This window comes from Acipenser ruthenus, chromosome 5, assembly GCF_902713425.1.
Source record: "Acipenser ruthenus chromosome 5, fAciRut3.2 maternal haplotype, whole genome shotgun sequence".
NCBI classification, from domain to species: Eukaryota; Metazoa; Chordata; class Actinopteri; order Acipenseriformes; family Acipenseridae; genus Acipenser; species Acipenser ruthenus.
Window position 1 is genome coordinate 80,328,513 of NC_081193.1, and position 72,089 is coordinate 80,400,601.

The following is a 72,089-nucleotide window of genomic DNA, read 5'->3' on the forward strand; positions in this document are numbered from 1 at the left end:
GGTCTCCTAGGGACACAGGGACACACAGCAACAGCAGTACAAAATCACTTTTTTTAACGCAGTTTACATGCAACATACTTAAGTTAAACACATGTACAGCATGATTTAGTTACCAGTAAAAAAGATGGGAATGCAGTGGCAGGAAATGCACAACCCGTGGGTGGAACTGCGAAGCCGCAGCTAGAGATGGAAGCCCTGCAGGAAAAGACAAGAAAGAGGGTCGCCCGAAGTGACTTTAAAAAGGCAGGATAGTGGGTACCTGTGTAACTGGCTCAACCAGGTGGTCCTCAACTCAGTGGCCATCAAAACAGTCTCCATGAAGTCTCAGACCTCCTTTTCTCCCCCTCTCTTCCTCCCCCCAATCTCTATTCCTATTCAATCCACAACCCTCTCTCCCTCCTCATCCACCAAGAACCTCGGTGTCACCCTCGACCCCTCCCTCTCCTACTCTCAGCACATCTCTACTCTGGCATGCTCCTGTCGCTTCTCCTGCAGCAACATAAGCAGAATTTTCCCCTTCCTCACCGACTACTCAACACAGCTCCTAGTTCAGGCCCTGGTACTGTCCCGCCTTGACTACTGCAACTCTCTTCTGGCCGACCTCCCTGCCAGCTCCGCTCCAGCTCATCCAAAACTCTGCTGCTCGCCTTGTCTTTTCCCTTCCTCGTTTCTCCCATGCTAAACCGCTGCTACGCTCTCTGCACTGGCTTCCTATCGCTGCTTGCATCCAATTCAAAACTCTTGTATTCGCCTATCACTGTCTTGACCTTTCTGCTCCCTCCTATCATTTCTCCCTACACCCCCTCTCGCCCCCTCAGCTCCTCCGCCACCGGCAGATTAGCTGTCCCCCCACCTCCGCTTCCAGAGCCCGCTCCTTCTCCACCCTTGCCCCACAGTTGTTGAACGACCTACCCACGGATATCAGGACTGCTCAGTCCCTGACCACCTTCCGGCGCCTCCTCAAGACACACCTGTTCAGACAGCATCTGTAAACCTCACAACTCTCGACTATACTGGACTATATGGCACCCAGTTGTACCAGTACTTGCATCAGCTTGTACATGCACTGAACGGCTCCATACCTTGCCGTATTCTACTACTGCTCTTAATTATAACTACTTCCTGTATCTTGTATTTGACTTCAAATTGCTGTTATTGAAATCATTCTCATACAAGTTACTGAAAAATGTAATCAGATTACAGTAATATGTTACATGTAATGCATTACTCCACGACATGTATGTTAATTACAAAGACTGCAATATGTATCGTTAATATACAGTAATTGATTATACTGGGCTATTTGTAATAATTGAAAGAAAGAAAGAAAGAAAGAAAGAGGGCCAACTGCTGTCATTCTATAAAGATAATATAAGATGTCTGCCACATAAAAAGGCTGCTTTACTACCATTTTCTTTGAAACGTTCAATGATTATAACTGACAGACCTCAAAAGCAGCCTTCTTTTAGGTCTGCTTTAAAAGTTTCTTTTTTATTTATTATTATCATTATTATTCAAAGGTCGGCCTTGTGGAGCAGCTGGGCGGAGGGGCGTACAGGAGCACTGACGTGTGAAAGAAGTCTCAGTTCTCGTCGCTCACATAGCCCTTTATTACCAGCTCACGCTGCACTGGGGGAATCAGGAGCCCTCCACACTCAGCCTGCAGGGGAAAGAGAAAAACGATTCAGGCAGGAAGAACACCACGCAATGTATTTTGTTAAATCTGATTTATAGATCCAGGTTTCATGTTACAGTCAACCCACAAAGCAGGCCATTCCCTTATTGCTTAAGACCATGAAAATGTCCAGCAATTGATCCGATTATTGTTCTAATTATTGTTAATATATTTAGTAGTAAACGATGATATCTGTATAAACTACAGGGGTTTACCGACGTATTATTTAGAGCTGTGGTGTTATAACTGTTAAATAATGTGGCTGCATGTGCCACCTCCTTGAGTTAATAAACACAAGTGGCATTGCCTCAGAACAGATGTACAAATCAACTGGCAAAATCAGCAAATATTACTTTACAAATTTACCTCTGAGAAATTAAATTGTTTACAACTAATTATAACAAATAAAGTACCACCCTACTGTACATATCATTTTATCTCAGGTTACCTCTCGTGGGTTTATTGTGTCAATAGAAATCCTTATTATGCTCTTTGTTTTGCTCTACCAGTTTTATTAAAATTCTGCACAGATTTGCATTTGAATAGGTTTTCCACAGTTGAGTGAAATTGTTCTGAAAAGCTATGGGGATTATACTGTATTTTCAACTAAATAATTTTTCCCCCCTACTACACACTGACTACTTATCATTCCTCATAAAAATTATCACAAAATATATAAATATTTGTTTTGATAATTATACACTGATTTTGTTGACTACCAAATGTAATAATACACATAAGATTTCTCAATGTATTTTTCAACCACATGGGCTACTTCTGAAAATTCTCCTACACCCAGAATTCCTGAAGTAAACTGTGGCAACTATGATTAAATGGAAAATCTCTAACAGATGTGTTTCATCCTCTGACACATTTTTTCTCCCATTGGTCAGCTCAAGTTATTTTTTTATATATATTAAATCTATATTAAATACTGTAAATCTGACATAGGGACATTTGCTTCAATTAGAAATTGATTCAATACAATACAGGCACCTAGGCTACATGTTTCTAAATATTTGTATTTTGTGTGCTCTTGAAATGTTTTTTTTTTTTTATGTTTCTGAGTACAATCTCTGTTTTTTTATTATTTCTAATAATTTAGCACGCCATGTGTAAGGTGTCACTCATTACTGGAGACATGGTTCCACAGTTTAAGCAGACAGAACTGTTCAGCTTCACAGTTCTCTCACCCAAACTGCACTAGAGACAGCCTACACACAATGTATTAACTTATATAACAACTTTCTTTTGAGACCACTTTTACGTAGCTTGTTTAGTTTTCCAGACATTTTGAATTGAATGAAGCTCATTTATTCTGAACGCTGTGCATTCACTCTCTGTGCAGCTACATGTTTTAGGACCTTCACCTCATGTCACCGAACATCCTTTGTGCAGCCAAGGAAGTTTAGGTAGAGCCCGTGCTGCACAGGGAGATATTCTACAGTGTGGCAGCAATTGACACTTTAAATGTCATACAGAAACAAGTAATATAGCTGTTGCCACTTTCTATAGCCACAATATTGATAAAAGGTAAATTAAGTCTGTTGTGTGGGTGGCACAAGAGCCTTCCTGGAAAATCCCAGGTGCCTGACTCTAATTGTGGAGGAGTGCATCGTTTCTCAAAGTATTCCCTGTTGAGTTTCCCCCACTTAAGGGCCGAACGATTCTGTCTATTCCCACAGTGCACACCACATCAAGCTGTCCTTCTTTAAAAAAAACAAATTAACTTAAAAATAAATCTCTGCATTACTTGAGGCTAATTACATTTTATTGCTTTAGTAACACTTATTAAAAAACACTAGAGTAAGAATTTTTCATGCCCACGGGGAGTGCTTGGAGTGCCTCCGTTGGGAGGGAGATTTGTTTGCTGTGTTGATGCTCTTTCATCTGCTGCATTTACCTGTTATTACTGCTTTGAAATCTACAGTAATGTTTTTTTTTCTGCATTGTACACTCCTCGCTGCCACAAAGGCACCTACTGTATTGTGATTATCTCTTAAAAAGAAATGTGTCAATGGGATAAAAAAAAAAAAAAAAACTCTGAGCTTGGGATTTGAAGATACCCTCCATCAATAACACAGCTGTTTTTTATATGCAGATGTGTCTGCTGGAGGAGGAAAGGCTGTCAATCATCACTGTTATCCATGGTGGATAGCTTCAACCATCAGCCCAATTAAACAATACTGTTAAACCATTACAGTACAAAGGCAACCATTATCTGTTATCAGGTAATTATTTTGCTTGGTTTTCCTTAGGGTATATAAGCTATAAGACCAGGCTATTTAGCTGTTGAGATATATATATATATTTTTTAAGGAGGCAATGATACACTAGCCAGCTGTATTGACCTGTAGAAGTTCTATGCTTCCTCCTCACCCGAGAAGCGTCTAGAAACGATCCCCTCTAGATGAAACAGGGAGTGCACAGTGTGTGCCATCTGGTTGTTGAGATACAAGTATCCTGTGGTGGTATGTCATTGGCATTGGGACAATGTTCCTGATGTTTGCCATGGTGCTGGGTGGGACTCAGATGATCAGCATCATCAGCCTGGTTAAGTCTGTGATTGTCAGTCCACTCCATTATGGCTAGGCCTGTCCGCCATCTCGGACTGGTTCTACTGGTGAGGTAACGCTTGCTTTTTTTCCCTTCATAGTACACATTACATGTCTTAGTTTCCACTGTCAAGCCAAAAGCCTCTTTTTACCTGAGGCAAGATTCAGCCCAGTTAGTCTCCTGCTCACCTAATCAGACTCCTGACCAGTAGAGGACACCAAAGCATGGTGAGTTGAATTGTATCCATCCAGTTTTTCTCCTTAACCCAGAAGAGCACAAAGGTAAATGCAGACACATCCTGCAGTCCACACAGGACTGCTTTACATTTTGACATTAGAACAATGATTTGATTGTTAATTTTGTGTGTGGGTGTGTGTGTGTGTGTGTAATATATCCCAAGGGAATGCCAGCAATAACATATAGGGGCATGATGCCAACCAGTGACACTCCCCTACTATGGCCGAGGTGAAGGAGGGGAGGAGTAATTTTGAAAGCAAATCAATGACAAGCTGAAAGTCAGGATAGTTTAAATAATATTAGTTCTGAAGGAGTATTTGATCCACAATTGTATATAGATTCTCATTTTATTAATATACTTAGTAATTAATGATATAAGAAAATCATTATGGAGGGTCGGTAGCTTCAAATGTTATTTTACTTTTATTCTTTCCATTCCCATTTTTATGATGTGGCATTGGCTTACTGAGGACATGGGTGGGGAGGGGTTGACATTTTGACATCACAAGATAATTATCTCAGGATATTGACATGTCAGTTTGGCTCTCGAGACATAACAGCGTGATCTAGCTTTTTTCCCCATGTTCTCAATCAGTCTCTGCTCAAGTGTTTACTCCATGTACCCTCCAGCTGCAGTTCATGTTGCAGTGCAGTGTATACATGTTATCATGTGATGGTCACTTCCCAGTGCCTGGTACAACTCAATCAGTAACATTCAGTAAAGATATTTTAGTGTTCCAACACCTCTAATGTAAAGCTGTGATAAAAGATGGGCTGGGGGCTCAGTGATTTGATCTTCAAGTGTCCACATGACAAAAGCTACCAGTACAGCCGGCACTAATGAGAGGCCAGGGATTTGAGAGGCAGAGAGGCCAAAAATATGCATGGGATTTATTTGTCATATGTGAACAACTGGGTGATTTTGTGCACTCACAGCAGTAACATGTAAGTAGACCCCCAGCAGCGCCTTTCTTAATCAACCTTACAAGGGTGTTCAGCTTTCAGTCAGCCCATTTCACTGCTATAGCAGTGGGTGCTATAACTTTCTAATATAGAACCCAAATAGCTTATTTTTATGGGGTTACGCAAAGGGTTAAACTGGAACAAATCTTAATTTTGGGTAGCTTTTAACAGTGATTCAGAAAATAATGCTCATAACAGGTGGATAAAGAGCCACTAATATAGTGTTAAGAGGCTCAGCTGTTGTGTTTGTTGACATACTTTAAGTGTGGAGACGGGTCGATGCTGTTTCCTAATTTTGTGGATTCTTCAGGGAACATCTGTACTTTTCCCTGACCACAGGTTGAGAACCTCTGAAATGGAAGGCTTCAGCATTCAGTTAGTCCAGTCAAGCAGCTAGCATCAAATCCACACATTTTAAAAGAAATGAATAAGGAAAAAAAAAGGTTGAATGAGCAATAAAGATGATAAATACCGTAACAGCTGAAGAAATGTTAGTGATGTGCTTAAGACCGGGTTAGAAGGAAGTGTAATAGTTCACCATTTAACATTCAAATGATATTAAATATAACAAAATGAGCTATGTCAAAAAAACCTAAAAAAAACAACCTCTTGAACTAAAAAAATCTAAACAAATGTGGCATTGGCCTCTATGACATCTCAAGTGCAGATTCAGCAATGGTTTCCATTGTGTACAGCAGTGTGACAGGGGATATGATTAAGAGTTTTTCCATTCCTCCTCAGACAAGCTTTTTTTTTCCCAAATGGTTCTGTGGCTCCACTCCAGCAGTATGATTGCAGTGATAGTAAGTGATGCCACTGGAAAGGTATCTGCTGCTTTCCCTTCAGCATCAGGAGCTAGGAATCCAGACCCGGGTTGAGCGAGACAAAATGCATGACGTCCGCTCGTAAGCCGACGACATAAACAGCCACGCCTGCGTGAAGGTTTCACTTCTGCAAGGAACATTTCTGTTTATTCTGTTTAGCCATATTTTTGTTGCTTGAGACACAGCATGTGCCAGATTGTGGCAGGGATGAAGAAACATTTTCTCTAATCAACATTTGGTCTGACGGCTGGAAGCGTCTGTAACAAGCTGCTTCCGGGGCAATTATCCGTCACCCAGGTAAACCCTGTTTTATAAAATGCATTGTGAAATCACGTACCCGACCTGCACTATACCGGGACGTGACCCGGGTAGGTTCCGATCCTGTAAGTTCTGACCCTGGCAAGCATGCCAGTGTGAAAGGGGCTCTAGATTGCCGACACATTTATAGTCTTTGTAACTGCATAAAATAAAGTGCTTGTGTTTTCTTTCTGTATACAGGAGTCCTGCAACCCACTGCGTTGGGATTAAGTAAAAGTGTTTAAATGTTACTAATTGTCTGTAATATTTTATTCCCGGGAATTACAAGAATTCTAAATTAATGTTATTAAACTAACAAACCACAGAACCCAGGTAATGAAATAAAGGTGACTGGTTTAGGATGTCTGAGGATGCGGTGGGGAAAAGCAGCAGCTTTTGTACTACAGTATGCCTCATATACAGTAGATTGTTAAAATCATGAGGAAAATTACTTGAAATGCTAGAAAATACCGATAGCCCTAATGAATCAGTTTCCCTCCCGGAAATGTTTGTTTGTAACATGGCTTACTATGGTTTTCATTTCGACGATATACTGTAAGATTTTCCAGTCAATATTTTGTTTCCAGTCACCCCAGCACTGTGTGGAAGTGAGATTTCTAGTGTCTTCCTTATTCTAAAGCTGTCTGCAGCCCTGCTTTATGTAAAATAAAGTTATATTTACACATGTCTTCTGTGGTACAGCTATGCACATTAAGGGATATATGCAAGAACTAAAACCGTGACATACTGTTCTGTACCTCTCTCCCTTTGCACCAGTAAGCACTTTATTTAAATTTATACTCTTGCTGTCTTTTTGTTTTTTCAAAAGATTCCAGGAAATTTATTTAATGGAAAAGCAGCTCATTCGTGACCATGTAAAGCTAGTGAAGTTGTATTGTGTGGGAATTCCTATATGTATCCACACAAAGCAGCTTTGAATTGCACTAAAATGACTGGTATTTAAATAAATGTAGTGTAAACCATATGCCATGACTTGTTTTCAATAAACAAAGGGTCTTCAGTATACTTGATACACTCAATAATAAAGTGTTTGCAGCTAACAAAAACATTCTACAAATCTCACCTGTTGTCCCTTACATTTTTGGGAAGTGTTTGTTAGTTACAACTCCTTTTTTGTAGGTAATATACAATAATGTCATGTCTTATGTGAGCCAAATAACCTCCTGTAACACAAGAATTTCAAGAAGATTCATCTCTCTGGAGATTTCCCTTCAATTATCAGGACTGCTGCTGGCAAGCCACGAAGAGACATGTCCCATTCCTCAGTATAGCACAGCATTTTAAAAGCTATTTTGTTTCCAACAACAATCTACTTATTACCCCTTATAAATGTATACTACGTTAAATATTGCTAGTAAGTTTGTAGTTTATTAGGCAAACACCAGACGTGCTTTCAGATGGTACTTTTTGAGTAACGGCTTCTTTCTTGCCACCCTCCCATACAAACCAGTGTTATGCAGAGCTCTTGATATGGTTGACTGGTGCACCATTACTCCACTCCCAGCCACTGAAGCCACTCCTAGCTCCTTCAAAGTGATTGTTGGCCTCTCTATGGCTTCTCTGACAAGTCTCCTTGTTTGAGCGGTGAGTTTTGAGGAACGGTCTTTTCTTGGCAGTGCCTGGGTGGTGTGATGCAGCTTCCACTTCCTGATTATTGATCCAACTGTGCTCACTGGGATATCCAAACACTTGGATATTATTTTGTACCCTTTCCCTAATCTATGCATTTGTATTACTTTATCTCTAATGTCTGTAAAATGCTCTTTGGTCTCCATTTTCCTTCAGATTCACAGCCTGGCCAATGATCCTTCAACAGTGGGGTTTTTATCCCGAAAATGTGACAGCAACTTTAATGGTTCACAGGTGGAGGCCAATGGTAAAGTAATTGTGTCCTCGTTAGGGCAATTTCTTTCATCGGTGTAAACTGGGAGCTTCCACAGCACAGGGGTTGAATACTTATGCAAGCAAGATATTTCAGTTTTTTTATTTTTCTTAAAAATATTTCCCAGCATAAAACCAATGTCACCTTACAATAATTGATTTTGAATTTCAGTGTTTTAAAATAAAATATCAAACAGAACAAAATTTCAATGTACCATTTGTAATTCAGTGAGATGAGAGAATTGGTCAGGGGTCTGAATACTTTTGCAAGGCACTGTATATTTTAAATGCAGATAGTTGCAGTATTTTACAGCCTTTTAGTAATAAGCTGCATACCTGCATTAGAAAAATCATGAACAGGAGAGGAATTCATTACAATTGTAGGAGTCAGTCCTAATTACCACTACTAATAAATGACAAGCCCTTTACATTTGTTTTCAATGGATTACAAATCCCATGCTACAGCTGCACTGTTTCAATAAAACATACAAAACAAAAACGCAAATGGGAAGAAATCAATTTTTAATAAAAACAAAAAGGGTTCTATACACGCTTCCCAGAGCCAAGTAGCAGGAACATTTTAGCCATCCATATCATTCTCATCCTATTCTCCTCTTTTGCGCAGCAAATAATAACACCTGCTCCATGATCCGTGACCAAAATTTACTGTATAAACCCATTAGTCCTGTTCAAAACAAGGCAACAGCAATAGGACTGAGATTGTCTGCCTGGAAACAGGAGATCGGAAACATTCTCCAGCTGTTCCCAAAGCGAACACACAAGCCCTTGATTGCCATGTGTGCCGTACATCCCTTTGTCATCAGTTGCTGTATTAAATTTGGAAAGCCCTCCAATTTGCTCTGAAGCCCTTCAGCAAACAGCTGTCAGATACAGGTCGTAAACCAAATAAAGCCCACAAAAGGCGGCAGTTCTGTCATTAAAGTTTATGCTTTTCATAAAAAAATTATAAATAGGTTTAATGCCTCAATTATCCCCCCCCCCTCTCCCCTCCCAAACATTCATGTGTAAATCCAAATAAGAAGGTGGCATGACATCATAATGTGAATACATACTGACACATTGATATATATATAGTACAATCATCTAGATATCATGGGGCAAGGGAAAGCCCATGAAACATAAAGAGGGAAAGGCAGGAATGAAACACATCATACGGTTTTATAGAACTGTGGAGGGGTACACCTGCCCCTGTGCATATTTTGTGTTATATGTATTGGTGAACGGGGTGTATGTGATGGGGAATATAGAGATAGCAGGGAGTTAAAATCCTACCTGCAAAAACACGTAGGAATGTGGCTGGAGTTGTGAATTGAATAAATGTTTAAATAATTAAGGCTTCAGCCACAGGTGTTAGATGTAATGTTGGTGTTAGAGGTATGTGAAGTGTTTTTTGTGTTCTGTGCTGTGTCGTTCGTCCTGTGTTATTTACATCAGTAAGTGTTTTGTATAGAGTTTGCACCTGTTATTTTGTTAAATGAGTTTTGTTTAGAGTTTTTGTCCGTGTTATTTTTGTTTGTGTTTAATTAAACATGTGGTTTACTGTACCTTCTATGTCCGAGTCTCCCTTCCAGGTCTAAGCACCATTGCCAGTGATGTCATCCTGTCACAAGCACATACAATGGCACATAAGGTTATTGCATAAATAATTTCCTCTGGGATTGGCAATCTGTGACACAGTAATGTTAAAAAAAACAAAAACCCAAAACAACAACAACTATCTAACGCTGGAGTGAACTGGGATCTTTAGGATTTACTTAAACTATTATTTGACAGAGTAATAGTTGTCATAAGTACCTGGTTGTAACGAAACCTTAAACGTGTGCAAGGTATATTGGGCCCCAGAAATCTGGATTTTGCCTGCACCTCAAAAAAGTAACTAGGCTTCAAATGTGTTTTCAAAGTTTCTCGAACACTGTATCACACATTTTGTAAACAAATATAAATTTAAATGGACAATAAAGTTACTTTTGAGACCCCATCCCTGGGGTATAGGTAGGGACCTTATATTAAAGTGGAGAGTGTTGATGTCACGCTTTAATTAAAGGAATCGGAATAATTAAAACAAGAGAGAATAAGTCTGAGACTTTGTTACGCTTGATCTAAAGTCAAGTGGACCAGTGAAACTGGACTGAAACCAACAAAACTATCTGCCTTTTGCGTTTCACCACCTCTGCCCCGTCTTAGAGCAACTGTTATCTGACATGCCTGATTAGAGGTGTTGAATAACCTTAGTTCACAATACACAAAGCATAAAAAAAATGAAGGAGTTACATCATATGGTATTAGTTGCGTAAAGAAAGTTTAATCAATAGTAAACTATATTTAATCAATGACAACATGGGTGTATTCTTTTGCCTTTGCTGGCAGAGGCTTGCTAAAGGACTGGCCAGAAGAGGGGTCACAGGCCTGTGTTGGGCAAAATGACAGAAGTTACCAGTACCATGGCAACTGTCGTCAGATTGGAGACCCCTTCTTGAAGACAATGGAGTGACACAACAGATTCTAAAAAGCTTTATGAATAGGAGTCTATGTCCAAATACATATTTACACAGGTTGCCAGCCTGCACAATCTAAAGATTTGTTGTCTTCTGTGGACCCAGAAGATACATTTCAGACAGATTTCTGACACAATTTACCCCTGCAGACACAAATACAGTATCTATTATGGTAAAGCTACTGCAGTCCAGTGAAAGTGAAGAGGCAGGAATCATACAAAGCATGTTTGTGTTTATGTCTGGCTTATCAAAGTTATAATAACACGTTTAAATTATGTTGCGCACATCTGTGTCTCAGTTGTAACCAAAAATAAATACACACGAATATAAGAGCAAATTCTGTTTCCTATATGGGGAAAATGTACATCTCTTATTACAAACCACTTGGACTGAAAATGTAAGATTGAATATGATGCTTTATTATAGACATTAATCATATGCTTGAGATTTAGTAATAGTAAGCACATGGCCCTTAATCTGTAGCATTTGTTTTTGTATATATGGTATAATACTGGTATACATCCAGATTACTGTAAACTACAATCAACATTGCTGTATGGTATATAAAGTGAATATGTTTCCTATACTTTTAAACGGTTTTATCAATTGAGATGCCACTCCAGGAGACGTGCACTATTATAATGAAGTCAATGAGAAACGCAAACACCAATGCTGCTGAAGGAAATTCGTAACAGACCTCTCTTAGCTGTAACAGTCGATTTCATTAGAGGAATATCATTACTGTAAGTAGTACTTCTGTAATTTAAAACATGCTTAAACTATGCCCTTCTAAAACATTCCCACAGTAAAAACGTAGCAAAGTGTAAAAGAATACTAAAAACATGGCAGAGCCCAGAGTATGTAAAGCATACTAAAACCATGGTGAACAATGCTAAATACACACTATAATCATGTGAAAAGTATGGAAAAACAGCTAAATTACCAGGGAAATGTACCGTGGTAAGCTTTTGTATAGGTATTCTCATGACTGTACTAAGAAAGTTGTGGGGGGTCACCTGATAAAGGCACAGCTGCATGGGGTGCTGATAAACTACACTAAGTATGTGGACAACATCTTTGAACCCTGAAATTCAAAGAAAAAAGGCAAGCGTGGATAAAACAATCAAAAAACAAAACAAAGCAAAAATCGAACTAACAAGCAGCATCTCTTGCATTTTGTTTTCTACACTGGTGGTGGCTACCAATTAAATTGACATACCACCTACCTTTTTTAGAAAACGTATTTTCTTGCCTGCTTAATATACAAGAATGTGATGCATGTATTGTGTAATTCTCTACTGCTGTTTCTGCTCTGTACCAGTCTTAGTAACTAATGTAAAACTGTAATTTTGTACAGCTATTTTACATTTCAATTTTAAGATAAGTGATTACACATTTTTAACGTTAGAAATCCAACAACGTTCATATTCACTTTCATTTTTCATTCTTGTTTATTTGCATATAACCTTGTTTAAAACATGCTTTTGTTTCACTGGTTGAAAGAAAAAAAAAAAAAAAAAAAAAAAAGATCAAAGCAAAGGGACCGGAAGCACAGTATCTATTATTCTCTTGTGCCCCTGGTGCAGTATATTATACAAAACAAAATATAACACATAAGAAGAAGAGATTCCTCTGAATTCTATCCCTACAGTAACATATTGTGCTTATTACAGGCAGACCACAAATTAGTAGAATTTGCGATTGATTCGGCAGTATGTCGGTGGATAGCTGATTAAAAGACTAAATTATAAGCAGGGGTGTTTAAATATTTAAAATGTATTAACATAAGCCAAATATTAGAAGATTACCATTTTGTCTTGAACCATATCAGAGACATGCAAGTCCCACAGACCTGTGTTTCACGAAAAGTGTGAAAAAGGAGAGACAAGTTTAACGGCCTTTAGATTCTGTTATTTTTTTTTATTTATTTACTTTAGTAATAAATATAATTTTAAAACGAGAAGCTCTCTAAATATGGTGCTGTTGCTACTCAAATTACTATTAGGTGTGGGCATTTCGAGTAATTTAGTGCTCGAGTACTAGAGCGTTAAAAACTTCGAGTACTCCAACCTAATACCAGACAATATTATTCTACACATGCGCCACAAAAATGACAACATTAACACTAAAACCGCCACCGGCAGTCATTATGACGGTACATTGTAAACAATATCAATATTAAAATGAAAGTCAACTATCCGATAAAACTAAAAAAAGTCTTATTCAAGCACATCCTATCAAACACCTGCACAGCCGAAACACACTAATGCACTACTTCAAAATATAATAAAATAAACATTTGAAAAGAAGCTAGTGTGTAAACAGTTATATGTACATACAAAACTGTAACAACAAAGGTAGTTTTTAAATTAAAACGAAACATGTGTTAGCTCTTGCGTATGTTATTCGGTGCAGCACGGAATCCAGGTTGAGCTGCTGCAGCCTGCAGCTTTGCAGTTTTCTGATCGTAATGTTTCTGCTGAAGCGCTGTGGATAGCTTCCAGATGACATCAAGATGACATGGTCCGCACCCAACACACCCCCACACTACCGAAACTAGTGGTATGGTCCCACCCCAGAACAATACAGATAATGTGAATGCGCAGGACCGGATGAAACAAAAGTCTACCAACTTGAACTGACCGGGTCGCTACGATATATTGAACTTACAATCATGAAGAGATATTATTTAAATGTCTGAGTACTCGAGTAACACATTAGTGCTCGAGTAATTATAATTATTTCGAGTACTCGAGTAACCCACCCACCCATAATTACTACACCTTGTAGCCTATGTTTTGATTCTACGTGTGTGTAAAAGTAGCAATGGTGAAGTCTTGTAACCCACTTTTGTGTATGCTTGGAGCCACATACAGTACTACTGTTTAAATTTATTTCATTATATTTTACAGTTTTAGTTTCAGAGGAAAAGCAAGACTGTAAAGCAAAAACAGATAATCCCAACACACACGTTTCTTCCCAGTATTTTGTACAGTTTATTTTGATGAAATACGAAAACATTTTCTACTCTTTGCTACAACAGTCCTTTTAACTGTAAGCTCTTTAAAAGTCTGAGTTTGTTTTAAGGTTGCAAACCCCCAAACTTGAAACAATTTCAGCAAGTTTTAGAACAAAACCCAAAGGTTATGACATGCACTGTACTTTATAAACAGCATTATCCTTTCACAACAACATTAAAGATAACAAATAAACATTCAACTTTGCAAAGGGAATAATAATATGCAGGCTATGTATAAACTGTAAATGTGCTATACTTTACACAGCATAAATAGGCTTACTGTATGTATTGACATATTAATACTATACTTAGAAGTAGTATGAAAATCTGTACAGTCTTTGCAATAGTGTTGTAGGAAAAAAATGCATCTTCAAAATAGACTACAGTTGAATATCCTTGCTAAGGCCCACACAGTATTGTAAGTCTCTCACCATGCAGCACTGCACAACATCAAAAAGAACGACAAAACACATCAGTCAGCATCACATCACAGGGGCGCGGGGTGCCAAATTCCAAGCAAGAATTAATCAGCTTCTTACTGTTACAAAGTCTGGTTTCTATGGAAAAGGGCAAGCACTGACTTAAGCCTATTTTTAGCGACAGGATTTCATGCATAGCTACAATAAGTCCACGTGCCCTCAAATAATACACCCAAAGGTTTGCCGTCTATTAGAATTAGTTTCAAACTTCAGAATTCAAACTGAGGTTGGTTAACCGCGGGTCTGTGCTAATTTCATATCTGTAATGGTACCCGTCCATGTGATCTCGGCACGCATCTCGGATATTATAAATCCACTTCTTTATTCCCTTTCTATTCAGGTACAAAACCAGGAGGAAAATCACTCCGATCAGCGCCAGCACGATTCCCAGAAAGACATAAGAAGTTTGCAAAATGCTTTTCATGTCTTCAGAGTAAGAGCAGTGCAGCTCCGAGACGTTCACTTCAAGGAGCCGAGTGTCCCTCAAGCTGTCTGGGAGAGCGCAGGACAGATTCCCTTTGTCCAACACAGCGTCTGATCTCCCAAGCCAAAGAAGCAGATCCTCAATATTACAATCACAAACCCAAGCATTATCCGCCAGCTGGATGGAGATGCCTGGTTGGAGGTCAAAGTCATCCAGGGTGGCGTTTGAGAGTTCTTTCAGGGAGTTCTCTCTCATGTCCAAACTCTCAAGTCTTAGATTTTTAAAAGTCCCGTTTTTCAGGTTAACGATGGAATTGTTTCTCAAGTCAAGTGTCTTCAGGTTTGGTAAGCTTGCAAACATCTCCTCGGGGAGGTACAGCACATCATTACCTGATAATTTCAATGTCACCAAGTTTACTAAAGTCTCATTCTGAACCAAAGCTGATATTTCCTCTATGAAGGAGTTATTGAACAGGGTGCTGCCAAGATCTAATGTGTGCAATACGTTGTTGGTACTGAAAGCTTCGGGATTGAACTTGAAAATCCTGTTATTGCTCAAATCAAGTTCTTTCAGGCTTGGCATTTTGACGAAGACAAACGGGTCGATGACCTCGATCTTATTTAAACTTAGGTTCAGGTTAGTTAGCTGGTCCAGTGACTGTGGGAAAGCATCCTGTTTGAGGTGTGGGATGTCATTCCCCGTTATAACAAGAGTCTTGACATTTAAAGGCAAGGGTTGGGGAATAGCATTCAAGCCCTTGTTGCCGCAGATTACAGTTACAGTTCTGCCAAGGCCAGAACACTCGCAGTTTTGCGGGCAGGTTGTTGCCTGAGCGGACACCAAAACCACAGCATGGAGAAAAATAACTAAACCAGCTTGTAAATGATTTAGTTTCTTCTGGGATGACGGCCTGGTTTTAATATAAAATAAAGGATCGGCAACTAACATTTTCTTTAGTTGCTTCACACAACCTCGTTGTTTTACAAGAGAGATCCGAGAAAGTTCTCTTTTTTTTTCTTTTTTTTTTTTTTTTTAGATCATACAGCTAGATCAAAGGGAATAATATGGGTCAGAACGCTTCCTTTCCCAAATCAGATTGTACAAGAACTAAGAAATGTCTTGAAATAATAACGTAGAGTCGTATGTTTTTCTTCTGTTCTATCTAAATGCACATATAAAATAAAGTACTCTTTCAACGTGATCAAATTATCCGACTTCTCAAATGTGCCATAAAAAACTTTCTTCTTTTCCAACTCATCCCCAAGACGTACAATTAAAACACATATGCATCTCGGTCATATAAACAATTAAAAGTCGTTTAAAGAAATAAACACTCTTACAAATATGTGTCTGATCCAAATGCTCTCTCTCTCTCTCTCTTTCTGCAGTGTTTCTCTCAGGACGCTGTCTGAGTTGGGTGGCTTTCTCTGGCGTTCTCCAGTTACAACTTGTAATACAAGGCTTCTTTGATCTCGGGTCCTATAGCTTCCCACCGTAATACTTTCAGGAAAAAGAGATCTCTGAAACTCTTCACACAAAAAAATAAAAATAAAATAAAACACCAGATTTCAACGCTACTAGTGTTTAGCCATGTATGACAAAACGTGATTAGATGAGCATATGTTTTAGTAAAGTTAACTTCATAAAGCGTGCTGTTTTACGTTTTCCATAGAACTCCTTTTTTCCGCAATGTCCCTCCCTCCTCAGTTAAGTTGAAAATGAATCTGCCTACCGCGCGAGTCCCACTAAAAATCACTTCTGGGAAATACCACTTCTCCGTAAAGAGGGATGTACAAAAACGCTTTGTAAATCAAATAATTTTCGAGAATTTCGCCAATACTTTTATTTTTCAGAATTCTATCCATAGACTATACCAAAGGATGTCCTTGTTGTAACTGTAACTTTATATCAAATGGTTTGTTACAGAACCGTAGGAAAAAAAAAAAAGTTCTGAATCTTTTAAAGGTACCTACTGTTGTAGTACTTACTTGTGATTCCAATTGATCGAAAAGGCTATTTGCACCACTGCTGTGCAAATTACAAGCAAGCACTTGCAGTTGTGTTTGCTATGCATAGATGTGTAATTACCTTAGTTTTGCGAGTCACAACTTAAAAAGGAAGGTTACGGATAGAGACGGAACTATGATTAGGGTGTGCTAAGTGATTGGTGTTGTATTTAAGGGGTCAAATCCCACGTCTGCCACTGTGACCCTGAGCAAGTCACTAAACCTCCTTGTGTTCCATCCTGCGGATGAGATGTTAAATCAATGTCCTATTGTAAGTGACTTTGCATATAATGCACAGTTCACAGCCTACCACTATGAAAGGTGCTATATAAAAATAAAGATGATGATGATGATGATTATTATTATTATTATTATTATTATTATTATTATTATTATTATTATTATTATTATTATTTACTATAGTGGTGTGTATGCAGGGACCATTTTATTATTACTACATATAAGTATTGCATTTTTACCCTCTGTAGTGTAAATACATATGACTCGAATTCTCCTCCTCAAAAACTATTTTGTAAACTCTTTGATATTGTCTGTGCTTTGAACTGTAGTTACCAGCCATAGAAATATGAAGCCCTGCATATATCAGCCAAAGTGTCTTTATCCACCTGGTGCCAGAAATACAAAAATAAACATGATACTTCCTGTCTTTTCATTCGATGGTGGGTTCTTACTTTCATAAAGAAACTAGCCTTGGTTATATACTGTATGTCTGTGGCATGCTACAATAACAGACAAACAGTCCTGAACACAGCTCAAAACACCTTAACACACAAAACATCAAAAAGTAATTACAAAAAGACTGCAGAAGACAGTAACTGCAATAAAGATCCATTCAGAAGGGGGCAGTACAAAAAAAAAGAAACTGATCTATCTACTAAAAAACATTGCTTAAGGATACGATGTAGTGACATTTTATAACTGAGAAATATTGACATTTCCCCATTCAATCTGACAAAGGCACAACATTGATGAAAGTACTGTGGGATAGCATGCTGTTGATATCAGTAGAGTATTTACATTTAATAAAGGGAATCTGGGTTATCATTATATATAATTGGTTACTTCTGTACTAGAATAATGTTGATTTTTTTTTTTTTTAAACAATAGCCTAGAACTGTTTCATTAACAGTTCTAGTCATATAAACACACTGTAAAACCAAATGTTTAATTATTCTAAAACAAGTTGGGTCAGAACCATAGATACGTGAGTCAAATTCTCAATTTGCTTTGAAACGATTATACGGAGCACTTTTCAAGTCCCTTTGCTCTGCATAATTTGCAAATTATCAATGATCTGTAAATCTTTCTTAAAAAAAAAAAACACGAAAAAAAGTAGTGTCCCATGGCAATACCAGAAACCTTTTAATTGATTTTTATTTGTATTATAATTTTCTCAAAATCAAAAAATGCTAATAAATTCACACAAACCATCTAAACTTCTAAATACTGATGTTTTGTAGATTTAACCAAAGCCACATTCTTTATTCTTCTGCTAAAGCAAATTAGTCCTGTAACCAAATATTTTTAAGGGTATAAAATAAAGTTCATGCTTGAGCATCTGCTGGTCATAAATTGCAGTGAACCTACAGTGAAGATTTAGACGGAAAAACCCAGACTGCTCAAACATTTATGGCAGTAAACATGTTGTTTACACTGCATGATTCAATCAGCCTAGTAATTCATTTCCTGAAGAGGTTTCCGTTGGGTCCTCAGGGACTTATTTTCAAAAGCTGAACTTATGCTGAACAAATCACAAAGTTTTGGTATAAAAAAGGCAAATTATGTTTACTGTGAAATGACGTACGAACAAACAAAAAATAATATGTATATATTACCCGCACTGTATGGCAGATAAAGCATTTTTGTACAGTGTTTTCCAGTTAATAAATCATGTGTATCTTGTGCTACAGTATATATAAAAACATAAAACAGCTCCCCTAGTGTACAATATTAACTTAAAAGAGTTTTTTTGTTTGTTTGTTTGTTTTTTAATGAGTGTTTCAGATACAACACTAAGCATGTGCAACTGGGACCACGGGAGAGAGTGCGAAGAGCATGGGAATGAAGCTAACCTACAGCACAGGAAGTGATGAAGTACAAAGCTGCACTTTCTAAGTCAAAGTACAAAAAAAAGATCTGTAAATAGGAGGGTCTTTTATTTATTTTTTAATCCTGAGAGTAGATTTTTTTTTTTCTTAACATCTTTTAATTAAATTAAAAACTGCATTTACTTGTGGGTGAATGAAATATACTATTTATATTGATTAAACAAAATGTACAAACTTTTCTATATTCAAAACTGAATAACCATTAAAAGTGTAACTACTCTTACTTCAACTTTATATTTGAACAGTTCCAGATCTCACTGTTGGGAAATATCAAAGGATTTAAATGGGTGTTATTGTCTCAAAGCTAACAGAAAAAAACAGACATTTTCTAGGCTGGGCATAGTACAGTGTGGGTGGACGAGGTGGACAGAAACGGGAATGGAAATACAGATATTCTTAAGGTGAATTTCATGCAGTCAGGCTACTTTTTGAATGAGCTTTTCAGACCTTCATCATATCTGTACATTAGTTTCTGTACCAGTATCACTCTTCTCTTCTACAATCTTATCTGCATCACAAAACCAGTCTGTAAATTCAATCTTATGTTGTTCCAATATCACACTGCGGGTGTTGCTGGTTCCATCTGCATTCTACAATCCAACAATCCAATCTGCAACTGGACATTACACAAAGGTCAAATATCACCATCATTTTTTTGTGATGGCAATTTATTAATTAATTCACCAACCACCAATATTTCCCTGATAGTAAATTCAGGGGTGCAAATTTGGCACTATGGCGCTACATTTTAGCTCCAGGTTACCTCCTATAGCATAACACAAAAGCACACATAACACAAAAACACATTACATTTCATTACATTAAAACCCAGTAAGATAAGAAAGCCATTTTATAAAAGTGTGTTTTTAGTCTTGAAAACTGTAATGGTCCCAGCTTCCCTGGCAATACCTTCCAAATAGAGACGAACTGAAACCTAACAGAAAGATAAGATTTCAACCAGGACAAGGCCAGACAGTCCCACTGTGCTTTCAAGATGATTCAGTAGGATTGAATGGTCTACAGTATTAAAGGCAGCACTTGGATCAAGAAGAATTAATACTGATGGGAAGCCATTTCGGTGCTATGTGCAGCACGAAAACCAGACTGAAACTTCTCAAATATACCATTAAGAGTTAGAACATTTTGTAATTGAATTGCAACAACTCTCTCTAGAAACTTATCTAAGAATGGTAGGTTGGAGGTTGGCATATAGTTATTGAGGACTTTAAGATCCAAATTGTTTCTTAAGCATAGGCTTTACCACAGCTACTTTATGTGCTGAGGGAGCTATACCGGAGGAAAGTGAACCATTTATAATTTTTAAACTGTGGATATTAATAACACCAAGAACATCTTTTAATTGTTTTGTAGGAACAGGATCAAGAGAGCATGTACTAGCTCTTATATGTCGAACTATCTTGTCAGTTCCTGTAAGGTCATCAAAGAAAAAGCCCCCATAGTAGCCTTAATAGGTGTAGTTGGTAAAATTGTGCTGGAGTCCTCCTTAAAGAAAGAATCTCATTTCTGATGTCACTCCATTTTACTTTATGACCCTCATATTTCATCTTATGAGTTGTATCATTGAACCATGGTGAGCTTTTTTTAAAAGACACTCTCCGAGTTTTGATTGGCGCTACAGTATCTAAGATACCAGTCAAGGTGGTGTTGTAGGTATTAACCAGCTCATCTACTGATGCGCTCGAGACATCAGAAAGCATAACAGCAGTTGAAGAATTAATTACCAGGGATTTAAATGTATGGTCCACAGTCTTTGTAGATACTGGCAGATTCCCCTCAGAAAGAATGCCAAGAATGGCACAGTAAGATCTAGGGTTATGACGTTCATAAAAGCTAAAGCAGTGTGGAGTAGTAATATTCACTGTAACACAAAACACTACCCCCTACTACCCCCTGCTGGTTAACTGATGACCAGCAAAAATGTGCAATTAGAACACATGCAGTCTTGGATAGATCATAGTTGGTATATAAAATCCTAGTATAGCTTTACATTTAAATGCATTCCATTTAAGCGTGTACACAACAATTGCTTGAATTTAGAATATTCTTGTATTTGTATAAAATTAAAAAGTCAATTAAAAAAAGGAAAACTGCTGTGTATATATATATATATATATATATATATATATATATATATATATATATATAATACATTGATTATCCTGAGCATAATACCACAGTAGTGACGTCAAAAAGTGATAAATCCTCTAGAGTAAAATATTCTTGAACTTTGACCCATTCGACTCCTCAAAGCCAATACTTTCAATTCAAACAGAAAATGTCTCGTTTTCAGTCACTGGACAACACCCACAGTACAGAAATGTTCAGTAATCAACAAAATGAGAATATGTTAAAAAAAAAAGAAAAGAAAAGAAAAGATGTAAAGCAAGGGTATCCATGTATTCTAAAAAATACAGGTTCTGGTCTCGTAATTTATGACGTCACAGAAACCCTAGATGTAATTATTTTCCTGTAACTCACTGAAGCCCATCTATCTATCTATCTATCTATCTATCTATCTATCTATCTATCTATATTAACTTGGCTTAAAAAAAAATGTAAGTATGACCAGCATAACTACAAAGATAAACAAATGCTGAATCTTGCATGCACTTGCAGTAGTTTTCACTCTTGCAATGCATCCTTGTTAGGGTATGTGAGTCAATTATGCAGAATATCAGCTAATTTGACTGCTGGCACACTCCACATTAGTCGTGTAAATTAATCTTGTACTGTATTGAATGTGGAAACATTTTGTTAAATATCGAAGCCATTATAGAGAACCCTCTGTGTTCAGTTTATAAGAATGGTTTGATCTATACAGAAGAATCAAAACAAAATAAGGTTTTACTAGTCTGCTCTTTTTTACCATTGGATACCACAGGTATCTCTGAAAGCAGCTGTGCTGCAGGTTCGTCATGACACCCTGGTTCGGGTTGCGTTTTACTGGCGGGATGGGGCCAGGGGAATCACTTCATACTGGTGGCAATGGACAATGCGCAACCAGATCAGGAGGTAGAGAATTGTGGCAGCGCTGCTGGAGGGGTTCTTCTGCTGGTTCGGGATCCGCAAGCTACGCTACTATTCCTGCGGCAGCCTGCAGGCGGCCACCAAAGGCGGCATTATGACACTTGGGTGTGGGGACAGCACTACCGAGGAGCAAGTGTGGGTTTACGGCACTCAACGAAAGCGAGGCCACTGTTCCAAGCTGGGCAGCGCCTAGATAGGGCTCTGCCGGGTCCTGGTACGAGTTGGGGAAGTGGTCGATCAGGTCACTGATAACTTGGCGGACGGGGCTAGAGAACCAGCCTCGCCATTGCCCGGGACTTTAACATAACCGGCCAGATCCCCCCCCCCCTTTCTGAGTCCTGCACATCCGTTTAGCTAAAATGCTACAATATTAAAACTTTGTTATATATGACATTTGTTGATAAATGTTACATTTAATTCATTTTTGATTGAAATGCTTTTTTTTCTTTTTCTTTTTTAAAAATATAATTTACATTTTTATTTTGTAATTTGGCCCTTTGGGTAGATATCATATTTTTTTTAATGGCTGGCACCTTTTTGTAGATGTGAAATGTTTTGGTCAGATATGTCCATTTTTTGTGGTGTTATGTTTTATTTCTTTATTATCTATCTATCTAATATATATATATATATATATATATATATATATATATATATATATATATAGACACACACACACACACACACACTGAACACAATGAACACAGCTGAAGAATGACTCCTTGCACCACCTCTGGCCTTGGGAGGAAATCTAACATTTAAAACATTGTAAAATAATGATAAAGTACAACCGAGTTCAAACACAATGCATTCCCACATCACTTTATACAAGTGAAGTTGAAGTATATGTGGAAATCGAGTTCAATTTACACAAGTGCATGTTTTCTTTTTTTTTTTTTTTTTTTTACTTTAGTATTGAAAACCCATGTCATCCAAAATAGGTCAATACATAGAACGTACTTGAGGATAGGCGACATCTACGCACACAGTCTATCCAATGGGAGAACTGCATGCAAGAAATCTCCACCACTCAGGTTTCTGCATGTTACGCGGCCTCTTCCGTTAAGAGGTGCTTACTATAAGACCAACTCCAGCCACAGTCTTCAAATTTCAGCTGTTTAAACTATTTAATTGACAATGAGTGTATGGAACAACACCCTCGAGTTCTGTAAACATACTGTTTACAACTTCAACTAGCGACAGGTAAGGAGGTTGCAAAAGACTAACGTGAATCTGTGAATTTACCCAGCGTATGTGCAGCAGTATGTATTATGGTGATGTGTCAGTAATCAGAGGTACTGGATCGAAGTAATATTTTTATTATGCCGCAGTTTTTTTTCCCGCGATTGTTTTAAAATGTATACTGCAAATAGTTGACAAGTTGTCCAGTAACATCGCAGTTAATGTCTGACTGTCGTGTTGGCTGACACGGCTAGTAGGAGACGGTCAGTGCAGCAGATTTTTGTGAGTTGCATTGCATTGCAGCAAATCGTTACACATACAAGAACCGATGTGTTATTCTGTAAATAAGTGTAAGCGATCAGACATTATCCTTGCACCGTCCTTCGGATGAGACGTAAAACCGAGGTCCTATTGTAAGAGACTGTGCAGCAGCAGTTGTGATGCATAGTTCACCCCCTAGTCTCGGGAAGTTGCTTTGGATAAAAGCGTCTGCTGAAAGTATTAATTATTAATAATAACTATTGTAAATTCCAGCAAAAATGGGGGATATAGAAACAAATAGTGTGTTCTTAGTTACTATATGTGCAGCAAGGTTATTTAGGCAAGTTCACGGGTTTACAGTAATTACTGTGACAACAATCACTCCACTTTATAATTTTACAGGAAACTTCAAAATCTACTTTTTCTGAACCCGAATAACCATATATTCAACCATCAGTGTTAGGCTCTTGAATCTGCATGACCAGTTGAAAAACCAGTAAACTACCAGTGTTTTTTTTTTTTTTTAAATAATGTACTAGATTACTAGATTGGTAGGGTTTTATACATCAGCAACACAGGCCAGGTGTACTGTCAGTTTAACCCATAGCTGAAGGTGCGAAGCATTAGGTCGGGTCTTGTTGATTTCAGAGAGAGGGGGAGGTAAACGTCATTTAAAGTTCTATCTATCTATCTAAATTAAATGCCTAATTTGTTTTTGTTAGTTTTTTTATATATATATGTATATGTATATGTATATATATATATGTATATATATATATATATATATATATATATATATATATATATATATATATATATATATATATATATATATATATAAAAACTAACAAAAACAAATTAGGCATTTAATTTGGCGTTACCAGACGTTGGTGATAGACATACTTTACACAAACAGATGGGATGTTGTGCAATATATCTGCATTTTTTACTAGAAGACTGTTGGTCGAGCCCCACCCCCTATGTTAGTTAGCGACTGGCCCAAAGTTCACTTTAGGGGCAGGAAGGCAGGGACCTAAGTAAAAGTAAGTTTGCTTGCCTTCTGTTCAAGAACATTTGTTACACTTGTACTTCCTAAGCCCCTTTCACATTGGCACACCTACCCGTGTCCGCACCCGGGCCCTGGCTAACTGGGTCACAATCCGGGTAAACCTGGGTCCCAGCGACCCATCTCAGGATGTGGGTTGACACTCTCTGACCTGGGTTGAGCGAGACAAAACGCTTGACGGACGTTCGTGAGCCGACGCAATAACAAACAGCCACGCCTGCGTGAAGGTTTCACTTCCACAAGGAACATTTCTGTTTAGCCATATTTTTGTTGATTGGAACATTTGCTTTAATCAACATTTGGGCTGACGGTTCAATCCAGAGAAGCTTGGATGGAAGCTTCAGTAACAAGCTGCTTCCGGGGCATTGATACACATATTGTGCACATGCGCCTGTCACCCAGGTGCTTTATCAAATGCAGTGTGAAGTTGCGTACCTGACCCAGGTAGGTTCTGACCTGGGTACAGCATGCCCGTGTGAAAGGGGCTCTAGTCAAATAACCAAAGCAGCGTACTGGCTGTAAAGCATGTTAGTCATTAGGGGAAATAACTGACTAGCTATCAACAGGAAAAACGGCCCTGAAGGGTTGGGGACAATTTCACCGTCCAGGTGAAATGGCCATGAAAGTGCAAGACTATCGGGAATCAAGGTCTGCAAACAGGCGATTTTTAACCTAGTTTCCTATTGTAGCTGCATTATTTTCAAGGATATTTAATGAACCCAAATACACTTCCAGCAGTTAGCAGTTTGGGAATGACCTTGCTTCATCTGATTTGTATTTTTTTTTTCTGCTAAGAACATAAAAGAATAACAAATGAGATCCATGCCCCTGTTTCCATTTAATTTTCAACTGTATCCTCTGGTCCTGGTTTCTGTGCAGTGCACAACTTGAAGATTTTAAAGACTTCAATCAAGCTCCCCCATAATCCTTCTTTGTTCTAGACAAAATAGATTCAGTTTCTGTAGTGCAATAAACTGTAACATTACTATGGATTGTGAGCTGGTGGTGGATAGCATGTTCCATCATTAACAAGGTGTAGAAATTGAACTCTTTTTTTTCTTAATGATCCATGCTGTGGTTTTTCTGTGCTCTCAGTGTAGTCTTGTTCTGAGATTGACCTGTCACTGAAGGGGCGGGTTAAGTTAAATCCAGGGATTTGGTAAAAGTTAGTGCTGGGACGAACATGGGTTTAAATATTCTTTCAGAATTGTCAGACTGTTTCTTGTAAACAAATCTGTCCAGAGTTAAAAAATAAAAAATAAGTATCAGGTACCATGTCAGATGACCTACTGTATTAATAAAAGGGACAGTGTTTGTTTGAATATTCAAGTATTTGAGCCAGCACTTGTAAATTGACATCCTTTTGATTCTGTATTTGAGTTTAGGCATCACTTCCAAGTTCTAAACTATGTAATGTTAAGGCTGTTGCTGTAGTCATGGGTTGGTACAGCTGTGTAACATATTATTATTATTATTATTATTTATTTCTTAGCAGACGCCCTTATCCAGGGCGACTTACAATTGTTACAAGATATCATATTATACATTATTTCACATTATACAGATATCACATTATTTTACATACAATTACCCATTTATACAGTTGGGTTTTTACTGGAGCAGTCTAGGTAAAGTACCTTGCTCAAGGGTACAACAGCAGTGTCCCCCACTGGGGATTGAACCCACAACCCTCCGATCAAGAGTCCAGAGCCCTAACCACTACTCCACACTGCTGACCATAGCCACTGCCTTTGGATTGATTTATTTTTCTTCTTTTGTTTTTTCATAGGTTTCACCTACAATTATGGAGGCTTAAAAGAAGTTGAGTGTTTGGGGGGGAAAGAAGGGGGCTTTCCCCTTTTGGTGGTTGGGAACTGTGGAAAGGATTTATTGAAGGTGCCAAAGTTGTGTGTGTGTGTTTTTTAGTAAAAAAATAAAAAATAAAAAAATAAAATCTATAAAATATTTTCCTAGATTGTAATACATATTTATATATAAATAACAGATATCTATTTATTTATATATTGGTTAATGCGTGTAAGGTGTCAAATTTGACTTTCTTCAGATGCAATTTGCGTAAGGTACAGTTATCATGGTTGATTGATATAATTTGAAAAAGGATAATGGGTTGCTAGGGTGCCGTGGATTTTAACACAAGCACAATTCTAGCTCCCAGGTAGTATTATTATTATTATTATTATTATTATTATTATTATTTCCACCTTTAAATAGCATATAATAATTTAAGAATAAAACCTGAATTGCCAGGGTGTTTGTTTTCTTGTAAGAAGGGGGTTGTATTTAAGACTCCAGAATGAATGTGGTGGTCTCTCCTGACTGCACCCCAAAGTGTCGCTCACTCCAGCATGCTCTGGATGTCATCTCTGCACTGACCAAGGGCAAGGAAGGCCAAGTCAAGGCCTTCCTATCTACCCACTGCCACAATGTGGCCACTCTGAAGGACAGCTTCGGCAGGACTGCACTTCACTTTGCTGCCTCGCTTGGGAAGAGAGGGGTGCTCGACTGGCTGCTGGACGTGAAGGGAGCTGATGTGCTGGTGAAGGACAAGGAATCCGGATGGACCGCCATGCACAGGAGTGTGTTCTACGGACACATCGACTGCCTCGTGTCCCTTGTGAAGGTAAAGAGATCTAGGAAACATAGATCCCTATTCACAAAACTATACACTAAGGAGTAAGTAGCAGAGCAAAGTCAAAGCACCTTGACGGTTTTCAGAAATCAGACCAAAACACCAGATTGAGGGAATGACTGTAAACACCACAAGAAAGGTAAGGGAACAGTAAAAACAAAGTAATAAAAAGTTAATGAAGCTCATATTAGTCTGAGCCACACAAGATGTTGGTACCATCTTATTATTATGTTATTTTTTTTGTTTGTTTGTTTAATTGGTTAGTCATAAGTGTTTTTATATGCATGGTAGTCATTCTAAGGAGGCAACTGCATCCAGATATCTATATAGCTGTCTGTCTGTCTTTCATTTAGGTCTTTTTGCCTATTGCTGGTTGGGGGGGGGGGTATTAAACATGGTGCACTGATTTTACAAGGAAATGTGTGATATTTACATATTTGCTATAACGTGGTTCTTTTAAAAACTGCGCATGTAAGGCCTATGTAGCTAATGGAAGTGCAAAACAGGTTAGATTTATTGAATTTATTTTGTTAGCGACAATTACTTTGTGGACTTTTTTGAAGAATGTTTATTCTTAGGTTGAAATTTGAGAAAACAATTCTCTAAAATAATTAATAATAATACAAAAGTTTCAGGAATTAACTGCAAAAAGTCCTTAAATGTTTGGGAATAAGACCCATAAACTCAAAACGTTGGAGGCTATTGCAATCTAGAGTAGGCCTGTATTTAGTCTTTTATCAGTATATGCCATTGAAACTAGTTTGATTGATTTGATTTCACCCTGTAAATTTGCCTAGAGACCTTTCTGCCTTTCATTTAAAGTTGTAAATTTGTATAAAAGTAAATGTTGCAAACAAACGTGAGTTTTCTTTTCTAATTAGGAAAATACAGTAATTTAAGTTAATTATTATGTTTTTCATTTTAGCATGGCAGCAGTCTTGTTGCTCAGGATAAAGAGGGGCTTTCAGTTCTTGACTTGACGATGAAAGATAGGCCATCACATGTAGTTTTCAGAAATACTGGTAAGTTTAAATCAAACCTTGTGTTTAACAGGGATATAAAAACAAATACATTTTGTATATATGTATTTTTGTAATTTTATATATGCTTATGTACTGGTAATAGATTTTAATTCAGTAAATGATGATAAACTGAATGAAATGTGTTTCCCCAGGAGCAATGTATCTTTGGTTTCTTTGTCTATAATAACAATGGGCCAGATTTCTCATGGCCTTTTAATTAATAAATGTTTATTAGTATTTCTAAATTTAGCATGAGTGTTTGCTGTTTTATAGATTATCTTAAGGGTTTAGACAAATGTGATCGTTTTTTTATTATTATTTATTCATGTAGAACACTTTTAGTTAATATGGTTGTAACAGGGGCAACTGCTATGTGTGTGGGTCATCACTGAATAATGGGTCAGACACAGCATTGGGTGTGTCTTGTTACGTGTCCCAGCTGCACACGTCCATGCTATAACCAGCGGCACGGTCCTCCCTGTCAGTGGTATAAAAGTTAAAATTTATGAGGCCATAAATGTTGCTGCCAAGTCAACTTTTAGAAATGGGTGAACTGCATATATATATATATATTTTTTTTTTTTTACTTTTGATGCAACAGTTTAGCTTATTTGAATTCCCTGACACTGCATTTATTATTTGTTACTATTATTTCTTAGCAGACACCCTTATCCAGGTCGACTTACAATTGTTACAGGATATCACATTATTTTTACATACAATTACATTATTTTTTGCACATTATTTTTACATACAGTTACCCAGTTTTATTCTCATTTCAGATCCGACAGAAGTTTATACGTGGGGCAATAACACTAATTTTACTCTTGGCCATGGAAATCAACAAAGCAAACACCACCCAGAACTGGTGGATCTTTTCCCGAGAACTGGAATTTATATCAAACAGGTACCACTATTTTGATATATTTGCTTGCTTGTTTGTTTATTGCAAACAAGCATAACGTTTGCTACTGACTGGTACTTGCTATATAGAATGAACTAAAGTACTCCAGCCTAATCCAAGGGTCTTCAGTTGTGTATCTTAATTCTCTCACCCTTCTCTCTTGTGTAACCCTGCAGGTGGTGCTGTGTAAATTCCACTCCGTGTTTCTCTCTCAGAAAGGTCAGGTTTATACCTGTGGGCATGGCCAAGGTGGACGACTGGGACATGGAGATGAACAGACATATCTGGTAGGTCTGTAGCATTGGATCGGAGTATATTTCCCCTACTGTGTCATGGTACTTGCTGGTTACAGATCTCTACTCACAAATAAGATCTGTTTTTCTGTAGGATTTATGTGCAATCTGATGTGTTATTTTTTTTTAAACAAAAACGGTAGCTTATTATCCTTGGGTTAGTAAAGATCCTTGGATTAATAAAGAGACTCAGGATAAAATAACTCCAATGATTTACAGTTTGGGTTATTTTGTTATGGTGGTGGTGGTTGTGTATTATAAATTGTCTAGTATAAAACATGTATTCTGTCCTATATCTCCTCACATGAATGTTGTAAGGACACTTTGTAGTTAAGATGGTGATATTTGTATTGGCCTAAGGTGAATAGAATTTATTAAATCATTGAAATATACTGTTCTCTCATTAATTTCCTCCCTTGCATTCTGTGCCTTACAGGTTCCACGGGTGGTAGAAGGTTTAATCAGCCATCACTGTTCCCAAGTGGCTGCTGCCAAGGATCACACTGTGGCGCTGACAGAAGATGGATATGTTTACACTTTTGGACTAAATACCTTTCACCAGCTGGGCATTGCACCACCTCCAGCTACCAGTAATGTTCCCAAACAGGTATGTGAGTTTGTTGTTTTGAGCAATAATGTTACAGAGTAAAAGACCAAGACTGTTTAGGCAATTAAATGTACCACAGTCAGTACATCAATAATTATTTATTTTTTGTTGTGAATTTCAATTACGGGTGCTGTACGAGGGCTTGAAGACAATTTGTGTGTTAAAAGCACAAGTAAAACCTACAAGTGACTGACAACAATTAAATATTTATTATTGAAGTTGTTTTACCTAAATTGAACTACCATGAGGTTATATATTTTTAAATGTCACTTGCATTAAACGAATGCAAAGTAGAAGAAAAATTACCTCTGTAAAATGTGCACAAAATTCACAAGTAGGCCTACACTGGATTTGATACAGATGCGGATAAAATAAGAATATGGCAAGGAACAAGTTATTTCTGCAGATGTACGCAGTGGTAGTTCTAGAAAAGGTGAAACATCTTCCAAATTTCATGATTTGGCAGTGACTTCTAAGCAAAATTCCATCTTGTAGACCCTTGTCCCTTTTTTTAATACTTTTTTTTTTTTCCAATAATCGATTGCAGGTCCTGTCCAAATCTCTGAAAGGAAGAACTGTTATTGGTGTGGCTGCAGGAAGGTTCCACACCGTTCTGTGGACAAAAGAAGCAGTATATACTGTGGGACTCAATGGGGGCCAGCTAGGTGAGACACAGAAAATATATTATATTAACATAATCCTCTGCAGGTTTAAACAGTCAGTCATTGAGGTGAAACTGCAAGTAATTAATGGGCTGATTTGATCATCCTATACCCCACTGGGATAAGCTGCCGCTGGAATTGGATATATAATTAACTATCATTAATCATTTTGGGCTGTACATGTAGCTTCATATTATGGGCTATTTCATTACTATTGAGCTGCTCCCCAAACAAACATGTAAAAACGTGTTTTACAATATTGTGTGGCAAGCATTCACATTTAGGTTTAATTGGGTTGGCAGGCTACCTTCTGGACCCCAATGGAGAACGGTGTGTGACGGCTCCTCGACAGGTGTCTGCGTTGCATCACAAAGATATTTCAATCTCCATGGCAGCTGCCAGTAACGGTGCCACAGTTTGCGTCACTGAAAAAGGGGATGTCTATCTGCTGACAGATTATCAGTGTAAAAAACTGGCTTCCAAGTAAGTTTAAAAATTGAAGAAATGTAAAAAGTAGTTTTTTCTTTAATCTGTGAGGAAATAAATATATTGCATCTGGTAAATGTTCCTTACGATTTAAATCTGTGTATTCTGTGATTAATTTTAGAAATACTGCAAATAATGTTCTTTACTATATAAGGCTTGCTTATTTGGTTTTGAAAGCACACTTCCAGTTCTTTCATCACCCTCACGTTTTCATAATTTGACTGCTTTGCTGGGCAGCAGCCAGCATGTATGTGCAAGATTTAATTTCGCAATAAAATTCAAGATCATTGTCCTACCACTTGATTTTTTTGTATACGTTTCACTTGAAACAGGTCTTCCAGTAATCAAAATAAACAGCTTACTTTGAATAATTCTGTTTTTTTTTTTATTTTTATTTGTATTCCTTTATAATTTTTTAATATGTATTTTTAATTTTCATGAATAATTAAATTACCTGAAGTCTGAGTTGATTTAATATGACAGGTCATCTAAACCTCCAACATTTGTGCAGAGCTAAAAGTCGTGTGTTCTTGTATTTGTTAGACAGCTCAACCTAAAGAAAGTGCTTGTTACGGGAGGCTTCTTGGATCATAGGGTCGACCCCCAGAATCTCAGAGAGGGTGGAGGTGAAAAGGTGTCTATTCTAGCATTGGATGAAGCTGGAAGAGTAAGTGTAAATTTTTCATGCCCTGACACAAATCAGTAGAAAACGGCACCCGGTTTTCAGTTGTTGTTGTTGGGGTGGTTTTTTTTTTTTTTTTTTTTTTTTTTTTTTAAACTAAACTGGTTCAGTTCAAATCTTTAAGCATTTTACAACACTTTACTGAGAATGTATAATTCAGACCAGATATCGCTTATGTGTAGAAGCCTTTCATCAAGGTACTGAAATGGCTAAGATACAGTGGACAGGGTTTATTTTACTTTAGACAACAATGCAGTTAAATTAAAATAAAACTGTTGATCTTGCAAAGAAAAATCTTGCATTATTTTAACGATGTAGTTATGTACATTATTTTGGTATAAAGGCCTTTAAGCCAGTATTTGGTTTGCTAAATTGCTTGATCCAAAATGTTTGAAATATTTCTTACATTTCTGTCATGCTGTTTTTGTAATAAATAAAAAAAGGCTGTCATCATCATGTGGGCAACTTGATGAAACATACGAGGGCCTAAAAAGAAGAAGCTATCTAGATGTGGAAAGGAGATCTTGCATGTTGGCACAATCTAGAGGATATGAAAAGCATCTGTCGAGTCTTACCGTGCAGATTGCAGTAGTCATGAAAATACATTTAAACAGACGGTTTTAAATCACTTGTAAATGTGTAAAGTATGACACCAAATTTGCTGTAAACAAAACACTGTTGAACTACAGTTTGAAATTTATTTTAGATCAGAATGGTAAAATGGCTCAAACCAATTACATATTTTTCATTCTCTAGTTCAGTATATATGTAAAAAAAAAAAAAAAAATTATTTACAAGATTGAGAAAAAACAGACCGCGCAGCAGACAGCCACTTCAGTTTCACGTGAATCTGTAAAAATGTCGTAACTTATTCTAGAGGTTTTCTTGTAACTGTGTTTGTAGGTGTTCTGCTGGAAGTCATCAAGTGGCTCTGTGAAGCAGTGCAGATGGGCATATGGACGGCAAGTCTTCATGTCGGATATTGCGCTTAGTAAGAGTGGAATGATGTTCATCACTATGGAGGGTGAAGGATTTTCAGGGCAGTGGGTGGCAGACAGCAAAAAGATCCCTGAAAAGAGAGGTATGTGTTTTGTACTGTGAAATGAAATGGATAGCCATGAAGACCACTGTGGCACACCTTTTCAGTTCTAAAGATCTTCCACTCTTCATTTACTTCAACGGAACACATTTCGACATAAAGAAATACTTTCTTTTAGCGTTTCTAAACCCCTAAACTGGCTGGTTTAACAGATACTGATTAACACTTGGCCTTCCTAATGTTACCTTAGGTAAAGTAGTCCAATAATATTGCTATTTTGGTCTGGGAAACCAGTTACAAGTGTGTACATTTTTATTATGCCAGGAATTAGAGTTGAGAATGATTTAAAGACAAGGTCTAATGCTTGAAGGAGTGATAACCAAGGTTTAAAAATGCACACATTACCACTGGCCCTCTGCCTTGGTGTTTTGATTGTTATTTATATTTAAGATCTGCAGATCTTTTAAATACATTGATAGTTGCTGCTGCATCATTAGAACTCAGTCCAATGTTCTAGCTGCTATGTATGAAGTTTATGAATGAATGAAGTTTAAGGAATGTGTGTTGGAGTATCCGATTTGTCAACATTATTTGTGCAATACGCAAGGATTTCTTTGACCAATTAACCCCCGTCTCTATTAAATAGCTGTTACTGTGGTTTGGTTGTGTTGAACAATTTGTGTTTGTTAATTGCAGATGACCGAACGAGCCTCGTGAACTCGGCTGTCACATTCTGCCACACAGAGTCCAGCACTACGTACGAGAGAATTCGAATTGACAAGCTTCCATTTGTTCACCGGGCTGTCGGCATAACTACTGAGTCTAATGGGCGTAACTTTGCAGTTTTGCAGTCTGATCCTAAGACTAGGTATTCTAAGTAAATATCAGTACATTACATTGCATGTACAGTGCTCCCCCTTTATAACGCTGTAACCAGGAGTCATAGTTAAGAGACTGTGCTAGTTGTTTTCTGCCTCGTAACAAGAATACTAATGTTAGTGTAATGGCATTATGGGCAAATGGGAGCCATGACCGTACCGCCTTCTAACCTGTTCTGCAGTATAAAGGGCCGTCTTATAAAGGGGGAGCACTGTATTTACGTATGTGTGACAAGATAGTGTCATGGTCCAAGCTGTTATCGGCAGGAAGAGAGACTCGGAGACAAGGAAGCTGCAGTTTAAGCATTAGAGTGCACGTTTTAACAAACAAAACAACAAATAAACAGGAACAAAATAAACACGACACGAAGGCCAAAATATAAGGTTCAAACAAAAAAGAATGAACACTTGTAGGCTGGGCATTCGCCTTCACTACCAAGTTACACAGACACTCATCCCAAACTCCTCCACCAGATTTCTCTTTACTTTTATACATGTGGCCACTCTCCAATTGGCACCAATTACCTGACTGGGGAATGGCCACACCTGTTATTGCTGGCAGGGACAGATTTAACCCCATCCCTGCCAACCTTACATTCCCACACACTATTTACAACATGACAGTATGTTACTGTTATATTCAAATTGTATGTCTAAGAATGGATTACCTAAAGCATGTCTGTAAAAACAGACCATAATGTTGTGTTTATTTTCTTTAAAATGTTGCAGTTCTAGACATGGTTTCAATACTTCATCCCCACAAAATCCTTCCATGAATGAAAGAGAGTCTAATTGAATAGTTAAAGAAAGACCATCTTTGGCCATACCCCCCTGATCTATTCCCATTCTTTTTCTATTGTATCAATGTATATTTCACACAAACACGTGTTGTTTTTTCAGCTTGTATGAAATTCCCAGTGTGTCGTCATCTTCCTTCTCCAAAGATTTCCACAGCCTTCTTGCGGAAACGCAGGAAACGGACAACATCCATGATGTGACACTACAAGTGGGCAATAGGATTTTCCCAGCTCACAAGTACATCCTTTCCATGAGGTCAGATTACTTTCGGAAGCACTTCTACCCTGAGTCTGATCGAGTGGAGTTGCCCGACATCCTCCATCTCAATGAAGACGCAGTGGGATGTGATCTCTTTGCACTTGAGAAGGTCCAGCCTGATATGTTTGAGTACCTCTTACAGTTCATCTACACTGACAACTGCGACTTACTCACCCATGGCTACCGACCCAAAATATGCCAAGTGGAAAATAAGAAAGACTGCCAGGATACGCTGATCTCCAGCCTGCAGAAGATTAGCTTCCATGAGGGTCTTAAAGGCAAGTCTGCCTACGAGGTTTACCAGAGCCATCAAGTAAATGGTGATGGGGAGAAACAGAAAACCAAAGCCAAGAATGTCAAGAAGGGCAAGGGGGCCAGCGAGGAAGCCAATCCTGTGAAAACGTTGCAGGGATTGGCAAAGAAATTTGGGATCGCCAGCCTGGCTGCTCGGTAAAAAATGGGTTTTGGTTCTTTTTGGGTAACTTTTGGTCTGTCAACTTTTAAATGTTAACACATTAACATTCAGTTTAGTTTTAAACCTGAACATCTAGCCGTCCCCCTAAAGGTTTAAACTAAGTTGAATTCCATTATTTTAGCACATTTTGTTTAATTACTAAAATGAAAGCAATTTTGAGATTATTATGATTATTAATCATAATATTTTATTTGGTGGATGATTTTATCCAAGGCGACTTACAGGGCAAGGTTTTAAATACAGTATAGTTTACAATAAGTGCAATAATACTACTAGAATACCTGCTACTACAGGACCTGAATCCGCAGCCCGCTGCAGCACTCTGTTCTTACTCGCGACCCGACCCTGACCCACTTTTAATAAGATCTGCAACCCGTCCTGAAACGCAAGTTTTTGTCCTTTTACCTACTGCCTGCGACTCTCTTGCTCTCACATTCACACACATATCTCTACCATTCTCTACAGATTGAGTTTATACAATAGGCTATACAGCGTGGTAGCTTTCTCTAGTGGTCTGCATATATTTTAATACTGTAACATTAACTATCTCTACTTACTTTACTATAAAATACCTGTCTATTCCTTTCGTTCCACCAGTCGAAATGGAGCTACAACTGTGCTTTCGCAGAGATGTACCAGTTTTGTGGCTGTCGTTCACAAAAACATGACAGGTTTTACAAGCAACGAATCCAGTCACAAGTTCATTATTTTCATTCGCTATGATTCCAAAAGAATTCCACACTTCTGATTTACCTCTCAAACTATTATCCACCACGTGATATAAACCCTGCGCTATCTTTTGTTTCACCTCGTTCACAAACATTTTTAATATCACCAAGCAGACGTGATAAAAGGATCTTGCGACATATCAAACAAGCAAGACCACTGCTTAGTCAGCTGACTCCTCCCTAATCGCATCCTGCTTTAGTGCAGGAAATACCGGTACATTTACCTTCAAATATGTTATTTGGGAAAGGGTTACACAGACGAGTACACTGAAAGGACAGAAAATATTTTTGGTGATTCAAATTCAGACCTGAAAATTTAATTTTTTTTTTTTTTTTTTGACCCGCACCTGAACCGCAAACTGCTTAAAAGTTCACATTCTGACCCAAACCTGACACGCTTTTGCGGGTCACCAGAGGGCACCTGCGGTTACCCGACCTGATGCAGGACTCTAAAGTAGGATGCAACAAGTTAGGATTTCAACAAGTTATGTCTACAATGATACAATTTCTGAATGTTTTGCTTTTTAATTATGTAAATTCTTAGTGCTTCTTTGAAGATTTGAGAACCTTTAGCTGTGTTACATTCAAGTAGTATAGATATATACATGTTGTGTGCAAAATAATAATTGATAGACAGAAATTCCACTGTGTTGTATTGCAATATTAAAACAAATCATTACTGATCTAAAATCCTCTCAATCAAAAAGAGCATGCGTTCACTATTGAATAATTATGGTTGGTTTTAAACATGAATGAATGTACTACAGTCTTGTGTTCAAGGTTTGTAGTTTTGTTTTCAAATACCTATATCACCTGTATCTCTTAATTTGTTTTTTAGGCTGGATGGAGTTAAAGTTGAAAATGGCAAAATCAATGTTGTACACAAAAAAGCTGGAAATAGACCAAAATTTAATCAGAAAAAGAGGCAAGTATTTACCGGTAGTCACTTCAAACCAGTTGACTCACTGGTGGTGTTTTAAATAGCCATTTCTGTGCCTTTTATTGGCTTACTAATATTTAAAAAAATGTCAGCCTTCCTGTGTATAAAGATGTTTGTTTATTGTTGTCTTTCTCAGCTCCTACATGTGCGATGTGACCCTAAGATCAGAGGATGGAAAGGATTTCCCTTGTCACAAGTGTGTTCTGTGTGCACGGTTAGGTATGTGCTCCTTCAGTTTTTGTTTTTGCACAATTGCACTGTCCCATGTCTAATTTTTACAATATATGTTTTTTTAATCTCAGAATATTTCCGTAGCATGTTGGGCAGTTGCTGGATTGAGGTAAGCCACTGCATTAAGCACTTGCTTTATTTAATTTGATACGTTTGTGTGTTTCGTCTCGCATTGTATACAAGATATCATCTTATGCAGTTTGGTTGAGAGAAATGCAAATCTGATCATTTTTAATGATCAGATTTGCATCATTTTTAACTACAAACTATGTGACAAAACATGCACCCAGCATTTAACTGATCAGGATAAGAAAAAATCGTATCTGCAATTCAATGATTCATTATATGTGAATTGAAATCATCTGTAATTATAAAACACTTGATAGTGCTGAATTTAGAAATACTAAAAGAAACCTAATAAATGAAATTGCCTGCCACATTTGACTTTTTGCTTACCCATGTGAACGGCATTTGGTACTTGCAATATTATTGTCTGATGTGCAAAGGCCCATATTCATGAAACTTACCATCTCCTTTATCATGCCAGTAATCATGTTTAACATGACGACAGTATTTCATCGGGTGATGCATAAACGGCATTTACCATAAGAAAATTTTGCTCATCGTTACATTAGAATAACGTGCCCTTAGAGACCAATTTTCTCATCAGCATATTATTCGTATGATTCAGAAATCTCTATTGTGCCATTAATTGACCCTTATCGGCATCATAATTAACACATGCATTAGACCAGGCGGAGAATGAGATGTGTCTTAACAGCATAATTTCTGCATTTAGAAACATGTGTTAAGCTAATAGTAATAATAACAAATGTCTTTAATTATCCAATAATTACGTATTTTGTTATTTGTAACACATACATTAAATTGCATTAAGTCATCTGAACAGGATAGGCTACTTACAAATACTTGCAGCCTATTCGTGGATCTATGAAAATGCCAGGCTTCGGTGTGTTTGTGTGGACTGTACATGAAGAGGAGGGAGATATCTTGGAACATGATCCGGAAGAGAAGACCCCGCAGTTTGGTTTACAATCTCACGTTCATCTTGCCAGCGCTTCTGGCAGTAGATGATCTCCCTGTTTACAGTACAAACTGCATTAATCCAATCCGCTATCTCCTACCATATTTTTTCAGCCACAGAACTTTGTACTTCCGAACAGTTGATCTGTGTTGACGAAGTATGTCGTATTCTAATAATGCAACTTACTGGGGAGTGAGTGTAGGTTTAGTGTAGTATAGTATTATAACATGTTAATGTGCTAATCATGTAGTTTCAAATTGTCATGTGTGTGGTGTGTGTGCTTTTTTTTTTTTTTGAGCATTGTACAGTGTGTAATGCAGTAGCATGATTTGTGTTACCAGTAACCTATAAGCCAAAGAAGGTTTTTGTTGAAGTGCCTTTTTATTGTTGTTTGTCCAACTTAGGCTTCCTGCTGCTCAGCTCTGGAAATGCCCATCAACTCTGAGATTCTGCAGGTCATCCTGGATTATATCTATACTGATGAATCTCCTACCATCAGAGGTACGCAGGCAACAGATACAGATACCTAAATGATCTTTTAAATGCCTAGTTGAGATAATAAAGAATTGAGTAAAAATGAAGTCCAGGGTTGGACATGGTCATTTAGATAAACATCCAGACAAACTTTGAACACCCCGTGTCTAAGAAACCTAGTGGTCCTCCATATACCACCAGATTCTGATTCTAAATTCCCTTACCAAGTTTTCACAATTGGAAACATGTTACACTAGATATAGTTAATGCACGTGTGACATACAGTAAAGGGGTTTAGTATGCTTTAGATATGATATTAGTACTGGGCAACTGAGATGGTTACACTAAGCTGAGCCATAGGGAAGACTTTTTTTTTTTAATTTTTTTTTTTTTTTTAATGGATTAGGTACTACTGGGAGTCCTGGCTTTGATGGCATGAAAGTACTTTAATTGATGGACTGGTCTTTTTAAAGCTATGTGTTTTTAATTGCAAAAAAAAACGATTACATATTTTCCCTTTAGGAATTGAAGCGATCTAGTTTAAACCGTCTTCATTTAAAGGGACTGTTTTTGTGTTTACACTGAGTTATCTGAGAGATCTGTAAATGAGACCTGTACAAATCTGTTTGTACGTAGTTCCTTTAATTGCAAACCTGCCTGCTGTGTTCCAGGAAGAATTTGTACAGGTTGACATAATAAATAAATAGTTACAGCAAGCAATTTGCCAATTCTAGAGTCCCCGCACGTGGAGTTTCTGTGTAACGTGCTAGTTGTGGCGGACCAGCTCCTCATCAGCCGTCTGAAGGAGATGTGTGAAGTGGCGATTACAGAAAAGTGTGAGTATCATTTTTTTTTTTTTTAAATGACTGGTTCAGATATATTAGATATAGGGTAAAGGAATATAATGCCTGTAATAATGAAGAGGCAAATCATGAATAATTCAATTGCCAAGGTTATAATGTCTATATGAGTTAGCTTTATGTAGTATTTCCCCAAATTTCCACCCCTTACACATTTAGATTGAACAAATTTGTAAGAACCAAATTAAATGGGAATTTTACTCCACTGAACAAGCTCATATGTAATATCCTGTTCTCTTGCAGTGACCCTGAAAAATGCAGCGGAGCTCCTTGAATTTGCTTCCATGTATTATGCAGATCAACTGAAACTGTCATGCCTGCAGTTCATTGTATTGAATATGGCAGCATTACTCGAAGCAAGGTAACATACAATAAGCTTTTGTGGTTGAAAAATAAGGAATACCCTGTATTGGTTATTAAAGCTTAATGTCTTCTGTGTTTAGAACTCTGGATGTTCTTAGTGCTGAGGTGCTGAAGGAGCTGTCTGCTGCTTACCAGAGGATGGTATGTATTCACTTACCCAATTCTGATGAAACTTGCAAGTTACTTTCTTTAAATGCTATTAAGAGCATTTGAATCTGTGAGGTATATGGATACTTCTTTCTTGTCTGTTAATCGAACTTCACATGTGCATGCAGGTCATATTGATAGCTGTAATGTTATATTTGTACCCTCATACTTTCAGAAACCTATCTGATTCTGTTCATAAGTACAGATTGAATGGAATTGTGGTAGACTCTTTAGGACAAGGAGAGGCAGATTCTAATTTTCCTGACCTAGTTGTGTGTGTGTGTTTTTTTTTTGTTGTTATTTCCTCCTAATTTTATATGCCATCTGGACTGATAATTCCCAAGATCCCTGCTATGCAAAGGAGAATAATCACACCATATCCAGATGGGCCTGACCTGAGTTGTTTTGAGGAGGGTGATGGCGAAAGCTTGCTGTGGAGCAAGACTGATGCAGACACAGAACCTGTCTGCAGGTATGCAGTCTCTGCACAAACTGGAATGCATGTCCCTGTCCCTGTCCTTGTCATATAGCACCCGTGCTAAAACTAAAGCCAATTATAATGATATATTTAATCTACGATGAAGCTATTGATTCTTAATTGCATGATAAGATACCAAGAAAGGTCTGTTCAATTGACCCCAACAGTGGTAGATCTAAACAACACCACCGTTTTAAATATTAAACTGTAATTTTAATTGTTCAGGACAAAAATGTGCTTAAGAGACTATTAATCAAAGTAACATTCTTGTACTAATTTAAATGACGGCAGTATTTTGATCTGCCACCCTTTTATAGATTGACCTGCTTTGTGTCGCTAATACCAAAAAATGCCATTTGCACTGATTTTCTATTTCTAGATCTTATTTATTAATGTGTGTTTTTTTTTTTTTGTTTTTTTTAAACCTTTCAGAGAAACCCTTTTAAAAAGAGCCAAAATCAAGGCCAAGAAGAAGCCAAGGAGGCGCTCTGACAGTTCAGGGGGTTATAACCTCTCTGACATCATCCACAGCCCGACCTCCACAGGTCCGCAAGCAGCACTACTTTTGAACATTGATTTTGTTCAGTGCTAAAAAGTTAAAAATGTGTGACCATTTTGAGAGGACAACACCTGTTCACAGTCTTCTAAATGAACTGTGTTTCTCAGTTTGAAATACAAAAAAATTCTAAAGTTGTCCTTTTTAATATTAGTACGTAGTATGTATACTTTTTTTATTGTTTTAATATGAATGGGAAGATACATACAGTAATATACAAGGACATTTTCTTTAAAAAGTAATTAAAACTCCCCATGTTTGTAGCTTTATAATGTAGATATTGTAGGGTCTTTATACATTTGTCAGCCAATCAAGGCGCATTAAAGAATAAAAAGCTACATTTTCTTTTTTTGGCAACATGCTGCTGTGCACGAGAACTTGGCACCTACTAATATGAAGACAACTAGAATTAAAGAGCAGCTCCTGTACTCCTAGTAAACACAGATTTATATACAATATAAAAAATACATGTATAAAAAAAACCTCTTTTATAAAAATGTGAGGGGACGAATAAAATATAAAATGTAATTCAAAGCTGCCTAATGTTATCAGACCAGCTTGCAAAAAAAAAAAAAAAGTTTTTCAAATGAGGATTCTCTTTTTTTTTTTTGTATTTTCATCTAGGTTTAATTAAAATTGGAAAGACAAATTCCATAGAATCCCTTCAGGAGCTCCTGACATCCGATTCCGAGGGAAGCTATGCAGGAGTTGGCAGCCCCAGAGAGCTACAATCACCTGTCTTCATGGCAGGACCCAGCCACGATCAATCTGAGGTCTGGTATTATCATAAACAGCAGGCGACCTTCTTGAGTGCTGTATTGGTCTGGTAAAGTGATTAGGGGAGATGAATCATAGGCAATCTTCTGCGATGGAAAAATGTCTATATTGACATAGGTATTTTATTATTTATGAGTTATATAGTGCTTTTTATACAAAAGTATCACAAAGCACTGTACAGTACATAGCAGAAAAAAGAACAAACCACAATACATTTTAATAGCATGTCACACATACAACTGCCACAGCCCATTTAAATACAGATTTAAACAATATACACGTAATGCAAAAGCAGCAAAAGTGCCTTTTTAGTCTTGAAAACTGTAACTTCCAGCTTCCCTGACAAACAAAGGCAGAGCATTGCATAAGCTCTACAAGAAAAAGCCCTACCTCCAGTGTTGCTTTTGTTGACCCTAGGAATAACCAGCATCCTGTGATATCAGAGTGCGGTTTGGAAGATACAGGGTCAGTAACTCCTGCTAATAACTAGGTGCTAATCCATTCAGAGCCTTGTAAGTTAACAGCAAAATCTTAAATTCAATTCTATACTGCACAGGGAGCCAGTGTAAAGAGGCCAAAACAGGGGTAAGATGTTCACTTTTCCTGGTTTTAGTCAGAATTCTAGCTGCAAGCGGGATACCACACGTTTTGGGACACCAGAAAGTAGGTGCATTACAATAATCTATTCCAGGCATCAGATCTGGAAATACTTGGTCTAAGTTTGGCTGTATTTCTCAAATGGTAAAAAGATACTTTAGTAACTTCCCTAATATGAGTCTCAAATGATAGATCAGGGTCAAAGATGACCCCCAAACTCTTAAGTTTTGATGAGAGACTGCAAGGGTTGAGCTCATGTAATCCCACATTTCCTTTTAGTTTGTTCTGTGATCCCACTATCATAACCTCCAGGTTTTATCTGAATTCAACATTAGAAAATTTTGTGACATTCAATGTTTGATGTCTAAGGCAAATGGCTAATAACATCCAGGAAGAAGAAATTCCTGGCTTTAGGGACAAATATAGCTGAGTATCATCAGCATATAAGTGGAAGTTCACTCTGTATCTGAAGATAATGTCACTCAACGGTAGCATATATAATGGGGGGGGGACGACGACAAGGGACCTAGAATGGAGCCCTGTGGAACACCACAGACAACTTCCGATAATGCAGATTTTACCTCCCCAATAGAGACAACCTGAAACCTATCAAAGATAAGATTTGAACCAGGATAGGACAAGGCCAGATAGTCCCACTGTGCTTTCAAGATGATTCAGTAGGATGGAATGGTCTACAGTATCAAAGGCAGCACTTGGATCTGGAAGAATTAAAACTGATCAGCAGATCATTCACAACTCTTGACAAGAAAACCAGACTGAAACTTTTTGAATAAAAATTCTGTTAAGAATTAGAAATTATTGTACTTGAATTGCAACAACTCTCTCTAGAACTTTATCTAAGAATAGTAGGCTGGAGATTGGCCTATAGTTATCGAGGACTTTTGGGTCCAAATTGTGTTTCTTAAGCATAGGCTTTACCACAGCTACCTTAAGTGCTGAGGGAACTATACCGGAGGAAAGTGAACCATTTATAATTTTTAAAATGTGGATATTAACACCAAGAACATCTTTTATTAGTTTTGTAGGAATAGGATTAAGAGAGCATGTAGTAGCTCTCATGTCAGTTCCTGTAAGGTTATCAAAGAAAAAGCCCCCACAGTAGCCTTAATAGGTGTAGTTGGTAAAATTGTGCTGGAGTCCTCCTTAAAGAAGGAATCTCATTTCTGATGTCTAGTATTTTATTTTTAAAGAATTGTAAGAAGTCATTGCAGCTGTGAGAGGCTCCAATGTCAAGGATAGGACTATTAGGTGAAGGATTAATTAATTTATCTAGGGTAGCAAAAATAAATCTAGGATTATTTTTATTTGTTTCAGTTAAATTAGTAATAATATGATGATCTAACCAACGCCAGGTAGCCCTTCGATGTGATGTAATGAACGTGCAGTTTAGATTCCCGCTATCTCCATTCTAGTTTACAACCTTCATATTTCATCTTAAGAGTTGTGTCATTAAACCACGGTGAGCTTTTTTTTTTTTTTAAAAGACCCTCCGAGTTTTGATTGGCGATACAGTATCTAAGATACCAGTCAAGGTGGTGGTGTAGGTATTAACCAGCTCATCTACTGATAAGGACTGGGAGTGGTAATGAGCGCAAGACATCAGGAAGCTTAACGGCAGTTGAAGAATTGCCAAAAGTCGTGCCAAAAGTCGTTGTAAACATGGCCATTCATGTCACAGGTTGAGTCCACTGGACACATCTGTGCGCTCCTGATGATTACTTACACTCAATTGAAGCACACTGTAGTTGCAGGCTGCATCTACTCTTGAAGGAATACATGGAACAAAATGATTTGTATTTATTTTCATCATAACTTTAGAAGCATTGTGAAGTGTAGACAAAGGTTAAAAACAGTGACATCAGGTCACAAACCTCAGCTGCTGCAATGGAATTCCTTCCAACCTTCCCCTTTTTAAATGTACTACTTTTTTATTTAGGTTAATCTAAGTAGCATATATGATGAATGGGTGTTTACTGGTAGGCCTGTCAGACACATGCAAGAATAGAAACTTTGAGGCTAAAATGTGAATTAAAACATTTGTATTTGTACTGATTGAAATAAAATAACCCCTTGTAACATGCTTTTCTTCCACCTTTAAGAATGTTATAAAAATGTGGTAGAACATGTACATGGTAAAAAACCTGTTGCTTAAAAATATTACAATTTTGCAGATGGAGGAAAAATCTCGAGTTATGGAAACAAAAAGCCCAACTCCAAGCATCGAGATGAAAGACCAGAAGGCTTCTACTCCACAGACTATCCCAAGACCAACAGCAAGGTCCGAGAGTGGTTCTGTAATTGAGTGGCTTGTTCTCTTTGTCACGTGTATCTGCTTGTCTCCCCCTTTCACATGGACATCTAGAAACTACATTTATAGAACGTATTCCACACAAATGAAATATCTAAGTAATACAAACCTGGTCAAATACCACATGTCATGTAGTGCTAACTGTAAAATAAAACTTAAAGGGGTGCTATTAAAGATTGCTCATGGATCTGTGTTTGCTATCACTGTCACTATTTCTTATCGTGTTACTGACACCTGACTAGCTGAGCCATGGAAGGTTGGAATTTGATTCATCTTTGCATGGACTTTCTGTTAAAAGTTTGTTATGCATATAACTGTTAATTATTTTTAAATTCATTTCATGCAGTAAATAGGGCGTGCTATTGCACTATGGGAATTGTTGCGTGTAGATTTTGTTGTGTGCACAACAAAATTTATATGCATTTAGGAAGACTAATTAGGGAAGTGAAAATATATGGGTTCCATGGAGCCTTTTAAGCAAGTTGAGATGTTTTATTAAGATGACCTTCTAGTACTTGGAAGGAAGCATAACATGTATATGTCCCCTCTTAATTGTTTTAGCCCAACCAGTCCTCCTGTGTTGGATCTGAGAGCCTTCATGGAAATGGAAGCACATATACAAAACCGTGGAGCTACTCATAAAAATAGTTCAGGGTAAGTACTGCTCCTTTTTTTTTTTTTTTTTTCCCTGTCCCAAATTTGACAAACTCCGAATATAAAATTAGCAATGTTGCATGGATGTACAGTATGCTAAATGTTAAAACAAACCTGGGCTTTAAATTCAGTGAGTACATGGCAGTTAAGAGGCTGTGTGCTGTTATGCTACATCTTCTGGGAATATAACATATGCAGCACAAAGTGGAATTAATTCATTCCAGCGACTGCCATGGGTTTGATTAAAATCTGATAGCTTCTTGTGAGATGTTTTTCAAAATATGCAAAGCTGCTGAAAAATGTCTCAGAGGAGTAACAAACAAATCTGGTCCAGATTATTATCTTGAGGATCGTTTATCAATGCCAAATAAAGTACAGAGGTTGAGGATGGAAATCTGCAGCGAGATGTGTTCTCCAGAATGTCCTCTTTTAAACCGGTTCTTGTGAAAGAGAATTAAAGTGATTTGTAGCTAACAAAGTAATTTCATAAATCCTACTTATGCTTCTATATGCTGTATTGGTCAGTTTTGAACAAAAATAAAACTCCTGTTATTGTAAACGTGTATTTATTTGTAAACATGGATTCATTAATTCATTAAATTTGCATAATAAATTATTAGCTTTTTTTTTTTTTTGCAGTAGTGGTAGTAAACCCACGATACATGGAACCAAGATTTCCCAGAAGCAAAGAAAAATGATTGCTATGGCAGCTAGAGTGTGCAGCTCTGGTTCAAGGGGTGGGGACAGCGCCCCTGTGAAGACCAGTCCATCAGCACCATCTCAGGCTGAAAAAGCATGGTTGGTTCAAACAATTGCACTTTTCATAGGTGGTTTCCCATTATGGAAGGGTAACACTGCATTTAATGTGGTTGTTTAGGTGATTTACTACAGATTAGGGATGTGCTTTTGGTACATTTTTATGAACGTTTTAAATGCTATGCAGGTGTCAGCGTTTAAACCATATCTACATACACACGCACACTTTTATATTACATTCTGATGTATACTTACTAGTATTTTCTAAGCAAAGAAACCCTAAATAAGCAAATTAACGTTTTTAACATTGCAAAGACTTAACTACAAAGTTAAAAAATAAAATAACATATAGGGCTGCCACTCGATTCAAATTTATGGGCATTAGTTGATTAACGGGTAGATAAATCTGTGCACAATTTTAATAAAGGTAACAATCTTATAGTGACTGTCCTGCATGTAATACTAAAAAATCAATAGAATAATAAAAAAAAAATTAGAATTTGATCTTTTTTAAAAGCATTTGTATTATTTTATCTTAATAAATGTCTAGCTTTGTATTTGTACTGCACTATTGATGTACCTGTGCTGGCCCTGTGGGCACAAAGAAAATAAAATAAACTTTTAAAATAATAATAATTATTATTATTATTATTATTATTATTATTATTATATTCAAAGAACAAAACAAAGCTAATAATAAAAAATAATAAACGGCTTACATATGTTGCACAAAGGTTATACGTAATTTATCTACACTTATGCGTTCTCTGAATTAATATATTGAAAAAAAAATATCATGTTATATGTATTCACAGGGATGTAATGGCTAAATATATGTCAGTTGCCATGTTCTGTTTAGGTGTTTTGCTTTTTACTGCCATCATCCACAGTAATTTCTGAATGTTTTAATTTCAAATGGTGAAGCATTGAACTTGTGTGTGTGGTATGGCAATTTTATTTGGCGTTATTTACAAACTGCCTTCTGACAGTTCTGTTGTCAATTCAATGCTTGTCGTCTTTCTATTCCTTAAGGATATTATCTTCAAGTATTGCTCATCCTTATTTAGACAGCTTTTTGGGTCTTCCAGTCCTTGGTTTGTCAATTACAGATGTTTATCTGTACTTGTTGGTTATGCTTCGGATACCACACCTTGAAAATCGAGTGATGCAAGCTATTTCACTCAATGTTTTTTCCTTCTTTATGCAAGTCAAGGTTGTTTTAATAGTAGAACACACTAGTGGAGGCTTTGAGTAAATTGTTGATGCTCATAATGCATCAGAATAGAAAAATGCAACATGTCTAAGACTTTTGCACAGCAGTGTATTATTAATAGAGAGGACAACACGAGCACAGGGAAGTTTAGCTTGCCTATGTTGTTCTGCTTTATTTATTTTATTTTATTTATTTGTATTGTTTTGTTTCCACTGTCATGAAAACTATGTGACTGACAGGTTTGAAAGTTGTACTCGCATGATCTCTTTGGCTCTGTGAAAGAGTTATGAAGGTATTATACCGGCATAGATTGTGCAGTTTCGTGCTATGTGAAAGGGTTTTTTAAAGAATGTTTTAAACGTCTCTGAGGCGGCTCAGTAGTGGCATGCGTATGTGAAAGTGGTACAAGAGCTGTCAAAGCATTTACTCAATATACAATATGTTTTTTCCTTTTACTCCCACGGTTATCAAGATCCTTAAGTTGGGCATTTACAGCTTTTGTTTTGTTTCATTAAGTAACTCCCAGCTTTGTCGTGCAAGGTTAATGTCTAGCAAAATCAGTATTAATGTGACCATTAAGAGATCCTTCACAGGTTACCACAAGGGGTGAGGGGGTGGAGTGGAGTCCACATCACACAGTAATATGTTCAACATTGAAATAGACTTTTAGTCAAAACATTTGTCATTGAACTAAATGTTTTAAATAAGAATAGCTAAATTGTTTGTTTCCTTTTTTTTGTCAGGGCGGATCCTCTGTACTGTTCTCCATCTCCCAAGTCATTCCGGGATCTCTTGATGGAGGAGGAGAAGACGGAAAGACCCGTTCTCTCCTCACTCATTGTTACCAAGAAGGTTTCTTTCAAAGCCAAGGAGCAGCATGAAAATAAAAAGACAATGTCTGGGTAAGGAGCAGCCGGGCTGTTTTAATGGGAATTAAACCATTGCATGTAATAACTGAAGCGTAATGAAATTTGGTCCACTAAACCATGAGGAAATGCTGATTTATATACCAAACAAAACCTTGACTTTTAAATTCAACAGCTTCGCTTATGTACAGTAAATAATACATTGGTTATATTGTAAACCATGGCATGTATTGTTAGCTATGTATAGTTAGATGTATAAAAGCGTCCATCTGTCTATGTAAAATATAATATCTGTAACCTATAATATCAATATTACCCCATACATGTACTCAGAAAAAAATGCATATATAAATATATGCAATATATACTGGAAGTCCTGGGAAATATATGCAATATATACTGGAAGTCCTGGGAAATGTTATATAAAACAAATAGTAAACAGGGGGCCTAGCTTAGGAGGTTAATGGAGACAGTAAACAAGCTGGGTAGATAAATTGCAAAGTGAAAAATAGTCTGGAAATCCAAAACATACAGCACAACAGTAAAGGAGCATTATTGTGTCAATGAGAGGAGTTTAAAACACCTTCTGTGTCGCACCTTTTATGTCCTGAAAAAGTGTGGGTTTTGATTTTCATTTTTCATCATAGAAAGGTTGTCTTGTGCCACAAACTGTTTACTGCTGTATTCCGGTAACTGCTAGTCAGGTTAATTGGAAGTTGCTTTCACAGGTGTACTTCCCAGCAAGAGGCCAGTGGTTTAATGTCAGTATTCATGGTACTCACCACTAGGTGGCACTGTTATACTTTGTGTTGTCTTGAAACCAGTGAATGCACTTCAGTAAATGTATAATATTTTTGTATTGTTCATAGCTCAGGGAAACCAACAGCTTATTGTTTTTTTTATTGTAGTGCTGTGACATTTTACTTGAGCAGCTTCTGCTTATTTATTAAACCCTGTACATGTTTTACAGGGTCTTTAATGTCGGTACATTGATGCAGCAAGCATTTTTTTTTTTTCCTACAAACAGTATGATTTGCAAAAACCGCTAATCTAATCTTGTATATAAATAAACATTGATCACTAGTCTTAATAACCATGTGTATTTTAAAAGCCACATTTTCCTGTTGGTTTCAGTCTGGTTTTATAAAAGGCTTCGTCCCCTAGTAATTATTTTGCTTCGCTATAAAATCATGCCAGAAGTGTTTTCAAAGTGTAGTAGTTTTTTGCATTGCTGGTAGTTTAAGTAAAATGCTTCCTCAAAATGAGCATAGGTATAGGTGGACACATGGGTGTACTTGTCCACTTGATTGCAAGTATAATATAATTTAGGGTGCTGAATACAAGCTGATATCCACTGTATGAGAGGTCGTGGTTTTGCTTACTGGCCGCTCTCAGTCTTGTGTTTTATACTGCACCCTTGTATCTCATACATCAACACTATCATTTTTAGGATATATAGTTACATAATAATAATAATGGTACTACAACCCCTACTACTAACATAAAAATAATAATTAAATAGTATAGCTAATCTTAATTTGATGTCATTTCCATCGGATAGAAGCTATACAATATATATCTATCTATATCTATATCTATCTATCAATCTATCTATCTATCTATAATATATATCTCTATCTAGCTGTGTTTTGAATGCTTATAATGCATTGGTGGTATTCTTTATTGAGCCCACTGTATTTTACTGTCTATGTTGCTTGCTTGTAGGTGGCCAGCCAGAAGCACCCCCAGTATATGTAACCACATCCCTACATCAGCACAAGCAGACAGCCACAAGTAAGCTTTTTTTTTTTTTTTCAATGTAGTATAAAACAGAAAGAAAATGTATTGGTAGCATTGTCTGAAAATGTAGATACTTGCAAGGCCAAAATTTAATTCCATCAAATTGCTGTTTTATTTATTTTATGAACCGCAAGTATCCCAGCATTCAGTGAGGTGCAGAGGTCATGATGATCCTAGCAACAGGATTAGATTGTTCATTATGTTCTGTAATGTATGCCACATCTGTGTCAGAAATTCACCAATTAAAAAATGCTTGTTTGGGCTACCCAGTTTCAATGTTTTAAAGAAGAATCGTCCGCCCCAGGCAGAAATAGGTGGGTTACTGTAACACACACTGACTGGCCCAATATATTTTTTAAATGTTAGTAAAATGAATTCAATCTGCAAGGAGTGCAATTTTATTTGGTCATGTGTCATGTAGTTACAAGCTCACCAGTGCCAGTCAATAATATAAACAAACGTAACATTTTACTTTAAACATTACAAATATTTCTGTGTAATAATAATAAAAAATTAAAAATAGTATTCATATTAGTTTATTTCCGAGTCTTTGTCATCTGGATGGCTATTGCCAAACTCATTGACCCGATCTTTAGGGGTGATTTTTATCATTTTCGGCATCTTTAAGCAGCTTGTTCAGTAGTAACAATGCACTGGATAGTGAAGTAAACTACAGCTCCGTGTTAACATGAATGTGACATGCGCCTCAAACCTTGACCTCTGTAGACCAGATATATTGAACAAGTATGTTTTACGTAAATTTAAAGCAAAATTGCCTGTGTTGATTTATATATAAGTGATTTATGTTTAAGTGCATTGATTTGGTTATCAAACAAAAAGCCTTGCATGTTTTTGTTTTTTTTCCCCGCCCCAAGTGTAAAACTAAGAAGTCTCTGACAGCATTGAAAATCTGTGTTATTCCGCAGCAAACTGATTCCTAGAATCCCTGGTCATAACAGTCTTGGTCTTTATTCCAAACCTGTTCTAAATTGTTTAATTGAACCAAATACAAACCCATCTATTCCCTGAAGTAGCTAAGTATCTCATTTTACCTCCTAAATTTGAGTGGAATGGCCCTCCAGGACTGCGATTGGACACCCCTGCACGAGACTTACTGGTATATAGGTTGTGTGCAACTATTCAGAAACAATAATAGGAAAGCAGAATTATCTTGGTGACATAACAAGGGTAGTAGGTGGCCTGCAACTGGCTTGTTCCTGAACACAGTGGCTACATTGACCAAGGTGTCCCATCACGACTATCTCCTGAGCTGTTCCAGTGTTTTCAGGAATCCACCACTAGGTTGCAGAACTCACGAGCGTGTCATGTCGCATGTCAGTCAAGGGTTAATGAGAAGCTTCTAACCCGTTTGCCCTGTGAACTAGGGTGTCAAGACGTTTGAAAAAAATGCTGATCAACAAGCAGAGGCCAAGTTGTAACCGCATTTGCAGCTAGATTGAGGGGTCTAATTACAACACAATAAGCAGAAAAAGATCTAAATATGCTCAAGTAAGTTATCTTTATGGCAGAATTGCAGTATAAAGTGTTGTGATGTGTGTGTGTGTGTGTGTGTGTGTGTGTGTGGTTTTTTATATAATATATATATATATATATATATATATATATATATATATATATATATATATATATATATATATAAGTAACCACTTTTTGGTTTGATAAGGGTGTTTGCAGTTTTGCATTTTAAACTGCTAGGCCCAGGATGTATTTTGATACCAGCAACCGATTGTTATCTTAGACAAACTAATACTGTTTTTACGCTAGGCGTTAATACGATGGCTACAGCCCAGTTTTGCCAGACTTGCTTAGTTTATATACAGCTGATTATTTTCAGATCTCAGATTTGGATCCTGGAGGTCATTTTTCAAGGTTAAATAAGAATACAATGGTGAAAATTAAGAGTTTACAAACATTTCTATCTATAACAGCATGCTTTTCAGAAAATAACTCTTATTGCTGGGAGATATTTTCTGATGAGTAAGTCACACTAACATTTAAAATGATACATATGCATATTCAGATGAAAAACTGCATTTTCTTTCAGCATAACAACACGGCATATTTTACTTTTGTATTTGGCTTTTACCCTATTTTATTTCTGATGTTCTCTTGGTCACCTTGCCATGTGTTTGTATTGGACATTCATTACAAATAAAAGAAAGGGCAACTAGATGCATCCTAGCTTTACTTATTTTATATTTGATTTTAAGAAAATGTATGACCGTGAGGAAGTCTTTCAGTCAGTCTAAGCTCATTTTCAACGTTTTCAAGTTGGGTCTTAAAGGATCCAAGTGTTTCTGCCTCAACAAGATGACTAGGTAGCCCATTCCGTACCCTTACCACTGTGTAAAGGAGTGTCTCCTTCCATATGTCCAAAGTCTATCTCCACATTTTGTCCTCTGGTCCTGGTTTTTGTACAGTGCTTAATATAATATGTCAACTTTTTTCAAGATTTTAAAGGCTTCAGTCATGGCCCCCCCTCATACTTTGTTTAAGGCTAAATAGATTTTGTGCTGTCGTGACCAGAATTGGACACAGTATTCCAAATGTGGCCTCACCAGTACATTGTACAACCTCAGATTTGTATTCTGCACTTTTTGGCTCTTCACCCAAACATTCTGTTTCCCTTTCTGATCGCTTCCCCACACTGTTGTTGGACACAGCGAGGAATCTATTGCAAGACTAAGGTCTTTCTTTCTGTGCGCTTGCTCTATTTCTACCCCCCCCCCCCCCCCATTTTAGTATTTATGACAGGCGTGTAACATTTGAATTTAATTTGCAACATTTCTGCCCAGTTCTGTATGGGGGGGGGGGGTTCCTGGGGTTCCCCCTTTCATTTAATGGTATGTTTCAGTCTTAACCCCCTCCCCTTCATGAAAGTCTGGATCCACCCCTGATGGGGTCTAAATAATTTTGGATTTCCTTGGTGGCTGTAAGCGTGTCTACCACCATGCCAAGCTTTGAGTCGTCTGCAAATTTTACAAGTTTGAAATCATCCCCCGATCTCTAAGTCTCTGATGTCCAACTCCAAGGACGAAGCCCTGCACCACCCCACTGAGTACATGGCCCCAGTCTGAGGTCTACCCTCTTTAAAAGTACTCTGCTTCCTGTATTTTAACCAGTTTTGTACCCGCTTGCATGTTCTACCTTGTATTCCAATGGATTGCAGCTTGAAGATTAGCCTTTCAGGTGGTACTTTGTCAAAGGCTTTTTGGAAGTCCAAGTATATGATGTCATAGGCTCTTTTGTGTCCATCGTTGCAGTGAGTTGTCAGGCAGGAGCACCCTTTTCTGAATCTGTGCTGGCTGTCTCCTATGATTCCACTGCTGTATAGATACTCCTCTAGTTTCCTTCTTACAATCGATTGCATGATTTTCCATGTTCTGGAGGTGATGCTGATCGGTCTGTAGTTTCCTGGTTCTGCCTCATCTCCCCTTTTTAAATATTGGTATTACACCAGTCAGCTGGGACACCTCCTGTCTTGATTAATTTGTGAAATTTTACCCAGCGGCTTGGCGATGACTTCCCATGGGTATATGCAATCTAAACCTGTCGACGACTTCTTTTTTTTTTTTTTTTTTTTTTCTTTTTTTGCTAGTTTTTGAGAGCCTCCAGTCCTTTTATTACTTCAATCTGATTTATATGAAGTGTTTCTAGGATTGTTTGAGGACTTACCATGACAGAGGGCATGTTGTTGACGTCCGTGCTGGTGAAAACTTGTACAAAGTAGTCGTTCAATATGTTTAATGCTTTATCATCCTGTGCAAACAGTTCCTTGTATTTTTTGTTTTGCTGTGCTGTTGTCATTTTGGTATACTCTCTAGATCTTCTTCTTCCTGATGCTTTGATTAATAGAACAATTTTTAACCTGTCTTGGGATGAAGAGGTCTTGCATTTCCAGCATGATGTATCTGAACTTTGTCCATCCACTTACCACATATTCTCCTTCGTGTCTTGTGCCAGTCTGTGCATTCCTTCAAAGTTGGCCTCCTGGAAATTGTAGACCAGCTTTTCAAATGTAACAGTTTTGCATTTCCACTAGTCTTCAAATTTGATCATGTTGTGGCTGCATGTTCCAATTTGTTCCATGATTTTCTATTTTGTTAACCCTGTCTTGATTTATTTGAGACTACAGTTTACTAAATGTGTTAAGAAGCAGTCATTTGCCACTTCCACAGTTTCCAGCTCTGTCGCTCCACAATCTCATTCTGTTTGTCTTACGGTAACGTCTTAAATGACCGTACATGCTGCTTTGGCTGAAGAGATATTTTTCATCTAACTAGGGAATCTGCTGCACAAATAAATCATCCTTAAACTCCTGGTGGTAAACAATGTAACCAAATCTATTTTACCTGGGAGTTGCGGCTGCTAAAGAAGATGCAACAGACTAAATAAATCTGTTTGTGTTGATTCAAAACTTTATTTAGGCACTCAACGATTTGACTGGCAAAAGATAACGTTGCTTTTCTATGAATTCACAGCTTGACACGGTAACCTTTTCACTTCCTTATTGACCTTTTTTTACAGGCCTTCATTTAATTATTTTCTTTATCTAAATGTACACAATGATGACAATACATGAAAATAATCATAATATTGTTTAATAAAAGTAAATGTCATTTTTAGGCAGTGGATCGCACCGGTTGTCTGTTTATTTTGAAACTCTCTCTACCTCTGTACTAGTTTCTCCCTGTGGTTCAGCAGTGTCTCGTCTGCTGTACCCTCCGCTCCCCCTCAGTCCTAGTTTAAACAATTCCTCATTTCCATGTTTATGCGCTACCCTAGTGCTTTGGATCCCTTGTTCAGATGCAGCCAGTGCAGTGCCAGGTTCGGATGTATCTGAAGCACCTAGCTTTATGAATTTATCCTAGCACCTAGCTTTGTGAATTTATCTTTCAAAAGCTTTTGTGGTGTCTTCTTCCTACATCATTGGTACTCTTATGAGTGCACGTGGGTGGTTGTAACCTGGGCTTTAACTAGTAAACTACTGAAGCCAAGGGTTACAGTGCATTGCTATGGACATTCAGTGATCATTAATATACTGTAATTTTAGTGGTGGGCACTTAACATTCCTTTTTTTTTCTTTTCTATCATGCTGCAATGGGCATGACTTACAGTTTGGTTAGATACAAACAAAAAAAGTTATGATCACAATTTCTGTATTTGCACCTGTTTCACATTTTATTTAATTGAAGGTGCATTTTCAACACAACTTAATAAATGAAAAATCCAGGCTGATGGATCCTATGTCAGGAAAAGAAGAATGAGGTGCACTAGGCACAAGTCTCTTGCTGACAGCCTGAGGAAGTTTTGATGACAGCACAGGTATTGAAGGAAACTTGAAGGCCCATAAGGCTTGTTGAAAGAACAAGCAGCATGAACAAATCAAAAGGGATATGAAAATAAGTTTACGCGGGGGAACCAGACAGATTAAAAAAAAAAAAAAAAAAAAAAAAAAGTTTAATCCAGATATCAAGTATCAATATTATATATATTTATACATTCAAGTTAAAATGCAGATGATTACTTCCTCATCAGACATTACTATATGTATCTCCTGAGCAATGGCAGAGTTGTATTCTGGTTTTCATTTTTTTCCCCCTGCTCTTTCTTCAGTCCCTGGCTGAAGCCTGCAGTGAGCAGTCCTCCAGCAGTGGCACCCGTTACTTTTGCAGCTATTGTGGAGGAAGAACGGCAACAGGAAGCAGCTCTTATTCGAAGCAGAGAGAAGCCTTTGGCATTGATCCAGGTAAAATCCTTCTGCGTATTGCTGCCAAACCTGAGGCATTTCCTAAGCGAAATACGGCTTATCCTACCAAGACTAATGATGACTAGTATTACTTTCTGCTGACAAAATGTATGATTTTAATAAAGGTCTAGGTAACATTTTAAAGTAACTTGTTGGTAACCCATGACCGTCATTGAATCAACCTTTAATTATCCTTGGCATTATCCCTCAGGGACTTACTGGAGACCCCCGTACATAGGTCTGTGCATCTATATGTCAGACTTTGTGATGAAATATGCCATTCAATTGAAATGACACCCATTAGGAAACATTTTTGAGCGTGTTGGAATATGGGCATCTATCAAGGGACCTGTTTGTCTCTTGTAGTGTTTTGTTTAGTGTGTGTGTGTGAGTTGCTTTAAATTTTATTCTTTATTTCTTATTTTTTATGTCCTGTTTATGATGTTTGCTATCATTCTGCATGATTCTTATTGCAAATACTTACACTAGGACTTAAAAATAAGCATTTGAGTAATTGCAATGAGAATGATTTCAAATAACAGAAATAAACGATAAGTGGAAACTTTTGCATATAGGACTACATTGACCTGGCACTGTCTGCCTTCTGGAATCCATCACTTTTTCAACACTTTAAAATAAAACTATCGGAGGCACCTGAAACTGCTGTTTGAGTTTAAAGCTGACTGAAAGGTTCTGTTTTGTGGGATGTTAAAATTGCAATGTTTCATAAGACTATTTTGCTGTTGTTTCTGAAAGTAAAAAATGATATGCAATTCCCCATTATTTTATTTCCTTTCAAACCTTTTCAAACATCATTTAGCTCCATCTATGATTTGTGTTGTGCTGCTGAAATGTTGGCATCTATTTAAGGTACTCATTTGTTTTCCTAGGAATGTGCCATTGCTTTTGTCCTGTCACACTGTGGTTGACACTGAGGATCTGGTGTATGCTTTTAATTTAGTCTGGAATTGATTAATGGAATTCCTTCCCCTATAAGGGTTTTCACTTGCAAAACAGTTTATCTAGAGAAGTTCGAATTGCTTCCCATTTTTGGTCAGCTTGCATAACAATCTAAATCTGGTTTGTTTAAACTGTATTGTGGGTTGACTAAGAAAAATGACCAGGTTTACATGCTGTGCAAGTCATTTTATTGGATCAGTGATGAAAATATTTTAATTATTTTCAATGTGTTTTTACATGGTGCCATTTAAAATGTATCTAAATGTAGGGCAGCAGTGTGGAGTAGTGGTTAGGGCAATGGACTCTTGACCGGAGGGTTGTAGGTTCAATCCCAGGTGGGGGACACTGCTGTTGTACCCTTGAGCAAGGTACTTTACCTAGATTGCTCCAGTAAAAACCCAACTGTATAAATGGGTAATTGTGTGTAAAAAAATAATGTGATATCTTGTAACAATTGTAAGTTGCCCTGGATAAGGTGCTAAGAAATTAATAATAATAATAATAATAATAATCATCTAACTTTTAAATACTAATATTTCTTTCTAGTGGTAATTTAGTATTTTTATTTATTTATTTATTTTTTCTTTCAGATTGAGGAGCGTGCTATTCAAGATTTACTCATCCACTACAATGCTTTTGACAACCCAGATGAGTTCATCAGAGTGGAGAGAGCGTCCCAAGGACCTATAGCAATTCCAATGTGGAATAAACACTGAGCCTCTATTCCCCCCCAGATTTAATTTTGGAATTGGATGAAAGATAGGTACTCCTACCAGACACTAGACTTCCATATCTGAGTGTAGCAGTTTGTCTGTGAACTTAGTAAGCTTAATTGTAGGTGTTAGAATTTCTAAACAGTGGTTGTCTACAGCTTATATTACCACTGGAGGTTTTTCATAGAGGGGGAAATGTGAACTCTGTAGTTTTTGCATTGTGTGTATTCTTGCAGGATCGTAAAATTTAATTAATTTATATAAAATATGGCTTAATTCTTTCAACACTGGGGACATGTATAGGAATAACTCCATGCGTAAGCGCTGCCCAGTAACTAGTCCACAGCTTTTTTTTTTGCTTGTTTTTCAGGGAAGTCATTTTCATAGAAAATCATCTTGTTGAAACATTTGTCATTGAATTGTATACGTTTCTTTTTAGTATTTAAATATTCCCCTTTTTATAAAACATGCATTTACTTGGTGTTGAAAGAGGGAAGCCAAGTTCCTTTTAAAAGACTAATTGAAAGTCTTGTATGAATCATACAAAAGTGTTCGACATAATCAGAAAAAAGCTCATGAATAAAATTACATTATGCTATATAACAAAACAAAATGTGTATTGGGCTAGAAAATGTTGTTTTTTTTTTTTTTCAAATACAGAGCATGTATAGCCTTATTGGTATATGATTGTAAGCAGCACTGCAAAATATTAGATAATTGAGACATTTGCATTTTAAGGTGCTTGAATTATTTTTCTGCTTGGTTTACTGAAAGGGAGGGGGGGGGTTGCTTGTAAGTGTTGAAATAACTATATTAGTCTGCAAACAAATGAAACATAAAAAGCAAGTGTGTGTAATGTACTATAAAGTCATTTGATTAAGCTGGGCAAAATGTCACTTTGGAGTTCTGCTGGGAATACAGCAGCCTGCAACTAGGAACAATAAAAAACTCACCTGTGCAGTAAAACATCCCCTTTTTTTACATTTATTACCTTGTTTAAATATTGACATTGAAAAAATAACCGATTTATATTGGCACACTGACTGGCAGTGCTTGGTTGCGTTCAGTATAGCTGTCTTGGGGCTTTTATTTAACCGTGTTTGATATTCAACTATTTTACACATTTGAATGAGTTTTTTGGATACATAGTTTGGGAGATGTTTGCAAGTTTAATATTCCAATTTTACAGGAATGTCAAAATATATGACTGGTTTATTTGAAATACATGAAAAAAGTATGTTGAAAAGAAACTAGAAGCCTCTTGTTGTTGTTAATCTTCTAAAACAAAATAGCACTGCATCTTTCATTGACAAGTGAGTTTACCATCCTGATTTAAATCAATTGTACTTTTGTTATTTTGACCAGAAATAAACCATTAGGTAATGACAACAGCTCCATCAGTTCCAGAATAATTAGTTGCCATGTAATTACTTTAGGTCTCTACTTTTCTATGACGACAGGCATGTAATGTGTGGTTCACGTGGTAGTATTTATGCCAGCGTGTTTGTCTCAATTCTCATTGAATTCTGGACAGAATCTGATTTATAGTTTCTGCATTTATGGCACTTTATTAGGTATACACCCACTTAATGAGTGTCAATGTCTGATGGTAACTAAGGGTATGGGGCCGTTACTAGTTGTTTAGTCAAAACAGTTTGAATTTTATTCAAATGTGAGTTATTTATTTTGTGGTGGAGGAGAAGTAGCCATTTCTATGGGTGTTACTACAAATGTAAAGACTCATAATTAACTGAGGATTTAATGAATGATTTTAATGAATTAAAAAAAAAAAAAAAAAAAAGTCCTTTTTTTTTTTTTTTTTTTTTTTGTGTTTCGGGTATTGTATACAGTCTTTCAAAATCAACAAAACCAAAATATTGGGTATGGTTAGCAATACTATAACCTGGAGGCAACTAGTTACAGGTCTACAAATCATCTTAACTGATTTGTATTTTTCTTCTTGGCTTTAATCTTTTTGTATATCATGTTCTGTTTTGGTCATGTCAGCATTACATTATCTTCATTTTGGGTTTAACAAGGGTGTTTGTGCAGTTAGAAAACAAAACAAACAAAAAAAAAACAACAAAAACCATGTCTTCTAGCAGTGGTTTAATCCCTTACTAATTATTATTATTATTATTATTATTATTATTATTATTATTTATTTCTTAGCAGACGCCCTTATCCAGGGCGACTTACAATCGTAAGCAAAAACATTTCAAGCGTTACAATACAAGTAATACAATAAGAGCAAGAAATACAATAACTTTTGTTCAAGTAAAGTACAAGTTTGACAAACCACAATTCAATAATACAGCAGGTAATAGTGATAGTTACATCAGGATATGATTAAATAGTGATAGTTACATCAGGATGTGATTAAATACAAAGTACTACAGGTTAAAAACTTGGCAGATTACAGTATTCTGAAGTACAGGATTAAATGCAGTAAAATAGGGGCTGATAAGAGCAAAATAAAGCACATTTACATGAAGGGTGATAGTGTCCCAGGATACAAACAGAGGAGTTCTACAGGTGCTGTTTGAAGAGGTGAGTCTTAAGGAGGCGCCGGAATGTGGTCAGGGACTGGGCAGTCCTATGAAGATCATACTCTTCTGCCCACCAACAAATAGCAAAAAAACGTTTTCATGCATTACTGGCTCAACATAACAGCCAGTAGAACACATATTTACATTTAAAGTGTTAAAGTTTATATCCGTTATGTTATTTTTTTGTTATATCGCCAACTAGCAAGGAATGATGAATACAACTTACAGAAATATGGAACATGGTTTTTCAAATTCTGTGTTGCCACAAATGACAACCGCCCTCAACAAGTCACTCACTGCCTCTTAGTGATGTTATGTACAAACTCAACACAACGGCATGGCGTACTTATGGAAAGTATGCATTTTCATAATTCATGGTTAAGTGGTTTTTAAAAATAGGGTTTATTTATTGCCTTTGAATACAGTATCCAATTCCCACTTTTTTTTCTTCTTTTTTTGTGTGCGAGAATTAATAATTTCAGATGTAATAAGATCTATAAACTTAGGCTTGAACTGACTTTCCTTGAATGAGCAATAATGCTTGGTACTGCCTACTAGCGAGAGCCAAGGGAAGAACAAGGGTGAGTAAGATTGGAATTTTGCTGATCAAAAATGGCATGTATTGTTTTGCAAAAAAAAGCGAATTCCTTAAAGTAAATTCCTATTCAACCATTGGTTCTGCCTCTTTCATTATTTATTGGTTGAACTAGCTGACGGTTCATGGATGTCTACCAGATTTGATTGCCAGATGATTTTACCAATCAAGACTGTAAGCCATGAAAGATGTTTACCAAAAGTAAGAATAACCAGGAATTTTTAGCTACTCTCATAAAGTTAAATGCATGTACTTTTATTCAATATGCTTGATGGTGGCATTCTGAAATCCATAGCCACTCATCGTAGGACATGGTCTGGTTTTGTTTATGTTGGAAACCTTGGCCCATGGCTTGAACTGTGTGTACACAGGTGAAACACTTTGAAAATCATAATAACTTTAGGTGTTAATCAAAAATATTGGTGTAAAATAAATTGACTTTTGTTACTCTACTTCATTTACAATAATAAATGTATGGTTTTCAGTCTTTTCTGGGGTACACCACTCAATACTGTGTTTATTTACTTCTTTGATCTTGTGTGTTATTGTTTAATTGCAAAACATTGTTTTAATGTTGTCTTTATTACCCCAGCCAGAGACCCGTGCTTACAACTGCATTGTCATATTTTCTTTAAATTCTCAAATTAATAAATCAATACCTGGGTAGTAAAAAGAGAGTAATTTAAAACCTGACGGGTGCCTGGCTGACCTCTACTACTAACCTATTCTATCACATTAAGCATAGAAAATTACAAATCATTAAATTAATGCAATTCAGTGAAACTTGAACACCTACTGTAATTAAACATACCATATACCAAACTTTGAAAATCAAAGAATACAATTCAGTACAACTTTGACACATTACAGAACTTTAGGAATCATTTAAACTTCAAAAATTCAGTACAATGTTTTTATACTTTGATGCTTACTGTTAAGGCATTGTAATAACATGCAATTGAAATGAATAAAATAAAAGTTCATAGACAGGATCTCCAGCCCTTACTGATGAAATAGAAGAAAAATCAAGAATGAGGTGACTGTTTGTTGCAACAATTTAAAGCACACAATGCTCCATCTAGGGTTCTGGTGGTCTGAATAATTCTGTAACTTTCATTTGCCTCAGTCTGCTGGTCCTTTTTTGGCAGCTAAATCTCGTAGCTATTTTAGCAGCAAAGGCTGTGTGCGTAATACACCACATGTACTTCATCACGTGATTACAGGTGCGTTCGGTTAATTAGACAGTACGGTTGATCAAAGATTGGATAGTTGATTATCTACTGTACATGCAAGTAGCACCAAATGACACAACCAGTACCAATGTCGTCTCTGCACAGTGCTATACCTATAATTCCCACATGTAGTTTATTAACATGTTAAACAAAGAAAAGGAAATACTGTTCTTTTGAAGGCAAGTATTCCGTAAAATACTTGCCATGTCGGAAGCATTGGTTTGCTATATTTAAAAAATAAATAAATAAATAAAAAATTTCTTTGCTGAATAAAACAATTTCAACAGTATATATTTAGCAGTATAAACTTAGCTGCAGCAAGGACCAGTCAAGAGTTGTTTCCTGTTTTATACCATTAAAATGGTCTTATTCCTTTTAGGAATTGTCTTGCTTTTGTGCTTGCTTCTACATATGGTCCATTGAGTTGGAGGGCATTATTTGCCTACAATAAAATAAATTATAACAATCACGTAAATGATGCATATTGGGGCAAGTTTTGCACTTGCTTCAAATCGGGTACATTATTTTATATTTTTTAACAAGGGCTGACAGTGCGCAGAACGACGGGGAGAGTATAAGCAAGCAAACATGTTTTAATTACCCTACGACTTGAGGTACTTTCCTTTTTAAAGTAATATGATCACTGGCTGCGAAAGGACTGTTACTCTATTGTCGTACACAAATAAGCTTAAATGACTTAAAATGTCTTTAAGCAAATTCCTACTTGGTTTGATTGAATGAGTAGTACACAACAAGCTTCAGTATGAAACTTAAGCTGAAAATGTATTTCAATAAAGAACATGTTTTTAATGCAAAAAAAACCAAACATTCTATCCTACTTCACTAAAGTAAAAATGGGCTTCTGTTATTTTGAAATACCACTGCTTCAGATTATGAAAAAAAACCATTTTGGCAGTAAAGTCTGGTTCCCTCTTGCCTTATGCCTTGCATATAATTTAATCAAGTTGCAGTGCAACAGGAGAAAGGTCACAAAAATCAAGTACATGCAAATACATTTTACAGAATGTGATTGTGGCTGGCTACCAGCCAATCATATTCTGTTATGAAATGTGGTCTTCATCAAAGGACTTTTGTGTTGGTCTCGTTAGTGTCACAGAACAGATGGTCCAATAACGCTTCGTCAAGTTAATTGTTTTTTGTCAGCTTCTAGATAACTGGTGTTTGTCTTTGTCATATACTTTGTGTTTTTCATCCTCTCATTGTCATTGTTGACTAAATTTAAAATGTATTGTTGACTAATATTTGACCCAGCACAGGTGCCACACCCAATCATCAGCAACCACTGCTTTGACCCACACAGGTATTCTTAAACATCATCTGCATGTGGCTGTTTCCCCAGCACATCTCATTAGGAAACAAGCACCTCATACTGACTGTCATTTTCTGTCACTGAGAATCAACATCGTATCTTTGACTCATGTTTAAGAGCCCTCTCTATTCTCTATACCTATTCCTGTGCCTTTGTTATAGTTGATCGCCCTGCCACATCTGGTAAATGTCAACGATATCGATGCAAGGCTTCATTAACAAAACCATACTTTGTTCTGCTTGTTACAAAAGTGGCCACGAAAATAAAGGTCTCTTGTAAGGTGAGGCTTTTGTGTCCTGCTAGTTATCTTTCAAGTATCAGCAGTAGATCTGTGGAATTTCTGTAAAGAATGACGTCTTAAAACCAAGCAAGTGACGCTACGGATCTCTTCAATCCATGTAAATGCAGCGGACTAAAATAGCCCACAGTAACTGACGTGCACTGTTACAGATGGTTTCACAAACCCAAAGTGCCTTACATAAAGTAATATCTAAGTGCTAATCTGGGTCTGTGCACCTGTCCTGAATTTCACTGAGTGTTCATTGCAGACATTGGCTACATTTCCAATCAAAATAGAGGTAGTGCTGAAAAAAATATACTTGACCCTGTCCTTTTTTATTAGGACATTTGGTTTACAACAAACTTCTACAGTCGCAGACAAAAGTATTGGCAACCAACACTTAATATAAGATAATTCAAGAAAACATGTTAAATACAGGTATTTAGTGGACATTAGCCACTAATTAATGTGATAAAGACCAAAATACACAATTTCCGGTGGTTTACAAACAATAGTTATAAAAAAATAAAAAGTACTTAAGCAATTTCAAATATTTGATAATGACAAAAGTATTGGCACCCCTGCTTTATTTTGTGTGTCCTCCCTTTTGTTTTTATTATGGATTTCGGATGTTAATGATAATTCTAAACCAGTATGTTACATCTTGTTGGTAAAATCTGGGTCTGTTCTGTCTTGCCTATTTCTTTCAGCTCAGACAGACTGGATACACAATGCTTGGCTACAGCTTTTTTCAGATCAGTCCAAAGCATTTCTATTGGATTGAGATCTGAGGATTACAAAGGCCATTCCAGAACTATTATCTTAAATTTGCAGCATTTTGACACGTGGAACGATGTCAGTCATATCAATCTAGCACTGGCCTTCTAGAAATCTAGAAAAGTATAGTATGATGACAGTAGGATGACATCAAATTTGTAGAACATGAACATTGCATTCTGGGTGCCAAAAGTTGTTGTAAACATGGCCATTCATGTCACAGGTTGAGTCCACTGGACACATCTGTGCGCTCCTGATGATTACTTACACTCAATTGAAGCACACTGTAGTTGCAGGCCGCATCTACTCTTGAAGGAATACATGGAACGAAATGATTTGTATTTATTTTCATCATAACTTTAGAAGCATTGTGAAGTGTAGACAAAGGTTAAAAACAGTGACATCAGGTCACAAACCTCAGCTGCTGTAATGGAATTCCTTCCAACCTTCCTCTTTTGAATAAAAGTGCTAATGGCCTAAATAAAATGCAGATAATGTATTTGGCTTTTTAACAATACAAGTGCTGATGTAACCCATACACAGATGTTTATTGTCTTATGAACCCTGTCATAAAATGTAAACTGAAAATAATACTATTTGCTCATTTCCTTTTTTTCACCCATTGTAAACTATAAAGCAGCTGTTCGGTGTTACCAACTGGACAAGGTCTGTACAGTACAATAAAACAAATAACTTTTTTAGAGCAAAAAACATGGGGTATATTTGCAATAACTGACCATTTTGTTAGTTTCTGCTGTACCTACATGTTTTTTTACTGTGGCTTAACACAAATTTATAAAATACAAACTAATACCAATTTAGAGTATTGAATGCAAACAGACACTTTCATTTCTCAGAACTTACGTCTGCAGGTCAAATGAAAAGACCTTTCTTTATGAAGTCAGTGATGGAGAAATGAAAAGTAATAGAAGTGAGTTCAACTGTGATTGATTCAAATATTCACTTCTCCCCTTCAATATCACTATAACACACTGTGGCCAAGTGCTTGGCTCATTTGTACATAGTTACAGTATGCAATTGGTCTGCAAATTGAACTAGCCAATGATTCTGAAATGGGACAGCGAACTACAGCCGTTACTGTAGTGACTGCTAAAATATATTCTTGTTTTTTTTCTGTTGGTTATGCTATTTTTTTTATTTTTTATTTTTTACAGCTCTCCCTTTCTGTCAGTACATTCATAGACTACACAATGTTGACACAGTTGCCCGTGTCATTACTTAAGGATTCAATCAAATGTATAAATGCCGTGCTTCTTAACCAGCTTGATTCTAGTAGTCCAAGAGACATTAACCGAATTCTTGATACACAAAATATTGGAACTGTCTCTGTGACAGAGATCTTTGCTGCAGATACGCCAACGGTGAACTTCCTATTCACCATATTCTTCTTTAAGAGATCAGGTAAAGGAACACTGTCAACTTTGAAAATGTGTCAGTGTGACAGAAAGACAATGATTCTTGGTGGTAAATCTCCCTTCCGACCTGTGAGGGCGCTAAGTAACAGGAACAGAGTACCCTGGACTGTTTGGCCTGACAATTTATTCCCAGGGTTAAAAGGAAGTCGGTCAACTAGAAAGGGGGTGGAGCTTCTGTGCACTAACTCATCGACCCGGAAGGGAAATTATGTGGGAGCCGCGGATTGGAGGAGCGGCTGCAATCGTTTAACAAGGGGTCATGCGTGACGGTACAAATAGGGGTCGAAGCAGCGTAAGCTGTTCAGTCAGTTATGGTTAAGGAACGACCTGGAAGGACCAGTATTGTGAAAGAGTACCGTGAGTGTTTTGTTTGTTTTGTCGTGTCTAAAAATACTGTTTGTAATTGTTTAGACGGCTAACATGATCCGGAGCTGTCGCCAAAGTACCAGCACTAACCCGGAAAACATCACTGCACGTTCTTTCATTCAGGACTGTATATTCACAACGAGCACTAGAGCACGCACTGTGTTTGTGTTTGTGTCTGTGTTACGTGTGGATGAAAAAGAATGGGACTGTATTATTTGGGAACCAACCGTGGATTTAACAGAGCAACACACGCCACTGTATTGCCTGGTAACATTGTCTATTATTTACTGTTGTTACGCCATCAGGCAATTGGATTACAAACCATTAAACAACCTTGCACCTGGATTATAATCGTCTGTCTGTTTATTGATCACCTGCACCTGCACACTGTTAACCACTTTGCCACAGCCAGTCATAGGAAAAGCAGTAACAGGTTATTGGGAAGGCTAGCCAGAGTGTGGTGTTTCTGAGAGTTTTTGTAAAGGAAATACATAGGCATTTTTAACGTTTTGAGTTCTTTTGATTATTGTTGAAAAATATGTATTTAACTCCCAGAAAGCAATTAGAGTATTTTCTATTTTCAATGTCCACATGTGTTCCTTCGGATCGGAAGTGCTGCATTGAAAAGAGTGCAAAAGGTTTTTGACAAGTTTTTTTTTGTTACTAAAAAAATATTTTAAAATCCCATTAAACAAAACACGTTTAAAAGGTTGTGAACGAAACATTTTCTGAAATTGTTAGCTCATATTTAGAATTGCTCTAATGACAATTAGGAGTAAATAGCTTTGAGAATCTTGCCCATAATTTAGCATACTAGATCCCTGAGGTCATCTGGTAAAGCTGCTGTCATTAATTCAAATCATTTCAATCTTAGGTTTGTCCAGTGGTGTGCAGTGACTTTTTAGCATGCAATATCTTTTAGATGACAGATAAAAACATTTTCTTATAATGTAGGCTACTAATAGATTCAATAAACCCAATACCACAGATCCAGTCACAACTGTACACCGCTTCGCTGGAATACCATTTCAACTCCTTTCCTGCTTTTCTGTAAGTACTTACTACTTGTAATTTTGGTTTTGGCATTCTGTTTTTTATAATTTCTGTTCTTGTTGCAAAGTCTCTTGCACTAAACTGATTGGTCAACAAATTTTTCACTAAGTTTTTCATTTTGATGACAAGAGTTTGCACGCTACTCAGTGTTCAGTCAAGGACGTTTCAATTCTACTGTTGCATGCCTTGCCTATATTTTCCAGTGCATGGCCACCAGGAAGTGAGGTGCATGCTGTGTCGTGTTGCCTAGGCAACCTCATGCAACGTGGAGCATTGCATGCCTTGACAAACAAAACAAGAAAACTGCCGAGGCGAACAGATTACTTGCATACAGGGAAATCATATACTTAAAAATGTTGTAGAATAAACATATTTTTCTATAATAGTCTTAAAAATATTGTGGAATAAAATATATTCCAAGGCATACAATGCATACATAGATGGCACGCCACTGGGTTTGTCAAAGGTTACAGTATTTGTAGTATGTACCTCTTGGAAACTTGGACATATTTTTCTCTGTTCTTCAGAAATCTAAAATATGTAACTGCCACACTAACTAAATTATTATTATTATTTTTTAATTATGATTTTATGAAGAGCTGCATTCCACATCTTTACCAAATTAAAAGTTTGCTTTAAAATTCACCACAGATCTGTAATAGCTTATTATATTCTCTTTGTCACATCGCTAACAGCTTATTAGCTCATAAGGCTCCTGAAGAAAAACTGACTTGCCCTGTGAGAGGTTAGTTATTTGTAATTTGTGAAATACAGGGTGTTAGACCAAAAACATGCTCCAGCTATGTCTTGATGTCATCATAATTAAGCACGGGATAAGCAATAATTAAAGATATTACACATTTCTGAAGCATTTGACATCAGGAATGAAATGCATATTAATTACCAATTTATCACAATGAAACCATATTAAGAAGCTTGAAGATGAATAATTATGGGATTTGTGAACACAGTCTTGATAAAACTGCACTGCCAGTAATCATGTATTTTATGCCCTACTGCTGCATGCTTGTAATGGTGTTTGGTTTTCGTCTCTCTATTAAGCGTTCAGAAAACAGAAATTAGACTAAAGGGCTTGAGTTGTGAGAAGAGATTGAGAGAACTGAGCCAATTTATTTTCTTGTAGAAATTAGAAGGATCACCTGAAACTTGTTAACGATTATTCAAATATTCTTTCATTTTGAATTGGCATTACCGTAGTATAATTTTATATCATTCACAAAATTAAATTCAGTACCTCATCATATTAACCTTTTATTTCAGGTGTCATTTATTTATTGGTTTCCATTGCATGGTATCATTTTGATACAATAATTTATAAATCCTGTTGTGAATAAATACAAACGTGGGCATAGCCATTATTGTACTCCTTTGGAAGCTCTATGCGAGCAATCCTGTGTCAGTGTCAGGTGTGGCTGGGGTGATTCCGAGATTGCGCTGAATGGCCTGTGAATTTTAGGTTAACACACTTCCACCACACACAGATGTAGTGCTCTCTGTGCTTTCCCGTTGTCTTTCTGAGGTGCAGACTTGGATGTTTCTGAATTATCTGAAATAAAACGGATGTTTTACTTTTTGGTCCATGGCGTCATGTTGGCACGGCTTCGTTTTTTGCTATTCCTTTTGACAATAGTGTTTTGGTACCTGCCTCATATGCCAGGAATCTGGAAGTTATTTTCAATCCTGCTTTGACTTTTGAGGAACATTTATGTTCAATTACTAAGATTTCTTCTTGGCACCTGAGAAATAGCGCTAGGTTGAGGCTTATGCTGTCGCAGGCTGATGATGAGGAGATGCTCATTCAAGCTTGTCTAAGCTATAGGGCTGATTATTTTAATTCCTTGTTTCCTAGTCTCCCTGATGCCTCATTGAACAGATTGTAGTTAATACACAATGTTGCATCAAGAATACTTGCACACACCAAGTCCATTTGCCATATTTCCCAATTTTTTAGGTCTGTACATTGATTTCAAAACGCTGCTTCTCACTTACAAGGCCTATCTGTTTGTTACTTATTCTCTATACACCAGCTCATACTTTGAGATCGAAAAATGATGGCCTCTTGGTTATTCCAAGACCTCAATTAAAAACCTATGGTGCCAGGTCTTTTAGCTTTCAAGCTCCTTCACTTTGGCACTCACTTTCAAATGTTATTCGGAATGCTGAGTCTGTCAGTATTTTTAAATCTAAACTCAAAACATACCGTATTTCTTTGATTTGACCTTGGAGCTCTTTTGAATTGGAGCTCTTTTTGGTTTGCTGTTTATTTTTGTTAAGTGCCCTTGGATGCTGGACGTTACATAAATTAAATTGGTATGGTGTGGTATGGTATTTTTGGCTCTGAATACATTGCAAGCTGGGTGTGTTTGAATAGTTGTCCCAGTGCTATCCTAAATGAGTTCAACAAAACAAAACCCAGTAACTATTTCAAAATTAGACAGAAGGTAGAAATCTGAAATAATTCCAATAATCTTACCTGTTGTGCACTCTCCAGATAAATTGACAAAAGTAATTGCAAAGGTGGTGTAACAATGTCAGAGCTTTCTGTAACTAGTATGGTACAAGACCTAATTTAGGATCTACAGTATGTGCTTCTTTCAAAACTGCATGAGAGACCTACATAGCGAATTGAAGGGCATGTCAGGTGATATTTTCCTTTAAAAGTATAGGAGCATAATATTCCAGCAAAGTTTTGTCAGTACTGTACTTATAAGATAAGTTACTGTAACCCTGCCTAATAGTATAATGTAAAGATCTAATGTACAGTAATGTGTTACTGTAACAAGCTGATTACTTTCAGATTCAAACTTGGCGCCATTCTGAAACAAGTGGGCGAGGCTAACAAAGCACGCACAGGCACACACAAACAAAGGCAAGGCAGTCCGAACAGCGGCTGTGTGGAGAGCCGCTTCGTGGAAAAGTACAGAGCAGTTTGGACTACATTCTACAACAAGGACTATCTATATAGGCGGAATAGACCACTTAAATAAAAAGGGAAGCAATCTACTTGGAGAACGGATCCTTGAGAGGTTCAGAAGCATTTAAAACTAGAAAGGAAGTGGGAAGAAATCAACAATAAAAAACAGAAGGGAGACTACATCAAAACAAGGGCAACAACTCAGGTAAGATAGCCATTAAATGTATTTCTCTAAATCAGGGGTGTCAAACTCCAGTCCTCGAGGGACGCAGGGTCTTCTGGTTTTCATTCCAACTTAAGCTCTCAATTAACATAAATGATCTAATTATATGTTAAATTGGACATATTTCATATTTTTCAAGGTCTTTTACAGTTGATGATTTAAAAATGCACTTGATTCGAGGTACACGACCTATGAAACATTTTGAGACCTGGAGAGAAGTATTAAATGTGTTCAGTTAATCCAATCATTAGACCAATTAAGTAATTGAGAGCTCGGGTGGAACAAAAGCCAAAAGACACTGCGGCCCTCCAGGAACTGAGTTTGACACCCCTGATCTAATGCTAGAAGACTCAAAAACAAAATGTTAGAACTTGAAGCTACTGCACTAACAAGTAACTATGATGTGTTACAGAAACTTGGTTATCCGAGAGTGATGGAGACGAATATAATATTAGTGTGTTTACACTGTATAGGAAAGACAGGCAGGACAGAAGAGGTAGAGGGGTAGCGCTATACATTAAAAATAGTCTTGAAGCCCAAGTGTTAAATCTGGAAGAAAAAACCAGCAGGTATGGGTCAAAATAATGGCAACAATTCAAAGGGCATAATTTTTTTATATTTCTTTATTTATTTTATTTATAGGGGCATGCTATAGACCGCCAAATTCAGATACAGAGCAAAATAATCTGTTCTACAATGACATTAGAAATGCGTGTAGCAAAGGAGAAACCATACCAATGGGGGATTTCAACTTCCCCCACATAAAATGAGAAAACCCGGTGGGGAGAACAACAGTCGAAATTGAAATGGTAGAAATGACAAATGACTGCTTCCTAAATGCAATTTGTCAAGGCACCAACTAGAGGAGCAGGGGCATGCCTTGATTTAGTCTTTTCAAATAACAAAGACAGAATAAATAAAACAGAGGTTAGAGAACCATTAGCAAACACAGATCACAACATGGTCTCATTTGAGGTGGTTTTTAAAACCCCAAAAGTAATGACTAAAGCTAAGGTTTACAATTTTAAAAAGGCAAACTATGAACGAATGAAACAGAGACTAACAGATATAGATTGGAGTAATATAGAGAAAACATCCACAGAGAAAGGATGGCTATTTTTAAAAAAATGTAGTACTAGAGGCACAAAACAAATACATCCCAAAATATAAAACAAAATGGCCAAAATAGTTTAATAGATCAATTAAAAAAAATATTCAGAGAAAAAAGGCACTTTACAGAGTGTTTAAAAGGGAGCAAGAACAAAATACAAAGAAAGAGTACTTGAAACTGCAAGCGCAAGTCAATAAGTTAGAAAGACCAAGATAGAGATAGAAATGAACATTGCCAAGGGGGTTAAAACCAGTTCCAAAAGGTTTTTACAATATTATAACAGCAAAAGGAAGGAAGTAAAATGTCTAAGAGATACAAATGGCAACATCATAGATGAAGAGAAAATGATTACTTTTCACAAGTTTTTACAAAGGAGGATACGGACAACATGCCCTACATGTCGACCTGTTCCTATCCAGTTTTGAATAACTTTAGCATAACAGAGGCAGAAGTGTTAAAGGGACTATGAGCTCTTAAAATAAACAAATCCCCTGGGCCAGATGAGATCCTCCCAATAGTACTCAAAGAAATGAAAAAAGTTATTTACAAACTGCTAATTAAAATCATGCAACAGTCTCGAGTCAGTGGTTGTACCGACAAACTGCAG

The 72,089-nt window shown here is 37.0% G+C and overlaps 2 protein-coding genes across 3 annotated transcripts; one reads left to right on the plus strand and one right to left on the minus strand.

Moving 5' to 3' along the window:
* Positions 1–13,942: 13,942 nt before the first annotated feature.
* tpbgb (trophoblast glycoprotein b) lies at positions 13,943–16,812 on the minus strand. Its single transcript, XM_034004054.3, has one exon. It carries the CDS (start codon positions 15,838–15,840, stop codon positions 14,671–14,673), a length of 1,170 nt encoding a protein of 389 aa, XP_033859945.2. The 5' UTR covers positions 15,841–16,812; the 3' UTR covers positions 13,943–14,670.
* A 6,246-nt stretch (positions 16,813–23,058) lies between these two features.
* On the plus strand, positions 23,059–58,561 carry ibtk (inhibitor of Bruton agammaglobulinemia tyrosine kinase). Of its 2 annotated transcripts, none has more exons than XR_004544514.3 (29): positions 23,059–23,278; positions 26,374–27,225; positions 28,160–28,256; positions 29,039–29,163; positions 29,337–29,447; positions 29,890–30,060; positions 30,608–30,725; positions 31,025–31,205; positions 31,752–31,875; positions 32,794–32,971; positions 33,626–33,797; positions 34,708–35,313; positions 36,905–36,991; positions 37,143–37,225; positions 37,309–37,346; positions 38,687–38,783; positions 39,491–39,592; positions 39,860–39,977; positions 40,060–40,120; positions 40,471–40,598; positions 41,037–41,149; positions 41,785–41,933; positions 44,727–44,833; positions 45,425–45,517; positions 46,157–46,315; positions 48,230–48,388; positions 50,078–50,146; positions 51,538–51,661; positions 55,790–55,878. XR_004544514.3 is itself a non-coding variant. In XM_034004540.3 (29 exons), exons 2-29 carry the CDS (start codon positions 26,899–26,901, stop codon positions 57,596–57,598), a joined length of 4,032 nt encoding a protein of 1,343 aa, XP_033860431.2. In that variant the 5' UTR covers positions 23,060–23,278; positions 26,374–26,898; the 3' UTR covers positions 57,599–58,561. The 2 variants fall into 2 exon arrangements, 1 of the variants encoding a protein (XP_033860431.2); XM_034004540.3 differs by lacking the exon at positions 51,538–51,661 and adding an exon at positions 57,473–58,561 and having other exon boundaries at positions 23,060–23,278; positions 55,790–55,922.
* The last annotated feature ends 13,528 nt before the right edge of the window (positions 58,562–72,089 follow it).

Bases quoted from the DNA above. Each gene is read 5' to 3' on its own strand.
- ibtk (XM_034004540.3), top strand. From the start codon at position 26,899: ATGAATGTGGTGGTCTCTCCTGACTGCACCCCAAAGTGTCGCTCACTC. The intron at 29,448-29,889 runs GTAGGTCTGTAG...TGTGCCTTACAG, and splicing joins GAGATGAACAGACATATCTG to GTTCCACGGGTGGTAGAAGG. The intron at 31,206-31,751 runs GTAAGTTTAAAA...TGTATTTGTTAG, and splicing joins TGTAAAAAACTGGCTTCCAA to ACAGCTCAACCTAAAGAAAG.
- tpbgb (XM_034004054.3), bottom strand. From the start codon at position 15,840: ATGTTAGTTGCCGATCCTTTATTTTATATTAAAACCAGGCCGTCATCC.